Source organism: Benincasa hispida, chromosome 2 (genome assembly GCF_027475165.1).
Source record: "Benincasa hispida cultivar pf3 chromosome 2, pf3_genome.v1.1, whole genome shotgun sequence".
Lineage (NCBI taxonomy): Eukaryota > Viridiplantae > Streptophyta > Magnoliopsida > Cucurbitales > Cucurbitaceae > Benincasa > Benincasa hispida.
Window position 1 is genome coordinate 3,052,615 of NC_143479.1, and position 72,089 is coordinate 3,124,703.

At 30.3% G+C, this 72,089-nt stretch overlaps 3 protein-coding genes across 5 annotated transcripts; 1 reads left to right on the forward strand and 2 right to left on the reverse strand.

The window, feature by feature from the left end:
* Window positions 1-15,047: 15,047 nt before the first annotated feature.
* Window positions 15,048-21,655, forward strand: LOC120086289 (uncharacterized). 2 transcript variants are annotated; one of them, XM_090311365.1, is made up of 3 exons: window positions 15,048-16,294; window positions 18,645-18,786; window positions 19,376-21,655. In XM_090311365.1, exons 1-3 carry the CDS (start codon window positions 15,525-15,527, stop codon window positions 19,394-19,396), a joined length of 933 nt encoding a protein of 310 aa, XP_090167491.1. In that variant the 5' UTR covers window positions 15,048-15,524; the 3' UTR covers window positions 19,397-21,655. The 2 variants fall into 2 exon arrangements, with proteins under 2 accessions (XP_090167491.1, XP_090167490.1); XM_090311364.1 differs by lacking the exon at window positions 19,376-21,655 and having other exon boundaries at window positions 18,645-19,189.
* On the reverse strand, window positions 20,476-21,525 carry LOC120086296 (uncharacterized). Its single transcript, XM_039042865.2, has 2 exons — window positions 20,917-21,525; window positions 20,476-20,812 (listed from the first exon to the last, which is right to left on the reverse strand). The coding sequence occupies exons 1-2, from the start codon at window positions 21,523-21,525 to the stop codon at window positions 20,738-20,740; spliced, it is 684 nt and encodes a 227-aa protein (XP_038898793.1). The 3' UTR covers window positions 20,476-20,737.
* A 9,816-nt stretch (window positions 21,656-31,471) lies between the features above and the next one.
* Window positions 31,472-42,201, reverse strand: BTS (zinc finger protein-like protein). 2 transcript variants are annotated; one of them, XM_039022143.2, is made up of 14 exons: window positions 41,594-42,201; window positions 40,169-40,378; window positions 39,547-39,741; window positions 39,104-39,471; window positions 38,550-38,778; window positions 38,148-38,316; window positions 36,765-38,009; window positions 36,489-36,660; window positions 36,128-36,349; window positions 35,916-36,053; window positions 33,982-34,216; window positions 33,816-33,875; window positions 32,770-32,841; window positions 31,472-31,863 (listed from the first exon to the last, which is right to left on the reverse strand). In XM_039022143.2, exons 1-14 carry the CDS (start codon window positions 41,903-41,905, stop codon window positions 31,723-31,725), a joined length of 3,768 nt encoding a protein of 1,255 aa, XP_038878071.1. In that variant the 5' UTR covers window positions 41,906-42,201; the 3' UTR covers window positions 31,472-31,722. The 2 variants fall into 2 exon arrangements, with proteins under 2 accessions (XP_038878071.1, XP_038878072.1); XM_039022144.2 differs by having other exon boundaries at window positions 31,472-31,896.
* Window positions 42,202-72,089: the final 29,888 nt, after the last annotated feature.

A 72,089-nucleotide genomic window follows, 5' to 3' on the forward strand; every position in this document is an offset into this window, starting at 1 on the left:
TTTTTGTTTTTATTTAATAATTTGGTCTATGGATTATATAATATGCAACAATTTAGCTTAGTACTTTAAATTTTGTATTAATTTAGCAATTTTACTTTAAAGTTTTAAATAATTTAATTTTTACCATAAAAAATTCCATCAAGACCAATTACATTTTTTCTTTTTAATGTAAAGACTCAATTTTTATAGTTGGTGAAACACATTTTGTTTCAGGTTAGAATTTTAATTAAATCTTAATAATAATATATTTTTCCACCATATAGGAGATACATTTTTATAAAGTTCAAATAAATGAATTAAATTATTACACGCTATAATTTATGTACCAAATTTTTACAACATGAAAAATATGGAGACTTAAATTGTTATAAAAAAATAGGTTCTCAAAGTGTTAAAAACTAAAATTTGGGAACCAAACTGTTACTTAATTGAATTACATATTTGGTCTTTAAATTTTGAGGTTTGAATCTATTTGCTCTTTAAACTTTTTTTACTAAGATTTGTCTATACTTTCAAAATATAATTTAGTTCTTGAGCTTTCAAATTTTTTAAATTAAATTTTACGAATCTTCTAGAAACTAAATTTAAATTTGGTTCATCAAACATACATTTGAAATTCTAAACTTTTAATTTCGTGTCTAGTAGATCTGGAAATTCAAAAAAAAAAAAAAATTGATAATTTAGAAATTAAAAAGACACAAACTTTCGACTCGAATGACAAAATTTATAATTTAAATTTACTTTTATTTTTACTAATTTTTCTCTTTTCCACTGGAAAATTAAAAGTCTGAAAAATGTTTCTAACTTATGGAACAATTATTAGTATATAACTTTAATACATTTCTGACTATGTTTTTAGTGGTCCTCCTACTAGTCTATGGTAAATAATTTTGATAATGTAATGAAACAAAATTAAAGGACAACTTTAGTAGAGTAAATGAATGTGATATTATTTTACCGATGACTATTGATTGATTGATTTAAATTATGAAAGTTTTAGACATTGGACCAACTTATAGGGTTGTCCAAATCTTTCCTCCCAAACATGAAACAAAGTCTATATTTTTGTCAAATATGAGTTCTTTTTGCACTCAAGATACTTCTTTTTAACGAAATTATAAATTCTCACTTACCTATATATATATATAAATAAATCTCTCTCTAAAAGCTGATATGACAAGCCAGCTGACGTGTAAAATTTAAAAAAGCATATTAATCCTATCTACGAACATAAACGAATGAATAAAAGTTTAAGCTACCCTCAACCATACAAATCAGATTGCAATTGACTTATTAAGAAATATTCGTAATTACACGATAATTAAAACAAAGATCTAGAGACTATCGGATGGCCATGCTCTGAGCACTCCACCGACTTCTTCTCCAACCAAGTTGCCACCATTTTCCTCTCCGATATCAGCTCCTCCACCAACAGTGACGACACATCCGACTTGAATTATGTCTTCTTCCCTTGCTTCGTCGAACATGACTCCTACTCCTTCTACCAATATTTCACCATCAACTTCGACTTTGAAACCTTCTCCATCGGCTTCATTTATTGCTCCTTCGGAGCTATTAGCGATTACTCCAGTTCCATCTTCTTCTATCTCAACTCCTTCGACACAACCTCCATCACCGACCTCAACTCCTAATAATAGTGTAGTCGTGAATAGAATGTTGTCTTTGAATCTATCATCGCAACCATAGTTTCTTTCACCCTACTATTTTAAATGTGATTGGTCTATCTTCACTCTTCGCTCTAAATTTTTCAAATTAATTAAAAAAAATTGATATTTGATTATATAAAATTTTCAAACTAATTAAAAAATCAAAATGTAAAAATATAAAATAAGTTGAAAAGGTATTGAAAATTTAATACAAATAAATAAAATGATATATGAAAAAAAAGGTTTAGTTTTGATATTTGAAAAAAATAACAATATGATTTGATGATTTAAAACATGAGAGATATTTTAGGAGAAAATAAAGATGTATGATAAAAGAAACGTGCAAAGGAAAAAATTCATTACACGATAATTCAGATGAGGGTTTTGTAGTCATAAAAGGTCTTTTGAAATTTTTTTGCAATACTTCCAATGAGATATTTACGTGACCTAAAAATACACTTTAATTAATCTCCAAACTATGCCCAACAAATATATTAAACTTAAAAAGAAATACACTTCCATTGAAAATCAATTAGCCAAACCATCTAACTCGCTTTTGAACTTACCCAAAGTTCTGTAATAATACTTTTTCTTGTTCTAGATCCAAAATATCAGTTTAGAAAGTGGGGACTAGACTGATAAAAACTTTATCTAAATAATTGCATTCATAAAGAAAGAAATCGATTTAGATTAGAGTGCGAAAATTCCGATTAAAAATTGTCGATCAAATTACTAACCAATTATGATGTGGTGTTGATGTCAATCATGGAGATCTCATGAACAAAAGAGAAACAAACAATATTCGACGATGGTACATCCTTCCTTGATCGAATATGTTAAGGTGTGTTTAAGACCCCTGAGAAAAATTGGTTGATACCAATACCGTCCATATGCTTGGCCTACTTTTTCACAATTGTTCGATAGGAATCATTTTGGAAAGAAGAGACTTTGCGCCTTGAACTTTTGGTCAACGGTCGATTAAGTCAAGCCTTTCATCTATGCATGATGAATTTGATCGATTAAGTCAAGTCTCCAGAGTAGACTTTGTTGGAGTAAGCATGCAATTAGTGGAAGCAAACTGAATCATTAAGCGCTTTAATTCATCAATTTTAGCATTTAATAAAGCATATTCACAAGATAAAAAAAGGGTTTTTGATATACCTTTGAAAACCTTCTTCAATCTACGAATTCAACTTCAATCTTGACTTCAAAAGTGTAGTAGACCACCATTTGATCTTCTCTACTATTCTTTAGGACCTTAGATTGAATTGTGAGATTCAAATTGAGCTTAGATTTAAGGAATTTTAGAGAGAAGAAGTCACTGATTTTTCTTCTCAAGTTGAAGAACACTTTTTCAATAAAATTTCAACAAAATTTTCTTTTGCATGTACCTCCATCTCAATTCAATCATCTGAGTTTTATTCAGCTTAATTAGTGCAATCAAATTGCATAGCAAATTGACACCAAATCTACATCAAGTGAGTAGATTAAAATGGAATTGTGAGTATCAAAAGATGGAGAAACCCACTAAACTGGGGCTTTTCCAAATTTTTAATCAAAATCCAATTTTCTTTAATTAAAATTTCAGAAAATTTATATTAAAACTAAAATTGAATTTAATTTTTTAATTTTCCAAAAATTCAAATTTCTAATTTTAAATAAAATTAATTAAAATAATTCAATATCGAATATTAAATTATTTACATCACCAATTCCACAAACATGGATTTTCATTCATATTAATTTTAATATTTAAATCATATTTAAATATTATCCAATTCTCCAATTTCGTTAATTTGAAAATTAAACGTGTAATTATATCGTATATAATTATTTATTCCCTTAATTCAAATTTGAATACTTCAAATTTACTCTTCACTCTATCCTAAGGTTTAATTCATTTGTGAGCTAGCAGAGGGACCTAATGGACCTACAGATCATGGCTCCAACAATCCGAGATTAACCGGCTAAATTCTTTAACTCGAATTAACCAACATTCGTTAGCTACCAGATCACTTTACTAAAGCCCAATAGTTGCACTCCCCTCACTGTAGATACAATTGTGTCCACTCGATATAACCATAATCAGTAACTCAAACCTTCATAGGTTATTCGTAATAACGGCTAGGTCAAAAGTTGTTTTACCCCTGAGATTACATCTTGTTCCTTAAGTCCCACTGATCCTCTAATGAACAATTTTGATCCATAAACTAAATCACGTCCCTCTCAAGCCAATAGTAAGGCCCTTGCTCAAGAGTTGGAGTCAACATTTAAGGGAACAACCTCTCTACTATCCCTAAAAGCCGATAGGAGTGAATTCCATCTTGCACCTTATGTCCCCAGCTATCTACCCAGTCTTACCCCTGAAATGGGAGGCTTATTGAGCCAACTCTCATCCATGCAAATATAAGGATAATCCCGAATAAACAAGAGTTTATATTTAGCTCAAGATTAAGGTCAAATTACCTAGGTCATCGCTTTGAAATAGTCAGTTTTAAGTAGTAAACAACGTTAAAAAAGTAAAAGTGACTTATTTCTTGGCCCATCTTATACAAACTCTTTGCATAGGACGCCTCCACTCTCATATTTCAACATGAACGAATCATGATCACTTCGTTTGTAGCACTTTACAACAATTGTAACATCTACAAAGTGGGCCGCATCTTATAGTGTCTCCAAAATAAGGTATCCAGTCTTATCCATATACTATAGACAATTGTGGCTATTTATTTTAACTTGATCCACTCTTATGTGTTGGGGTTGATGCCCTAAAGTCTCGTGTCCTGTAGTTTGTAAATAGTTTGTACGAACATTTGTGTTGTTAATATATGATATTTACTTCACATCTTGTATTTTTGCTCATTAGCTTGTTTTATTTGCTTTACCACAAACCAATAAACATAAAATTCCTGGTTATCTGTATGTGACTCAAGCATGTATATGGTGACATACAAGTGGATCATGTCTTGAATGATAACCAAAATGGTCTGTAGTATATGGATATAAAAGGAAAACCTTATTTTGGTAACGCTGCGGATGCGGCCCGCCTTGTGGAATGGTCACAAGTGTTGTGACTTGTCACAAATGGTCTGATCCTGATCATTCGTGTTGAGGACATGCAAACGGGGGCGTCCTATACAAAAAGTTTGTATAAGACTTGATCACAAAGTGTTAATGTCTCGTTATATAACATCGTTCATGACAGAAACTTCACTTCACTAGGATGACCATAGGTAACATGACCTCAATCCTGAGTAAGTTGGGAATTCCTGCCATTGAGGGCGATTCTTTGATTTGTATGGGTGTGAGTAGTCAGGTCGCCGATTCAAACCTACCATTTTGGGGATTCATCTGATTTGGGAGCTGGGAAGTCAGCTATACAAGATAGAATTCACTCATTCTCCGAGGCAGAGGTAAGTAGATAGATAGCTCCCTTAAGGACTGATTCCGGGCCTTGAACGATGTGGTGCCACACATCTTCTTTTGGCTCTAGAGGTGTTCACACATAGTTGGACTATGTTGTATTGTTCATTAGAAGAATCAATGGTACTTAAGGAGTGAGATGTAACTACAGGGGCAAAACGGTAATTTGGCCCAATTGTACTTACGAGCATCGTCATCATACTCATGATTGGTTATATCTGATGGACACAGAAATATATCTATGATAAGAAGAGTTCAGCTGTTGGTCTTTAGTGGAATGCCTGATAGTTAACGGATGGTGGATCTCGTGGCTAAAGAGTTTAGTCAGCTGTTCACGGACCGTTGGAGTTTCGAGCCACAGGTCCATTAGGTCCCCTAGATAGCTTATATAAAGTCGAGAACCAGTGTTTGGGTTAATTCGAAATGTTCAAATTGACAAGAGGAAGTTTGATTATATATGATATAATCGGACTGGTTAATTATATATGATATAATTGGCTAAATGTATGAGATATATTATTTTGGCGGAAATTAGATATAAATATGATTTATATCAAGTAGAGGAGAAAATACTATAGTAGATATGTGATATCAAACTATAGGTTAAAAATATAATATGATTATATTTATTAATATTTTAGTTGGTTAATTATATGATAATTAATTCAAAAATCACGTTTGGACGTGGGATGCGTCGGTTATTGTAATCGATAAACAAAAATGAAATCATTTCATTTTTTTAAAAGATGGTTCATCGTCGTTCAAAAGAAAAACAGAGAGCATGCGTCGGTGAAATCGTAAACGATCGCTTAAAAGAATCGAGAGCCTATACAATAGTTGCTCTTCGTCTACCTCGCGTCTAAACGATCGCACACTAGTTTCTACACAATCGCATAGATTCTCTAACCGATCGAATAGTGTGTCGAGTTTGCTAAACGATCGTATACCATTTCCTAAATGACCATTCAATAAAACCTACACGATCGTGTAGCTTCTCCTAAATAATAAGCATTTTGCTATACGATAGCGCATTTTTCCTCCTACTTGTTTATCGCCTACACGATCCGTGTTTCCTCCTTCCTCTACCAAATTCACCAAAGACCACGCTTTGGGTTCCCACTTCGAGAATACTCGGGGCTCTTTTCTGGTGGTGTCGTCCCTGCAACGTTCGTGTTCGTGCGGTTATTCGTGCTGTTGTTGTTGACGCTGCTGTTGGGCATTGGTAGATCGCGTGGAGGGTTCTGCTGCATTGAGTTCCGAAGTTTGAAGACTGTCTTCAACTGGTATGGCAACTCATTCCCTTATTATTATCTTGTTCTTAGCATGCCGATAATTACTTTTTTTTTTTTTTGCATAACTATATGTTTTGAATGTATAATGTGTATTTCGCTCACGGTGAGATCGGAGCAATCCGAATGCGCTCATGGAACTCTTCGGTAAGAGATCCTTCATTATGTCTACACATAAAGTTCAAGTACTCATGTAATAGCCATAGATCTTAGTTTATTGGATTTAGATTATTTCTATAAACGAAATGAGCAATTGGACTAAAACTCTAGTGGTAACACACATTTGTGCACATAATATTGAGTTTTTGAGTTTTTAGAGAGAAATACAATAAACTAGGGCATGACATACCCATAGTTTGTCTTTACTAGGTATCATACACCTATGGGTTTTTCTCCCACTTGCCCTAGATTATACAACCTGTAGTCTTAGATTCATTAGGTGATCCTCAAACACGATAGTCGAGAGGACCTCTGTAAACCAATAAGTATACAATATACTTCTTGATTCTTGATGCTATCACCAAGTATTGGTGACTTGAATTTCTACTAAACTCATATTATGGCTAGGTTGTCACACAACCCTCCCACTATATCAAGGCACTCTCAACTCTTTGAGAAAGATGCATCTGACCAATCTTAACAACTCTTGTTTTACGGTCAACTTAATCAATAACTCTTGTTGATTTTCTATAACTACTATGGAAACTTGATACAATAATTTATGATCTCTCATGTATACTTCTTCAAGTAAAGTAACATTTGTCAAAACAAATATTTGATTTTCTTTTGGGTTGAAGAAGTATACTGCTTTTGGGTTGCCTACTGATAGGTATACTATTTTGAACGATATTCCAATTCCTTAGGATTTGGCACCAACACATGTGTCGGTCGTTCCCAAATTATGAAAATATATAAACAACCTTTACATGTCATAAACAACCTTTTATGACCTCTCCACATCTCATGTGGAGTTTCATAAATGCTTTTAATGGAATGATGTAACAATCATTATTGTGTATTCCCAAAACAATTTAGGCAACTGAGCATAACTCATCTTTCAACCGAACCATGTCTAATAGGGTTCTGTTTTTCTTCTTGAAAGAGTTGTGACTGGGTTCCATGTTCTATCAAATAGTTCTGGAAATCTCAATTTTTATGTACATTCTACCTCGATCTGATCGAAGTGTCTTAATTGTTTTACCTAACAAGTTTTCATACACCTTGAACTTTTCAAGTGTTTTAGACTTATGATCAAGTTAGGTAAATAAAACCGTACTTTGAATAATCATCAATAAAATCGATGAAATATTCATACCCTTCTCGTGCTATGACATTCATTGGACCATAGAAGTTTGAATGTGTGAGCTCTAAGGTTCTTTGGCTCTTAAGACCTTTTCTTTGTAAAAGATCTTTTGGTTAGATTCACATAATGCTAAAAGGTTGTCTTTTAACTAATTTAGATGACAACTTTTAACCATTCTCAATCATATTAATATTTATGTGACCAAATCTTAATTGCCAAAGATAAGTGTTGAAGTAACCTTTACCTTTTGTTTTTCAGTCGTTTTAAATATCTAAATATTTGAAATGGCCTGCTTTGGTCGATTTTAACATAGAAGTTTTTATAAGAAAAAAAAAAATTAAAAAAACATCTTTTTCTTATGAGCATTTCATTTATGTCAAAAGATACTTATATACAAATGTTCTTACAAAAAATAGATACAAGACTTTTCATTACATTAAGAAGTATATTATCTAATATAATGGATCTACCTTTTGAAAAACAACTTCAATAACTCCCATTGATTTTTCCAAGATAGATTCCTTTATTCACAATCTTGAGAGTCATCTCTTCATCTACGAGCATTCTTCAAAAACTAATTTCCTTGTTTTGCTTTTTCCACTTTCTTTTTCGCAAGGTACTTCGGCCAGTTTCTCTTTCAGTGCCTGTCTTCGTTGCAGTAGAAACACTTTCCTTTATCTGCAACTTTAGCCTAGCCTTTGCGGTCAGTAGGAGCCTTCCACTTCCCTTTACTCTTTTTCATCTAAACACATTTGTTCTTAGAAGAAGAAGAGTAGTCAGATTTTATATTATAAGACGACCCTCTTTTATCTGCAGTGGCAACATTTACCTCTTCTTCCCGTCCCTTAGTTTTCAAGAGGTATTGATAAGTTTATAGCTCATTGAGAAGAGTGGTCAAGTTATATTCTACCTTGTTCATCATTGCATTTTTGTGAAACTATAAGAAGCTCTTCAGAAAAGACTCTATAATAAAACTTACATGACTTTTATCGTCTATGACAGCTTTGTTTACTTTTGCCACATTGAAATAGACCATCATGTCAAGGACATTTTCTCTAACAGAGGCCTCTTCTTTCATATAGAAGTTATAAACGTACTTAATGACATCATGTCTAAGGGAAAAGGACGATTGTCCAAATATCCTCTGCAGAAATTCCATAAGCTCTTTTGCGGTATGCATGTGATCGTGTTTCTTTACCAAAACATCAGATATGCTGGCAAGAATATAGGCTTGGGCTCTATCATTAGCCCTTGTCCACTTGCCATATGCTTCCTGAATAGTTCAGTTTGTGTTTGAGTCGGGGTTAAGAGGACATTCCTCAGTTAAAACGAACCTCGGATCATCTATTACCAGTATTGTATTCAGGTTTGATTTTCCCCATTAAGTTTCTCAAAAGCCAATAACTGTATTAATGAGCTAGTCATCTATGAAAGTATAAACAATCTATTAGTGATTTTCTTTTAAGTCCAATCATGTTTTAGCAAAGTAATAATGTACCCAAATTTTATTATTTTATTTGCAATGATACTTTAGTGAGTTAGAATAGATGCTATCAAGGGGCAGTCAAATACTCCTTCACTGAAGCAAGACATTCTTGACTAAATACTAATTCCAGAATAACTCGTATTTCTATAGTCATTTAGTTACCATTTTCGGTCAAGAACTTACTAACACTTAGTAATTCTCGTAAATGTAACCCTCCATTTCCAGACTTCAAAGGTTAGCCCCAACGATGCTACCGAATTGGAGAGTCAAATTTGAGAATCGACCTAAGAAATCCTATTCATTTATGGAGTTTAAGTTGTTCTGAATCCCATGTTACAACCCTTCGAGGGATAACTGCCGTAGAACGGCTAGTGTATGTCGCATAAAAACGACAAGCAGGTACAACATAGGAATCTCACGGTTCAAACTAATGGAAGAGACTGCAGGATACGTTGACACATATCCTTCACCCACCTACTATGAACTACTTCCCCTATTCACCTTACTATTGACCCGTACAAATACTTCCAAATGGAGGTCACTCCCAGGGTGACACAAAGCCAAGCATGAATCTCACGGTGTGAGCTCTTAGGACATGAGAGCTAAGAACAACATATCGTATATGTTATCAATCTCCCACTGAAATGTTCCATTGTTTTGGGAAAACATTTACTTAGGTATATTCCGACTAATAAGACAACCTAAGTTTTGGTGATTATCCAAGTATAACGTTTATATTTGGATTTTAACCTACGATGTCTAGGTGATAAACTAGTTTTAAAATCTTACAACGCTCACACATGCTCATAAAATCGGGTTAACAATGCTCAATTATTCGGTTATAATCCCCAAGTAGGAGGTGTTCTGTAAACCGTCAACTTAAATACCTCAATCCTTAGACTGGATTATAGACCTGTTGAGTTTGTAATCAAATTTTACAAGATAATGATCTATTTGAACTATTAAAACAAGTTGTTATTTGTTAACCTTAGGTGAGCATACATCTTATCTTTGTTATGGATTTTAAATATCTAATTCAGTTTTTGTAAAAACTATAAAACAATAGACATGTTGAACATCCATATCATTCATTAAGCATTTCGGGATTTAATATAATACTTTATATTAAGCACTTGAAACCCTAAACATGCATACTATATATTATAATTCTCTATAACATACTTTCAATGCAGGGATTTTAAATCTTCATGGCATACTATATGTACATACAAGATTTATTTAATTATAACATACATTCATAATGCATAAATAATTAAACACACACTGATATGGACCAGTTTTGAAATTTCAAGGAAGCAAAAAGCCTAAAATATTCCAATAAAAATTAAAAACTCCTCCAAAAATCTTTAGGCCTTCACGAACCGACTCGAATCGAACCTTCAAATCACCAAAAAAGGTTGAACGACCAAAATGGAGTTGAACCAGACCTCATTGACCTGAACTAGCTGAACTGGTTCACTTGAACCACAAGTCAGGTCGCGCGCATTCAATCTGGGCTGGAATAAACAGCATTGTGACGTTTCACTCCAGGGTTGCAACGCCATGGGCAAATGAAGAACAACGTTGCAACGCTCTGTGGGCAACGTTGCACCGCTGCCTAGTAGCAGCTTCATTCTTGAATTTCTGCAACTGACCTTTCTTGCTTCTTTCTTCAAATACAACCTAATTACAACTCTATTGACTCTATCAAATTTAGAGACTCTTAATCACACATTAAGGGCCACAAACGAAGAAACAAATACAATAACTAACATTTAATTGAATAGAATTTTAATGCGAAAACTGAAATTATCCATATTAGCAACCATTTCATACAACCTATGCAAATAATCCACAAAGCTGAAATTAACATGAATTGAGTGCTTAAATCATGCTCGAATACCGATTACGAGAAAGCATGCAATTAGTAAAAACAAACAAAATCATTAAGTGCTCTAATTCATCAATTTTAGTATTTAAGAAAGCATGTTCACAAGATAAAAGAGAGGGTTTTTGATATACATTTGAAGACCTTCTTCAATCCACAAATTCTACTTCAATCTTGACTCCAAAAGTGTAGTAGACCACCACTTGATCTTCCCTACTATTTTTTCGGATCTTAAATTGAATTGTGTGATTCAAAATGAGCTTAGATTTAAGGAATTTTGGAGATCCCTAATTTTTCTTCTTAAGTTGAAGAACACTTCTTCAACAAAATTTCAGCAGAATTTTCTTTTGCATATACCTCCATCTCAGTTGAATCAACTGAGTTTTATTTACCTTAATTAGTGCAATTAAATTACACAACAAATTGACACCAAATCCACATCAAGTGAGTATATTAAAATGGAACTGTGAGTGTCAAAAGATGAAGAAACCCACTAAATTGGGGTTCTCAAATTTTTAGTTTAAATCCAATTTTCTTTAATTAAATTTTTAGAAATTAGATTAAAACTACAATTGAATTGAATTTTTTAATTTTTCAAAAATTTTAATAATTAATTTTAAATAAAATTAGTTTAAATAATTAATTAAAATAATTTAATATCCAATATTAAATTATTTACACCACCAATTCTACATACATGAATCCCCATTCATATAATTTTAATATTTAAATCATATTTAAATATTATCCAATTCTCCAATTTCGTTTAATTCGAAAATGAAACGTGTAATTATATCGTATATAATTATTAATTCCCTTAATTCAAATTTGAATACTTCCAATTTACTCTTCACTCTATCCTAAGGTTTAATCCGTTTGTGAGCTAGTAAGGAGACCTAATGGACCTATAGATCATGGGCTCCAACGATCCAAGATTAACCAGCTAAATTCTTTAACCCGAATTAACCAACATCCGTTAGCTACCGGATCACCCTACTAAAGTCCAGTAGTTGCACTCCCCTCAATTGTATCCACTCGATAATAACCATAATTAGTAAGTCAACCCTTCACAAGTTGTTTGTAATAACGGTTGGGACAAAAGTTGTTTTACCCCCAAATTCACATCTTGTTCCTTAAGTCCTGAACAGTTAATTTGTGATTCAATCACTAAATCGTGTCCTTCTCGGGCCAATGAGAGGGTGAGGCTCCTTGCTCAAGATCTAGAGTCAGCACTTACGGGAACAACCTCTCAACTATTCCTAAAAGCGAGTAGGAGTGAATTCCATATTGCACTTTATGTCCCAAAAATCTATCCGGTCTTACCCCTAAAATGAAAGGCTTATTGAGTCAGTGCTGTTGAGTCAATCCTCACCTATGCAAATCTAAGGATAATCTCGAATAAACAGGAGTTCATAGCTAGCTCAGGATTAAGGTCAAGTTACGTAGGTCATCGCTTTGAAATAATCAATCTTAAATAGTAAACAAGTAAGAGTGACTTATTTCTAAGATAAAGAATAAGATAAAAAGAAAAAATTAAGAGCTTGGAGAAAATAACAATGGTGGCTTTGAGGATTGCAAAAATATGTAATTGTTGTTTAATTTTGGAGAAGATGTAGAATTTAAGAAGAGAGGGAAATTGGTGAACATCACATTTAATTTGGGTCATTAGATCTTGGAAATGAAAAAAAAAATCAACGGTGAAGATTTTTCTTTTTTGAATCAATTAGACACAAGTAAAAAATAATATTAAATTTCTTTTCTTTAAAACTCAACAAAAAGTAAGAATCCACCATGTGTCCAAAACTACCGTTAGACACAAACATAAAATCAAATCAAATTCATTTTTCTTTTAAAATCATTTTCTTTTTTAAACCAATCCAAAATCTCAAAATCTCAAAAACCCACCACGTGTCTTCCTTCCATGCTACAAGTGGTACCTTTCAATTGGTCCACTTTGATGAGAAAAATTCTGTCATGTTATCAATTTGATATTTTTCCTTTAAGCTTGTTTTGATCATATTTTCTTCATTTGAACTCTTATTTGAGTGATTCAAATTGCATTGGAACCGTTGTTCCGAGCTCTATGTAATGAAAACTTCAAAACACTCAAATTGTTAATAAATAAAAGTATATTTATTACCATCAAAATATTAATTAATTAATTAATTAATTTGAGATTAAGGTTCAAAAGAAGCCAAAAATTAGTCTAAAGTAAGGGTATACATAGTTCGGGTTGGGCCGGGTTGGGAGAATTTTGTGGACCAATCCGAAAATTTGGGTTGGCTAATAATGAATCCTATTAGTTCATTTTTGGAGGGTCAACCCAACCCAACCCAAAATTTTTGGGTTGGGCCGTATTGGGCCACTGCGCTTACCAATTGGTAAATGCTACACGATTGCCTACCAATGCTATACGATCATCTACTAAATGCTATATGATCACTTACCAATTGGCAAATGCTATACGATCGCCTACCAATGCTATACAATTGTCTACTAAATGCTACACGATCGCTGAGTAATAAAATGTTATACGATCGCCTACCCAATGCTATACGATCGCTTACCAAATGCTACACGATCGCTGAGCTCGGCTACACGATCGTTGAATAACAAAATACTAAACGATCGCCTATCCAATGCTATATGATCACCTACTCAATGTTATACGACGGCTTACCAAATGCTACACGATCGCTGAGTAATGCTATACGATCTGCCGGTTTTATGTTTTCATTATATATATATATATATCCGGGTTGGGTCGGGTCTACCCAACCATGAAATTGGGTAACCCGAGACCCAACCCGAATTTAATATGTTTAAAATTTTTTAACCCAATCCAACCCAAAATAAAATCTAACCCAACCGCCCTTGCGATTTGGATTGGGTAGGGTCGGATTACTGGATTTTTTAAACCCCCCTAGTCTAAAGTCAATTTTAATAATATGGAAATATGTTTTAAATCTTTTCTATAACTAATTTTGAGTCGTCAATGACATAAACCTTTACATTTCTATACATTATCTATCACGTTCATTTCCATTTATTATTTCAAGAAGGGGAAAAAAAGCTATTTAGGTTTTCTTTTCTAGCATTTGAAAATTTAAACATTTAGATAAAGATTATCAAAATTGAGAAGGCACAAATAATTTATTTTTGTTCGTATGACATAAATTAAAATTAACTTAATCCTAAAGTTCAACTGTGTTTTGTATAATTTAATTTAAAAATAAGGTTATCTCATCCAATTGCCAAATTGCAACAGAGTATGAATTAATTGTGAGTTGGTAAAGGAGGCCTTAGTCTTCTTCTTTCTTTAATTTCATTTTTTTAATAATATATTAACTAATATAGAAGCTAAGTGATTTTTGTTTAAAACTCTACACTAATTTTTTAAAAAACAAAAACTCTACGGTAACTAAAGCATCTCAAATAATGATGATCACTATTTATTAATTTTAAATTATGATAAGTTTAGCTAATTTGAATCAAACTAAACCAAATTAAAAGTAAAATAAGAACATTTAATTTATATACTTGTTTTTTTTTAAACTAAGAAAATATAAATTTAAAAATAAAGAAAAAGAACTTCCAACACTGAAAACAAATAATGACTCTATAATTGATTTTGTTGTACTTTGCAGCAACGGCAACTGCTCAAACAACTCCATGATAAAGATCAAATTTCTTTTTCAACCTTATACAATTTTGTAATTTCGTATTGTACTAAAATAATAAAGTTTTAAAATTTGAAATATCACTAATATAAATATTATATAGATAATAAACCTTTTAACTTTTTAAGAAAAAAAATATTTATTGACTATGATAATTTAAATAATAAAATTGTTGAAAATATTTTCAAATATAGTGATGTCTATTAAGATAGAGAGTGATTTTGGTATATTTATAAATAAGTTGAGGATAAACGTTTTTATTTGGGTTATTTTGTTGTTTGTTGAAATATTCATAAAAGACGATAAAATTGTGAAATTTGGATAGGCATGGGGGAAAAGAGGAGATTGTATTATTTGTTGGGTCTTCGTCGGTGATAATAACGCTTCTTTTGTAGAAGCTTCCCCACTCCATTTAACCGCTCCCTTCTTTCTCTCTCTCTCTCTCTTCTCCACCTTCCTTTTCTTCTTCGTCTCCAAATTTGCAGATTCATCAGTTATTGTCCACGCCTTTTCTTTTGTTTTCTTCCTCTGGCAGTGTGCGAGAACGACATTTTTCTTCTTCATTTTCTTTTCCATTACAACATTCCATCTCTGCAACTCTGCTTCTTCGTTCGATCCCCCACACCTGTCGCTTTGCTTTTTGTTTTTGTGTTTGTTATTTTCTCTCTGCCCTCTGATTTTCAAAACCCAATTGGTTGATTCTCAATTTTCAACCATTTCTTTCCAAACCCATATGATTCCCCCTGCCATTTCTGACTGAAATTCTCTCTACAACTCTATTGCCCACCATGTGTTCGACAAAATGCCCACCTGGGATTTCACTGTCAAATGATCTTGTCCTCTCAGAGATTTTGCCCATCCAGCCACGTGAATCTTCTGAATTTGAGTTTTGTGTCAGCGGATGCTTTGAGTATGAATCTTCTTCTGCTGATGAGCTCTTCTTCAATGGCGTCATCATTCCCACTCAGAATCATCACAGGTTTGTGCACAGTAAACGAAGCCATCAACATGACAGTCCAATTTTACCTTCCTCACTTCCTCCTCTTCCTCCTGTTGTAGCAACAGAGAATTCAAAGAAAGAGAATACAGAGGAATTAGTTCATGGGGTGAATTCTGAGTTTGAGAAGAAGACTCGGTCCAAATCTTTCTGGGGGTTTCGGAGGAGTAATAGTGTTACATATGACAGTAGAAAGACTTCATTTTGCTCGCTACCACTTTTATCAAGAAGCAATTCTACTGGTTCAGTGCAAAACCCAAAACGAACACCATTGAAGGATGTGAAAAGCCACAATCCTGTTCTGCAGAAACAACATTCAGTTTCAGAAGGCAATTCCAAATCCTCATTTTTTACATCTCCATTTTCAAACTCTGCTGCAAATTCATATTCCAAACTCCAAAAGGCTCAGAAGAAGAACCAGGGAGGGTTTTATGGGAAGGGGAACAATCTCTCTGTGAATCCCATTTTGAATGTACCACCTCCTTACATCACCAAAGAAACTGCAAACATCTTTGGGTTGAGTTCTTTTTTACGTGGAGGCAAAGAAAAGAAGAGCAGAAAGTAATTTTTCTTCTTTTCTTTTTGTTATGCTTTTTGGTAACTGAATTCATTACACAAAGGCTAGATTTCTCAAAGCCTACTTGCCATATGATATGTGAACTGAAAGAGATAAGGTGGATTTTGTTTGGAGGGTGTGGCATTCTCTTGCATATGAACATGTCAAAACCTTGGGAGACAGAGAAACAGCAGCACCTTCCTAAGTTGGCTCTGCCATTCTTGTTCATACTCTCTCTCTCTCTCTCTCTCTCTCTGAAAAGATCATTTTTTTAGTGTCTTTTTTATCTGTGTTTACAGCTAATGATCAAAAACTTTTGATGGGTGTCTTTTTTTGGATGCCTTTTTTCTCCTAAGATGGGACAAGATTGAGTGTGTGAAGCAGATAGGAAATTCAAAATCTAAAGAAAAGCAAGCTGCCTTTTTCTGGTTTTGGTTTGGAGATTTCTCATTTGAAAAATGGCTGGTTTTAGCTTTTAGACACCCAAGAAATTAAAGTTGATCAAATTGGGGTGGGCTATTTTTGAATGATGGTTGTTTGTTCTCTGTTGGTTTGATTTGTGAAAGGTTTTGAAGATGGGACCATTACTCAGGATGCTTACACTGTCATGCAAGAACTGACAAACCTTCCTACCTAAAACTAAACCTACCTTTCTTGTTTTTGAAATATACTTTATGCATCATGGTCTCTCTCCATCTTTTTGCAGCTCATTTAAGGAGGTAGTTGGCCCAAATTTCAAGTGATGGAGTGGGTTAATTTTGCTAACTCATTTGAAGTTCTAATTATAATAGTTGGTTTTCAATTATTATAATCTATCATTCATTATATTATTACTATTCCAAATCCTTCTTTATTATAGTGTTTACTATTTGTTAATATAATAATCACTTATTATAATAACCTCTTAGTATTCTAATCAATTTGTTATAGTTTGTTGCATAGCAAAACTCCTTTTTATTTATATTTTTTAAAACTCTTTAAGATTTTTTTTTATGCGTGTAGTTAAGATGAACTCCAAAAAGATGAATACAGTCAACCCAAAATTGCTCTTCTTTTTCTCACTTCCCATATTTTGGCCTTTACCCATATTTCCGGGATAATGTGGAGCCGTGAACGATTGATTTTTTTATTTTTTTATTTTTTTTTAAATTTTAAAAAACACTATATTCAAATAATGTTGATGTCATTCTTACCCCCAAAGTTTATATTTTTAAATAAATTGCATTTCTGTCTCTATCGTAGGGATATATTATAAACAAAGCCAAGATTTTCTTAATGTCTTCTTAAATTTGATCCTCTTGTTATGGTTGAAATGATGGGGTCTGTCTTCTGGTAAAAAGGTACACGTTTCATGTTTTACCACTTTACCCCAATTTATCATTTCCCTCCACAAACAAGTGAATCTTTTATTCTCCTTTTCAATAGTCCAATAATTGTGTTATGGAAGATCGAACATTCGAATCTTTGATATAATAATTAATGTCTTATTTACTAAATAATGCTCGAATTGACAACTAGTGATAACAAATAACATCTCTTTTGCGATAATTTCATCTTTGTTTGGTCATGTGATTCATGTCTATCATTAAACCTCAAACTTTTTTTTTCTTTTCGAAAAAGTAATATATTATTTTTAATATATATACTATAAAAATGCTAAATTATAAGTCTCAAATGTCCGTCTGACAGATCAAACTACAAGTAGCATACATTAAGTCTTATACTTTTAATTTTATGCCTTCTAGGTCAACCAGTTAAAAAAATCTAATATATAAAAGAAAAAAACTTACTAAACGCTAAATTCAAAATTAAAATAAAAAATTATTAAATTCAAAACTATATTAGATACAAAAACTTATTGGATAACTTTTTAAAGTTATGGAAGCTTTGATATGTAACTAAACCGAGAGAAGGTCATTTTTAGCGAGAAACTAACTATTGTAGTTTTGAGATAGCATTCAGAATAAGTCTTCCACACAACAAAGATGAAGATGCATTTATTGCGTCAAATGCTTTCCAATCTCTACTTCTCTCATTTCTCTTGTTCCATACGGAAAACTTTCTACCTCTTCGAAAATACCATACAACTTCCAGCTGATTTTTTCAGGATTTTTTTTTCCAAAAAGTGTACAAATCACTCGTCTCGTCTCGTAGATGCACTTGTAAGCAAGATGCATTCGAACTGTCTGTCAAAACTGATCTACTTTCTATAAAGTTGAATCCTTTGAACGTTTTTACTTCTATGTTCTATACATCCTTCAAAGTTGAATCCTTTGTATCAGCTCAATTTTAGTTTTTTTTTTTTTTTTTTTTTTTTTTTTTTTTTTTTTTTTTTTTTTTTGTTGCAACATGTAGGAATTTGAAGATTTGGATCTCCGACTTCAGCAGAGAGTACATACCAAATACGATTCAGGGCTATGTTCACTTCTCAAGCTCAAGCTCGAGCTCGGAGGATATCCATAGCCACCTTTTCTTCTATTCATATATTTCTGCAACAGTAAGCTTTAAAGCTTTGCTACCATCTTAAGAATTATTGTATGGTGCAGTGATTTATCTTAATGAAGAGGAGGACAATGAATAATTAGCCAACCAACTAAACAGAATGATTAACAGTAAAGCTAACACCCCTGTTTAACAGCAACATATCCCTACTATTACTTCACAATTAATGGCATCCTCTTAAACTTAACTTTAGAAAACAAAGTCATTATAAATAAACAGTCGAGTCAAGTCACCCATGGTATTAAATTTCTGTCGATATGTTGATATTCCATCAACATTGATATTTCCATTAAACTTATTTTATGCAAAATTTAATTTTATTGAAACTCTCGAGTTTAGGAAGATTTTTATTATTTTTATTTTTGGTTAACAATAGTAGGTGCATTAGCGAAAATTGAATAAAAGGTAAAAATTGTATGTCTAAAGTGTAGAGTCCAATTTGTTAAACTGAAGTCTAAGTTGAAAATTATTATAAATTGACAAGCTTAGGCGTATAAATAGACTTTTTTTTTTCTTCTCCAAAAAAGGAGGAAAAATACAAATTACCTGAAAGCTGCTTCATGGCGGCCAACAAATTGAATCAGGTAACTCCAATGTTGAAGTAGAAGCTGTTGTGATCATGCTGGTGGACTGCAGAAGGTTCGAAAAATAGCTATACAAGAAAGTTCATGCTCGTGCTATTTTGAAATGACTTTTCAAGTACTTAAAAATATAGTGTTAAGTGCAAAAAAAAGTGGTTTTTACGCATGTGGAAAGCATTCGAAACAAGCCGTTCATCTAGCTAATTGAATGATCTCCCAGTGAACTGATATTGATTTTGTTCCCATAAAAAAGACTCGATCTCACTCAAATTGCTGACAAACTGATTAAAGATGGTACTGATAAGATCATTAAAGACCTCTTTCAAAGGGACTACTACAGTTGCTTGAATGAGAGTAAAAGATTTCCTTGTGGAGTAAACTCCTTGAAGAACTTTGTCTAACAACAAGTACCTTATAGAAACTGAAAAATCTACAAACAAATGTACTTGGCTAAAATGATATCTAGGATGAGCAATACTTTGGTGCATCTTGGATTGCACCTATCTCTTTACAATTTACCTCAACCACATAGCAGAAAAAACTCGGAAAAGAAAAAGATGAGTTTGCCACCTGACAAACTGTGGTTGGACTATTAAATGAATTGAAAAAAAAAAAAAAAAAAAAATATGGGTGCAACCCAAAACACACCCCAGTATTTTTCATCTAGGAGGCAACAATGTGTACCAACTATTCCTCCCCCACCCCCAAATAAAGATAAGAAGGAGAAAAGGGAATGTATTATGCACTTTATGAAGCACCAGGATGCAAGCAAGAAATGAAAATAGAACAACTCAGAAATCAAGAATGTCAATTTTTAAAGAAAAGCGATGCAGCAATGAACATTCTTTATGCTTCACACAGAAATGCATATATGGAAAGAAAAAATAACGATAAATTAAGGAACTCCATTGCTCTTGGAAATTAGTTTCCTTCCATTGAAAAAAATGGCTTTACCTTTCATGTCAGGCTTTTAAAGCCACCACCAAAGCAATTGACAAAGAATACATAAAGGGTTCACTTCTCATAATAAAATAGAGTGCAACAATGTAGGTAATATGTACTTAATAGAAATTTTCTCCCATTGAATAGAGGTAAAGTTTACCTTACCCAATAACCAAATATGCCTTGCATTGCATAGCATTTCAGATAGTTAAGAGTTATACAGTGAGCAGAACAACTAAGAAACTTGGCAAACAAAATTTACAATTACTTCAACATTTATTTTGCTAATTATTTACACATCCTGTTTTTTGGCATTATTGTAACAGAAACTGAGAATATGTTACCACAACAGCAAAATGATTTCATGATCTCACCTGCATATCCAATTCCCAAATGGGAATTCACAGAAAGCAATGGAACCTTTCAAGCTTCAGGAACATCATCAACTTTATATGAATCTAGAGTAATTTCAGTCAGTAGCAGCCCAGGAAAAAGTGCCTACAAAATTATGAGTAAAATCAATAACCATTCAAACCCCATGATAAAAAAAAAAAAAATGAAACAATTCAGAAGAACAATGGAAAGAAATTCCAAATTCATACATCCATTTGCTTTTGTACAGCTCTTGGCCTCTTCTTTGGTCTCCTCGGTAGTCTACCAACCAGCACCGCAAAGTCCTCTTCAAGCTCTTCTTTCGACAACGAGACAAATAACGCAGTTCGATTCTTCTCCTTCTTGTTCATCATAGCCTTGGTTGAAGATGAACCCAATTCCGGATTCTTCTCTTCTTGAGGAGCCTTACATGCTGCTCTGCGAGTCCTCAAATTCCACGGCCGAGCCGCAGCGGATTCATCCTCGCCCCCTTCATCAGCAATTGAAAACTTGATTCTCTTCGATTCCTCCCTAATATCGAGCATGATCTTCTCTCGCATGATTTCGATGGAACTGCTTCGATCGTTGGTTGGTTTCTGTTTGGAATGATTTGGGTTCATCGGAGAAGAAAGCTTGGTGAAGTTCACGGGCTTAGAATTGATGGGTCTGGCCCGGAATTGATAGGATTTCGATTGGCGTTGAATAGAAGGATGATCAAGGGTAGAAGGGCTGGAGTTAGAAGAAACCTTCATACACTTGAGGAATCTCTGAGAACCCCATTTGAGATACGGCAAGGAGAAGTTGTGAAGTGGGTTTGATCTATCAGGCGGCATAGCCATGAGCTTGATTTGGAGCTTGCTAAGCTACGATAATTCTGTGAAAAATAGAGGAGCCCTTGAATTGAAGAACCTTGTTAGTGAAGTTAGGAGGCGAGAATCGCAATTGGGGTTGAGAAAAGCTTGAGGTCATGGAAATGGCGGAAAGAATTGCTTAAAGAATGAAAGGGAGAGAGGAGAAGAGGTGGGTCGGTTAAAAGAAACGGGCAAAGGCTTTGGGTGTGGCTGAGAGTAAAATGTTGGCAATGCCATTACTCACACAAGCTTTTCTTTTTTCGGGGGAAAAAGATGTAACATGTGGCTCCTAACGGTATGCAAAACTTCAAAACTTCACACGCCAAAGTGAAATTTTATATTGTACTCCCACTCTTCAAATAAATTTCATCCCCAAATATATATATAACTCTAATCAAATTAATTAAAAAACACCAGTGGTCCCTAAATTTTCATGAAAATTTAGTATATAAACTTTGGTTTGTAATAATTTAGTCTCTATAATTTCAATTTTGTAACATTTTAGTCCCTAAACTTTAATATGTAACCATTTGATTTTTATACTTTTAATTTTGTAACAATTTAGTTTTTAACGTAAAAAAAATATTATCAAAATTAGATCTCAACTTTAATTATTTTATGAGTCTCTAATTATTTGTTAGTTTATTTAAACAAGAAATCTCATTAAATGTTAATGCTAATTTTTAAAATATAAGGACTAAATTGTTACATAATAAAGTTTAGGGATTAAATTATTAAAAAAAAATTGAAAGTTTAAGGACTAAATTGTTACAAACCAAAGTCTAGGGACTAAATGGTTACTTTTATAAAAGTCTAGGGACTAAAAATGATTTTTAACCTATAAAATTTATCTCAGTATTACAAATATTTATTATTATTTTTTATTTATAAATATGTAGAGTGAAGGAATAAAAAGTTTTAATGCTAGGGTTGGTAGTTAAGCTTTATGATGGTTGACACATATATTTACTTGAATTGATTTTTTAATTTTTACAGAAATACCATTCTAAAATTTTCGTTCAAAGAATTGGTAAAAATAATAAACATTTCTATGTGGGTACAGCGAATTATCAAGTTTTTTTTTTTTTAAGGAAAAACAAATGTGTGACATGAAATAAATAGTATTAGATAGAAAAGGTTCTTGAAATACTATTTTAAAAATCAATCTATTGGTTCATTTTTTTAATGTATATGATTGAAAAACAATTCTTAAACAAATTATAATTTAAATAATTTGTAAATATGAAACTTTTTAAATTCTCGAGTCATTCATTGATATACCATTTATATAGTTTATAGGTAATAGATTACTGTCTTCGATAGATCATTTTAATAGTCTATCACTAACAAACTATTTTTATGTGCATCATTGATAAACCATTTCTACCTTTATCACTTATAGATGTATATAACATTATGTCAATTGTTGATTAACAAAATTATATATCTTATCGATAGCCTATTAATATTTCCATTTGCGATAGCTTTCTATCATTGATAGATTAATTTTCGTGCATATTAACAACCATTTTTACATGTTTGGCAATTTTTTTTTATTACTATCACTGATAGAACATTTTCATTTCTATCCATTATATATCTATTAATGATACAAATGATATATATTTATTATTGATATTTATCTATCAATTATATACATAACAAAAAATGACATGTTAGTGATACATTTTTATTAGTAATTTATTGTTATTTGATATCAATTTTTTTGTTGTTAATATTAAGTTTACTATTATTATGTTTTGATCTTTGGTATAATATATTGATGAATGATGATACGTAAACAACCACTAAAATAAAGAAAAATGGATCAATATCATTGATATAACATTTTTAATCCTTGACATTATAGATGTTGAAGAAACAAAAGAAACAGAGAATCACTTTGAAGAAATTTTTATTAAAAAGGTACAAAGAAGTACACTTTTGAGAGAATATTTTTTCACTGTCTCAAGACACACTCACTCACTTTTCACTCTAAGTTTTTCTAACTTTCTTGCTTTACTTGGTTCACATATGGATAGCAGTAAAGAATGGGGCTTGAAACTAGGTTTAAAGAAAGGTTAAAAGATATATTTACCGCTAGGCTTAACTACCATGGTAGTTTGTAATACATATAATACATAAAAACATAAAGTTGAGGGGGCTCAAGCCCCTTAGACCTTGACTAAATCCGCCCCTACACATGGGACCACACCTCATATTTATAGGCATGAAATTCTTGAAGTCCAAGTAAAAAGATTTTTTAGGTTGTTCTTGGATTGTAAATAATCTAGTTATTTTTTTTATTTATCTTAATCTAAAGGAATTCTCCTTGAATTTAAAGAAAGCATGCGACTAGATGTGTACATAACGCAACCCAAATGACCAAAATAAAGTTTCCAACCCAACCTTTAAAATTCGGGTTTGGTTGGGTTGGATTGTCAGGTTATAACTTATTATTTTTATTTTTAATGAAAAATATATAAATTTATATACAACACATGACTAATAAATAAGATATCATAAAATTAAAATGCTAAATACCAAATATCTATGATATTTACTATAAACTTTGGACAAGACAAATATCATAATAATTTTAAAAAATAAATATTAAAAATTCACAAATTAATCAATACAAAGTAATCAAACTTTAAACAAAGAGTAATATATATATATATATATATATATAATTGGGGTTGGGTTGGGTCAACCCAATTTTCTTTGTTGGCCAACCCACAACCCAACCCAACTCAGCTCAACCCAAGAACAAAACTAACCTAACCCAACCCTTACATTTTGAATTGGATAGTCCGGATTGTTCGGGTTGTCGGATTATTTGAACACCCCTACCTAGGACACTTGTAGATCTTTACTTTTATGTTATATTTACAATTTACATATTTCAACATAATTCTAGAAAATCCTAATTTACATATTTATATCATTTTGTTGATACTTCAAGAACTTTCTAGATTAGTTAGTGTTGCTTTATATTTTGATAGTATATTGGCAATAGAATAAATAGCAAATGAACATATTAACTACTACAAATTGAAAATGAAAGTTAATGTCATTGATGTGTGTCTGTGCTATTTCCCGTCATTGGTAAGGTATATAAATATAAGTAATCGATCTAACAGTAAATAATTAAAAAATCGAAAGATAAAATTTCAATATCATTGATGTAGCTGTTATGAAAATTGAGGAGCACAATGGAAATACGAATATGAAAAATATAATATAATAGTATTTTTATAGAATAATAATAAATCAATAAAAACTAAAATTATAAAATAAAATAACTAAAACATAAAATAACTAAAATCATGAAATTGGATAATATGGAAATTAGTGAAAATAGAATTCTCACCAATGTAAGTGTGTTCTTAAGATCTACCAAATGTCACTATTTATAGGCAAGGTGACAAGTAGGATGTGGACTTACATAGACACCAAACATGAATAACTACATGGCACATGGACAACATGAATGGTGTGATACATGACCTTTGGATACTAAGCAATGGGTATCTATTTTCTATTATAATATTCATAATACTCCCCCTTAGATGTCCATATATATATATATATATATATATGAAATATGTCTCATTAAAACCTTACTAGAAAAAACCCAATGGGAAAAATCCTAGTGAAGGAAAAATAGTACATATTTCATATAATACATACTCCTAAAAAAATACAATATATTTACTCCCCTCATGAAAATATCACTTAATATCTCTGAGTCGCCACATTCCAATATTGTGCACCAATGTTTCAAAAGTTGCAGTTGGTAATGTCTTTGAAAATAAGTTCGAACAAATTTGTTGTACAGTGATGTCGTCATTTTCTTCAAGATCATGAGTATGAAAAACTTCGATGAAATATGCTTTGTTCTATTTCCTTAATATATCCTCATTTGATTTGGGTTATGCAAGTTGTGTTGTCTTCGTATAATATTGTTAGAAAGTTTTTATTAGAAGACAAGTCATACGTTTCACGAATGTGCTGAGTCATTGACCTTAGCCATATACATTCTCAACTAACCTTGTGAATTGCAAGAATTCAGCATGATTTGAGGAAGTGGCTGTTATAGTCTGTTTCAAAAATCGCCATGATATAGCAGTTCCTCCACATGTGAACAGATAACCTGTTTGAGATCTAGTTTTATGTTAATCAAATAAATATCCAGAATTTACATAACCAACTAGATCAAAATTTGATTTATTTGAATAAAACAAACTCATATTCATTGTTTCTCGGAGATAATGGAATATATGTTTAATTCTGTTCCAATATCTTTTTATAGGGGAAGAACTATGTCTAGCTAATAAATTTATTGAAAATGCAAGATCTGGTTTTGTATTATTAGCAAGATACATAAGTGCACTAATTGCACTAAGATATGGTACTTCAGAACCAATAAGTTCTTCATTATCTTCTCGAGGTCAAAATATATCTTTCTTTATATCCAATGAACGGACTCTCATTGGAATATTTAATGGATGTGTTTTGTCCATATAAAATCTTTTCAAAAAAATTTCTGTATAAGTTGACTGATGAATAAATATTCTATCTACTAAATACTCAATTTGCAAACCAATGCAAAATTTTGTTTTTCCGAGATCTTTCATCTCGAATTCTTTCTTAAGATATTCCATTGTCTTTGATAGCTCTTCAGGAGTTCCAATTATATTCAAGTCATCAACATATACAGTTATAATAGCAAATCATGATTGTGATTTTTTTATAAAAACACACGAACATATTGGATTATTTTGATATCCTTCTTTCAATAAGTATCCATTCAGGCGATTGTACCACATTCGTCCTGATTGTTTCAATCCATATAGTGATATCTGTAACTTTATTGAATACCATTCCAGAGAATTTGATGTATATGTTTCAGGTACCTTAAATCCTTCTGGGATTTTCATATAAATATCATTATCAAGAGATCTATATAAATATGCTGCAACTACATCCATAAGAAGTATATCCAAACTTTTATACACAGTCAAGCCAATTAAATATCTTAATGTAATTGTATTCACCACCGAAGAATACGTCTCCTCAAAATCAATACCAGATCTTTGTGAAAAACCTTGTGCAACTAGTCTTGCTTTATATCTTGTGACCTCAATATTTTCATTTCTTTTCCTCACAAATACCCATCTGTATCCTACAAGTTTAACATCTTCTGATGTTCGGACTACAGATCCAAAAACCTGACATTTTGAAAGTAAGTTTAATTCTGCCTTGATTGCTTCTTTCCACTGAAGTCAATCTTTTCTATGTCGACATTCTTTAACAGATTTTGGTTCAGGATTCTTATTTTCAGATATAATATCAAGAGCAACATTATACGCAAAAATATTGTCAATAATTACATTAGTTCGATTGCATCTTTTTTTGTCATGACATAGTTTATTGAAATTTCATTATTATCTTTAGGTATTTCACCTTCCTCACTAGTCATGTCGAGGATTTCTTTATGGGTATTTACATCCTCAACCAAGTCTTTTTCACTATTAATTATTTTTCGTTTTCAAGAATTTTTATCTTTGGAACCCACTTGTCTACCACGCTTCTAACGAGTTTCATACTCATTAGTCACAACTTGTTATGTTGGGATATCAATTTTTTATGGAATATTTGCAGCTGATATATGTCACTTAGTTACTTTCTTTGCATCTATAAATGCATCTGCTAATTGATTTGCTATATTTTGAAAAATGAATTATTTTCTGAACTTCAAGTTCACATTGATCTGTACGGGGATCTAAATGAGACAATAACGATGCATTCCATTCTTTTTCCAACTTCTAGAACATATTCTGCACATCCAAAAATTCTCAGATGGAAAATATTTGGTTCATGATCATAAGATAATTGTAATGGCGAGTACTTATGATAAGTTACTAGCTTAATGCATACAGGTGACATGCATGCAAAATAGCATATCTCTATACAGATGAAGGAAGTTTAGCTTTCATAAGTAACGGTCTTGCAATTAATTGCAAACGTTTTATAAATGATTTTGCTAAACCATTTTGTGTATGAACATGAGCTACAAGATGTTCAACACTTATCCCAATTGACAAACAATAATTATCAAAAGTTTGGAATGTAAACTCACCATCATTATCAAGACAAATGGTCTTAATTGTATAATCAAAAAATTGTGCTCTTAACTTAATTATTTGAGCAAATAATCTTGTAATGCAAGATTTCGACTTGATAATAAGCATATGTGTGACCATCTGCTGGATGCATCTATTAATACCATAAAATATCTAAATGGTCCACTTGGTGGGTTAATGGGTCCACATATATCACCATGAATTCGTTCTAAAAATATAGGTGATTCAGTCCCCATTTTAGCTGGTGATAGTCTAATTATCAATTTTCCTTGAGAGCAAAACATCACATGATAATTCATTTTAGATTGAAGAATCTTCTAGTTCTTCTATGGGTGTCCATTTGAATCCTCAATAATTCTCCTCATCATTATAGATTCTGGATGACCCAATCAGTCATGCCAAATTGTAAATATATTTGGATTCATGAACTTCAGGTTCATTGTTGCATATATTTCAATTACTCATATATGAGTATAATATAATTCAGAAGATAAAGCAGACAACTCTTTCAATATATGTTTTTTGTTTGAGACCGTAGATATGATATATAGATATTCCATATTATTCTTATTATGAGTCTCAATATGATAACCATTGCAACGTATATCTTAAATACTTTGAAAATTTCTCTTTGATTGACTAGAGAACAATGCATTGTCAATTGTAAATTTTGTTCCTCTAGGCAAAATAATATTTGTTTTTCCAAAACATTCGATCAAGTTTGCAGAATATGATATTGTATTTATTTTTGCTTTCAGTATTGTCAATTTGGAAAAGTATTTTTTATTTGTAAGTATTGTATGTGTAGTTGCACTGTCTACCAAACATAGATCTTCTTTGCTCATTTTTGAAACACCTAACATATTAAAATGATCTTGTTTCTTCATTAAAAGAAAATAATTACAATAAAAAAAAAACTTAAAATATACAAAAGTTACTAATTAGAACATGAAGATAAGATAAAATAAAACAACAACATTAAGTCTAGATATTCTCAAAGTAAAAAAAAATACTTGATGTGCCACCAATTGTATCAATCTTCTCTTCAGGAGATTCAAAGAGGTCCGTCACATCCAAATTTATCATATGGGATTTGTCAAATATGTCATTATCCTGGTATGCAAAATTTGCTTTTAACATTTTTCTCTTTTTCCTCCAAGACTTGATAGAGGTCAACTAAGTGTTTTGACGTACGACAGGTACGTGATCAATGCCCAGTCATTCCGCATTGAAAGCATTTATTTTCAACACTCTTTGAACTTTTATCTTGTGAGGCTTTTCTTTTGTGATCATCATTTTGTGTGATCATTTTGAAATTTAAATGATTAAAATGACCACCACGAAAATAATACTTATTTCTTCGTCTGCCACTATCACAACCTCGATCGCGACCACAATTATTATTAAAATTCATAGCATTCAGCATTCACTTCCGGGAATGGTGTTGTTTCGGTTGGTCGAGATTCATGATTTTTCATCAATAACTCATTATTTTGTTCAGCCACGAGAAGACATGAAATTAATTCAGAATACTGTTTAAAACCTTTTTCTCGATATTGCTGTTGCAGGAGCATATTTGAGACATGAATGTAAAAAATGTTTTCTCTAACATATCAGAATCAGTAATTTTCTCTCACATAACAACAATTTTGAACTAATTTTAAATAATGCAGAGTTGTAATCACTTACTGATTTGAAATCTTGTAACCTCAAATGCATCCACTTATAACAAGCTTTAGGAAGAATAACTGTTTTTTTATGATCATACCTCTCTTTTCAATCTTTCCACAAGATATAGAGATCTTTTATTGTAAGATACTCTATTTTCAATCCCTCATGGAAACGATGACGATAGTTTTCGCTTTGTCCTTATTAGATGTCATATTTCCTTCTTTATCTGTTTCTCCCAAGTTCATAACATCCAGGTGAATTTCGACATTGAGCACCCATGATAAATATGATAACGAAGGAAAATCATAGCTTTCACTTTGTCTTTATTAGATGTCTTATTTCCTTCTTTAATTGTTTCTCCCAAGCTTATAACATCTAGGTGAATTTCGACATCAAGCACCCATGATAAATAACTATTGTCATTAATGTCAAGGGTTGTGAATTCTAATTTTGTAAGGTTTGTCATGGCAACACTTCACAAAATATTATATTTATATTAGAAATTTAATATGTACTAAATATGCAAAATAACATTTAATTTCTTAATTATAATGAAGAGGGAAAAACCGACATACCTTTAGGACCTACCTTTAACGGAGAAAATGATAGGAGCTCGTGTTGATAACGTGTTATAAAAAATTGAGGAACACAACGGGAATATAGATATGAAAAATATAACATAATAATATTTTTATATAATAATAATAAATAAATAAAAACTAAAATTATAAAATAAATAATTAAAACATAAAATAACCAAAACCATGAAATTCGATAATATGGAAATTAGTGGAAGTAGAATTATCATCAATGTAAGTATTTTTAAGATCCACCAAATGCTACTATTTATAAACAAAATGACTAGTAGGATGTGAACTTAATGGACACCAAACATGAATAACTACATGGCACATGAATAACGTAAATGGTGACACATGACCTTAGGACACTAAGCAATGGACATCTATTTTCTATTATAATATTCATAATAGTAGCATTTTTATTTTATTGATAATGTTCACCCATAATAAACATAAAAAAAGATGAACAGGCAATAAATCACATAAAAATAAATGAAGTAGAATAACACCATTCTTATATGTCAATTTAATATCCTTTTGATGTAATATACTGATAGTAAACATAGTGTTAAACGAGCCTGCAAACAATCAATAATGAACTTCTATCACTAATAGACGTCAATTGGTGATATAGAAGTCTATTAGATAAGTCCATCAAAGATAAACCTCAATTAATGATAAGTCTACCAAACAAATTCATCAAAGATAAATCTAGATAAACTCAGTCATTAGTAGGTCTATTAATGATAAGACCTCGACTAGTGATAAGTACTAATAAAAGTTAAAATCGTACCATATTTGTAAATAATTTTGAACTGGACTAGATTTACTCTTCTTTCATGTTAGATTCTCATATATGACCCCTACTAAAGAAAGGGGGGGAAATTCAAATTTTAAATTTGTGCTAAATTTTCAAATTTAAAAAATCATTACTAGATTTATAAATCTCCTTGTGTTATTTTGCTACCGTTTATAATTTACCTTATTAAAATTAAAAACCAAATAATTATTAAACCAAATTCCCGAGTTTGACTAAAAAATCAAAACATTAACGAAGATAAAAAAATAAAAAATAAAAATAAATAAATAAAACTATTATAAAGAAGTAAGAGGAGGAGGAAAAATAAAAGATAATTAAATAATTAAAAAAAACCCAAGTAATTTGGGCAAATTAGTAATACCCAAAAAAAATATATATATATAGAGAGAGAGAGAGAGAGGATAAATAAATGAAATAAAACCCTCTGAGGGACTACAGAGAGTTTGAGTCAATTGAGGTGGGACGCTGGTGTGACTCAACATGAATTTGGTACAGTTAGTCCCACGACGACACAAATCTATTTATGGAAAAAGATAACTCGCATTGAGCATTTAGCAATTAAACATATTCCGCCGAAGAACTCATTATCTATAATAATCTATAAATGTATAAGAATTAAACGAAAAGCAAAGCAACAAACAAAAACTGTCGAGGAACTACCGATTTCAACCCAGAATCTAACCACCACATATGAACCTGATACTCTTAACACATAGACAATGATGTTGTTCTATGAATATTGAATTTTCAAAGTAAATTCAATTTTACAGTTCGGATGATGAATCTTGAAGCCATATAAAAAGGACATCTACATAGAGACCGATATGAACAACGTGTTGTGTGTATATTAGATGTAACAAAAAACCAGTTTCCTGGTGGAGAGGGATCGACATCAATATGTACAAATGAAAGCAATAAAAAGGCGTGAATATATACTTTTTGTCACCGTAAAAGAAATCTCTCACTAATTGGAAGCGGGGCAATCAGCAGATGTGCTATCATTCTTGATCACCCGAGTGTTGTATGATCCACAAAACCCACATTTATGATATAGCCAATGGAACCGCGATGTGCCTTTCCGCTCACAGTCATTGCACAATATGTCCTGGATTCCAATTCATCATTACACTACTTGTACCTTAACATAAATCTCAAATAATATCAATATCATAAAAATTACTAAGCTATAAGTTTTTTCTTTAACCCCCAAATTAAAATGGGTTGTATTTAAATATAGAAAAATAAATCAAAATATTTACAAAATACAACAAAATTTTAGAACTATCAATGATAGACGTTGATCGACGCTGATAGACAATCGACACTGATAGAGTGTCTATCAGCGTCTATCATTGATAGTTCTAAAATTTTGTTGTATCTTGTAAATATTTTCAAGAGTATTACCATTTGAAATAATTTCCCAATTAAAATTCTCCAACTCCTCTGTCAAATATTTCTTTCCGCAATAGCAGCATTATTAGTAACCAGTAACTGAAAAATGGTAGGTAATTTTTTTTTCTTTTTTTTTTTTCCTAATATAGACAAGAACATAATTCAACTGGTATAAACTTGTATTATCAACCTCAAGGTATGAGGTTTTGATCAGCCCGCCTAACAGAAATAAAAAAATAAAAATAAAAATTTGGAACCTCTGGCTTTGAAACCTTTTAAAATTGCTATATTTGATCAAAGCATCGCCTTGATATAATTCACCGATGCGATTAGCTTTAAGAAAACTAAGTACCTCCTAGGAAGAGCACAGTTAGCTTAATTGGAATGAAACTAAAATTTCAAAACTATAATGAGATTTACTCAGTCAAAAGTAAAAGGGTTTAAAAGTGAACAACTTTCTTCATTTTTGCTTGTGGGTTTGTTGTTTGTGTCGGGAGCAAGGAAGAATTCGTGGTTTTATTTTTCGTGCAATGATGTAGTCACATAGTCGAGTAAGAACAATAAAGCCACAAAGCTCTCTCAAACCAATTCCAAACAGAGAAGAAATAACAGAATGTACCTGGCAACGATCCCTGTACTCTTCCGGCAGCTCCTCAGCAGCCAACAAGGCGTCAAGCATGCCAAAATAAACCTGAGCATGTGCGGCAAAACAATATGAAAATCTTATTCAATTTTTCTTTATATGGACTTACGTGTAAATGACAACATAAAAGCAAGATGTTAAAAGTCTCCATCTCAGACATCAACGCAAGTTAAACAAACTTGACACGTAAAAGAAAAAACTAGTCAAACCCCCAAACCGAATAAAATGTGAGAAATTTATGAACAGAGGAAACCACATTACAAGTTTGTTTCTCCTAACCTTACACAAGAAATGTCTTCTTAAAATCTTTACTTGCAGTAGATCAATCAGCGAACAAAACCAAAAACTGTGGGCATCTTTGCCGCTTTAAATTGGGAAGCTCTTACATATTTCAAGATTTAGCCACGGGGCTGCGGTGATGTCCTATCACCTTACCCTCCCTTTTGCAGATATTCGTTGGTTCAATAAACAGTCTCAGTGTTCACTAAAAGAAGAACTAAATGTGAATATCTCCTTAGCTTGTGATTACACTGTTATTTATCCGTGTTTTCTGGCAAACAACATCATAATACTTTACATGATATTAAGTGGAGTGATGCGACACTTCACAGAATAAAATCAAATACTGACCATTTTTCAGATCAAAACTCTAGAGATAGTGAGCTGCGGCAAAAGATATGGTGGTGCGAAGTGAAAGTTGGAAAAAGGTGATGTTTGTAAGAATTGAAAAGTTGAGGTGTCCAGAAATTGGAAGGAATTGATATTAATTTCAAACTTCAATCAACGTTTTCAACAACTATTACTCTATCTGCTCTTTACAGAATTACCCGAACTAAAAATAACCTCTCTTTAAGGATTTCATCCTTGCACAAAGTTAAGTGGTTTAAGCGCACCCCAAAATTTAAAAAAATTGGAAGAGAGAGAGAGGGGGGGGGGCCCCCCCCCCCCCTACGTTGAACATAAAAAAATGTGAGACAAAAAAAACACAATAAATCAATAAAAATAAATGAAAATTCCCTTACCGCCATATCTCCCAAGGACTTGCTACAAATAGGACAGGTATAATGGCTGCAAGTGTAAGCCTACAAACGCCAAACATCAATATTCCAAACTCATTTTACAGAAGACCACACCAACATAACCAAAGTTCATTTAAATATCCAGGATCCATAAGAAAATAATTCAAACCTGAAAGCAAGCTGAATGCATGTAATGACCACAGGGTAGAGGTCGGACTGTTGCACTGGATGTAAATAAGAAATCACAACAGATGGGACAATTCGTTTCTAAACTTTTCTCCAGGCACTTATGGCTCTCCAGCTTTATCCCAAGACAACAATTGCAAATCATGCAATGGAAAAAATCAATTCCAAGACCCTTCCCAACACGGCATAAGTTGCAAAATGGGCAATGATACACGGCCCTGGAGCACAATTGTGACGATGAGAATTCATCAGTAAAATTTTAGGAATTTATAATTAACATAAAGAGAGTAGTATACTTTTAAGAAAGTAGAAAGAGAAAAAAAGATCTAGCTAGATCCATGTTCTTCTAAAAACACTTTATTAGAAAACTAAATAAGAAATGAAATTCTTTGATGAAATGAAACTACAAGGCAAGAGTCAACAAAACTGTATGAGTTAAAGAATTTCCATTGGTACAATCCGATGAAAGAGGATATAGCCACAAAAGACATCATGTAAGGCAGTCAACAATTTCACAGGACTCCCATCAGTTGAATCAACGGTGAAATTAGTAACCTACGTTAGCTTTCTGAAAAATTGTGGTTAGGTGGGAGCTCCGGCTACTTTAGTGGGTGCTAATATTTTAAGCTTAGTTGAGTTTGGTCATTTTGGTACTAGATAAGACCTTTCTTAGGTTAGTCTTGTTTGATTAGAATTGAGTATCTTTGTACCTATGTTTGAATATAATGTCCGTACGATTTTGATTGTTCTGTCATCTAAATTTTGGGTGATTTCCTGACTCCTGTCAATAGGCTTTTTCTTTTTCTTTTTCTTTTTCTTTTTTTTTTTTTTTTTTAATATATAACTGGGAGTTGGAGCTTTGCTTCCTTATACCTGGGGGCACCCACACCCGCCCAGAGAGACATCAAGGACTTTGGGTATTAAGCTCGCCCACCCGTCCGAATCTGGGACCTTTTAAGCCGGTATGACAGAGGGACCCCAAGCCCTTGCCAATGGAGCCGCCTCTTAGGGCGGTTGATAGGCATTTTACTTTAGCCAAAACTCTTCAAGTTAAAAACTGCTCACTCAACTACCTACTGAGTAAAAGAGATTAGTTTCTCCTTCATTTTTTCACAAATGTCAGCAACCAAGAATTTTATCCACAAACATTTTAGTCGGCTAAGAACTGCCTATTTGTCAGCCACGTACGAAGGCTATCGAGAACATATGCAAAGGATATACAAGAACATATAGGAAGACAGCCCCAAAGAAAAGCCCAAACCAACAAAAAATAGTCTCAAATCTAAAAGAATAACATCTAACCGATAATACAAGAGGCCTTAGACATCCACCACTCATAAGGAGGTATTGAACCTAAAATTTTCTCAAGTAACATCCCAACAAGCTATACCTTTCTGCCCTGCTAAGAACTATTGTAAGATAGTCTTTTAATCCCAAATTCTACGTATCCCTAATTAGTCTTTTAATCCCAAATTCTACGTATCCCTAATATAATCCCACTTCATCTAGGCATTAAAGTAGGATTATGAATCTGAGTTCAGTGACCATTTATCAACCCCTTTGCAGCATGCAAGTATATGAATGGGGAAAAAACGATGAATCCAATTTTGAGAATGGAAAATTTTATGAAATATTAACAATCAAAGAAATCATTTGTATCTTTTCAAAAAAAAAAAAAAAAAAAGGAAGAAGAAGAAGAAGAAGAAACAAAAAAAAAAACAAAAACAAAAACAAAAATAAAACCAAAAAACACACGCACCCACACAATCAGTTGTATCTGATATTATGTGCAAAATTGTTAATATGAACATTATTTGTTAGCTATCTTGCTTGACAATATCACTTCCCCTGAGGTCTTATCAAGCCACATGTATAATATCATAAACCTTAAAATGATAAAAGTATCAGAGTTTGCACCTTTCATCATCAAAAAATTTGCAAATATTGCAATAGTATTTCGCCATTGACAATCCATTGCAAGAAGGTGTTGTACATATTGGCCCAACTGGTTGAATTGTTAGACAGTTCATGCACATCATCTCTGATGTTGCTTTCCTAAAAACATGGGACTAAATATCAGAGGGGCAAAATACCAATTGAATGTGATTTAAATCCTGAAATAATAATACCTGTCCATTGAGTGATCGCTGACATTGTCATGACAGAATCGACAGGTAAATAACTTCCCACAGCAAGCAGCAAGAAGCTTGCAGTTTCTTTTGTAATGTTCACACCCAAACACATTTTTCTCAGCACAGCGAAAAGATGCTGTTCGTCCTGCTACATCTTCACCATTGGAATTATCTTCAACATTTGTTTGAGGTAATTTCTGCTGTGCAGCAATCCAGCGACTAATTCAAAAGAATAGCATAAATCAACTTTACCTTCATCAGCATAGTAACACAGTATAGGAACATGTACTATTCAATTTGGAGTAAGATAAACATAGTTGACAAAACGCTTAAGATAAAATATTATATCAAACCATACCTGGTCATAAGATTCTGCACGAGATATGCTTTTCTCCTTGGATCAAGAGTCGAATCCTGATAAACCTTTCTGATTTCTGATTCAAGTTCATTTTGGTTCATGCGAAAAATATCTTTCCAACCAGGCTTGAACATTTGATCATTCTGATCCAAGCTCTCAATGAGCCCAGAATCTGGAAGGGGAAAGAGAGAGATAGGTGATATATATTTTTCTTCATTACTAAACAATTGAGGAATTGTCTAAATAAGTGTGAGAGCAATAGAATATTCCACAAACCTTTTCCGGCAACACATGCTTCTGATGTTTCACCATTTAAAGTAGACGACGCAGTCCCTCTCCAACATTCATTGAGCCATTCATTGAACATGGTGTTTTTTGTGGCTTGCTTCCATGTATCCATCATAGTATTCTGTTCGTCCTGAGTAAGTGCTGCTGTTACCCATGGCAACATTGACTGGAGAACTTCAGCACCTGTGGTTCCAATGATACGGCCAACTATTTTGTCTTGCTCTTCTATGGAGAAGTGTTTCCCAAACAGCGGCCAAAGTTCAAGTTCTTCCCTAAATATATGCTGATCCAGAGTGACTCTTATAGATTTGCACATTCCTTGAAGCTTTGTAGCAAGCTCGTTGTATTTTCTGTTACAATCCTTCCCCACCACATTAACAGACCCAACAATACTTCTGGAAAAACTCTCATCCAACGGAACCTCATGCAAACTTTCATGGAGGAGTGAAATCTCAGAGAGAACACATGAAATGTCCTCAAATAATTTTTCCTCCTGCTTATGGTCTAGTGTATACGAGTGACTTACATTGTGCAATGTCTCTTTGGATTCCAGAGCAGGAAATACGATATCATCTTCAGCATTACTATGGGCTCTATATAACCCCCATAGAAGGCGAAATCTTCCAATAAATTGCCGGAGAAATGTTCCATCACAATCACTAAGTTTTCCAGATTCAACATCTAAATATTCCAAGTCTTTGCGTATAGCTTTGTGAAATTTAAAAATAGTATCAATAGGACGTCCTGCAGACCCAACATCAGAAGAGGCACAATCCGTTTCCCATGAAAAAAGGCTGGAATTGAGAGATGGTGCACAAGAGCTGGGAGATAAAGATCGCATAGACTTGGAAGTGAAAATAGAACTTAACCCCAGATTCTTGATGTTTACTCCTAAAGCTGGAACATGGCAGGACTGATCACTACAACATTGCTGTTGGATATTAACAGTCTCCAAAGCAATACGGCCATCACAGCTTCTGCATGCCATTGATACATTTCGTATGGCTGGCCTCTTGACATTACCATTAGTTTCGGGATCTGATTTTGGACTTTCCCTTGCAGCCAATGCAGGGGCACATGAACAAGATGATTGAACAATGTCTTCTTCAATGTCAGTAAGCCTTTTAACTGCACAACAGCCAACTGCTCTTGAAGACAAGCACAAACCATTATTACGCGCTTTGCAAGCCCAACCAGAAAAGAGAGTCACCAGAGCAGTATCTTTAGCTGGAGCTGATTCAGAGAATTATATGCTATCAGAACACTACTAATGCTAATATTAGCAATAAACGTATATAATAAACATCTGCAATCAAAATTTCAAGAGTTTGGCACTTGAAAAGAACAAACAAAGTAGTTACATCAACAAACCTGCCAACTGAATGTTCTTGAGTATATCTCTAGCTTCAACTTCTTTCACTGATCCTACCAGCCATGGCAAGACCCGTTCAATCAATTTCAAAGGCATCATGCACAAGCTTTGATACAATAATTCCCGTTGTCTCTTGAAACTGAAGTGCTTTCTAGCAAGTGGAAGAACCTAAAAGCCAAGGGAAACAATACAGCAACTCATTTTTCAGAAAATACAAGATATTCATTTTCAAGTTATCCCATTTATCATCTATAAAGGCACTATTCTATTCTTTCATGGAAACTGATGTTTGTGTAATACTAGAGTAATAGTACAAGGAACTTGTTGCACGGTATAAGCCAGTCATCGAAAATGGAGAAATAAAATTGCAAGAAGATGCCATATCAACCAGGAAGTTGCACCTGAACTTCTTCATTATGGAAATGCCTCTTAATGGTATCCATTATTTGATCAGCATGAGAACACAACTTCACATAAAACTCAGCTCTTGAAGTAGAACTAGCCCCTGCACTTTGAATATTTTCAATCAGGCACCTAAACTCATTGAATTGACTTTCTTCTTCGGCATGTTCCTGGAGAAAAGAAAACTCTCCATCTACTGCAGGAAAGATTACCTTGTCCTCGGCAATACTGTGATGAGAAAAGAGGGTGAGTAATATAAGTTTGGTTGAATAATTTCAAGAAAATAGTTGAATGAATATGAACTGTGTGCAATAAAAATTTGCAGGAAATAACATTTGAAAATGAAAATCCAATTCATATCAAAGTTGTGAAGTATATGTACGTCCTTATTATAGAACTTTTTCAAAGAATTATAGCCAAATTATAAAATATTATTTCACATTTATTTCCCTAGCCACAATTTCTTTCTTTTAGCACTTTTTATGAGATTGGGCTATAATTTTTCTCTGGCATACTCCAACTATCTGTGCAATAAAGAGTAAGAATAATATACCTATGAAATATGCAAACTTCAGCTATGAATTGCAACCTCTCGTTAAAAGTTGATAGATTACTGAAGTTCCCAGAAAGTTGTATCTTCCTAGCCTCCTCAGCTATGTCATTCAGCTCTCTTTTGATGGCATTATGCCAAAACAGTATTTCATTGATTGGATGAGTTGCCACATAATCTGATGTCTCAGAACTTGACTCCAAGTATTTTCTTTTTCCATGGCTGGCCAATTCACAAGCACAATTTACATTTTCGGTTTGATGATTTGATGTATCAGTAGCAGGATCTGTATGATGTCCAACTAGAGAATCACCAAACCAACTTGTTGATAGATCGTCACAACTTCTCGCTTCCATCCAAGTAAATATGACCTTAAATAAAGAGTATCAGTAATCGGCTATAAATAAAATTGGCAAATCAGAATAAAGAACCCAAGTAAAACTTACCTGTTGGAGAAGTTTTTCCTCAGGGACTACCTTAATCAAGCATTTCTGTAGATCCTGAAATTCATCAGGTGAAACAGATGATGAAAGCCAAGGGAGGAATTGAGCCATCATGTACACAGGAATACTGCAGAAGAACTGCCAAACGAGAGATGCCTGCTCTTCAATTGAGAACTTTTCTATAAGCAAGGGAAATACCTGGAAAATGAATATAGTGAAGCTCCACAGAATATATATCAGAAAAAATGCATATGTATCACTGGACATGCAGCCAAAAGTATATCAACTCATAGAGCATAGTAGTTTCCTGTCCCATTGAAATAATTTTTTCAGACACTAAAACATCTCTCACCCAGTCCCTTTTAATCACACCAGATAAATTATATGTTAAGTTCATATTTTTTAGTACACATACTTGGTAAGAACGTGAATTGGTAAGATATAATTAGTAATATAAATTAACAGCATCTACTGTTTCTTGAGGGTTGAGTGTGCAAAATTCATGTATTGCTTCAACGGAATTTAGATTTTCACTGCTATTAAACACTGCATTTCTAAGACGGAACTAACTGGTCAGAGATTTGCACAAAATAATGAAGAGACATGGACTGCCATGATAGAGTACCTGCTCTTCTTCCTTAGCCATGTGCTGGCTCACAGATGTCTTTAAGGCACCAGTGCAGGATGCTAACTCCCTTGGGAAGCTTTCGTCATTTTGTGTATTACAATTAAGAAGCTCAAAAAGATGATCAAACAAATTGCTTTCACCCTTGTGTTCAAGAGAATATGTTTGTGCCACATTCTTCACGCGAATATCAAGGGCAGGAAAAATTACCTGCAAGTCCAGATATATGTTTTTAGAAGTAAGGATTGTAACAGCAAGTGGGAAGAAAATGAACAGAGGAAAATAAGAACATTGTAACATTCCTGATAATCCATCCCAGAAATTTCTGTTAATCCAGCTGTTCTCTCACAGAAGGGGTGTTTGAACCCCATGGCCATTTTTATAAAATATAGGATAAAAAGCTCAATGTTGCAAAATAATATCCCATGGCTCATTGCAGCCTTTGTAAGACAGCTTCTTCTAACTCACTCCTTTTTCAAGCAGGAGGCAGCAAAAGCCACTAGAAATTCATATCTAGTCAAATCAAAAAAATCCAACAACTGACTCTTGTCTTGATAGCTCCTTTCATATTTAATTTAATGTACAAGCTCATTATTGTTGAATCCTCAGTATTCCTATCATCCCCCTCCGAACTACATTCAGTTGAACTACTTCCTTACAGACAACAGCAGAGCTCCTGCTTTGATTGAAGTACACCAGTCATACCAGATACGTTTTCAATTTCAATTTTTTGCATTCTTGAAAGTGAAGATTGATGTAATACAAAGATAAATTTCCACTCACGAACTCCACAAAGTAGCAAAAGGCATTAGAGAACCCAGAATGCAACTAAACAATTAAACAAGAACACAAAAAGAATCTAAATCAGGAAAGTAGAGCACGACAATACAATATAAACTCTTACGTTCAGTTATTCTTCAATTTTACTTTCCTTCGAAAGAACAATTTGTTTATTGACAGACTTATATCGTATAGACAGACAACGAAGAGAGGTTAATTAAGCTGGGGACTGGACAAAACGGACATCAGAATCCAGTAATTATCCTAAAGAAGATTGTCACACAAGGTCGAATCGTCTTTAACAGGAAATGAGATCTACTGCACAATTTTCACATGTTCAACAAATTATCACGCATAAGCAACGATTTATGTACCACTGAACTAGACCAAAAAAAACAGAGGAAATTAACAAAGTGGATTTATAGTTCTGATTCTGCAGAAATTTTCAATTACCAACCAAGTTCAATTACCGCATTTCCTTTCCGACTCCTACGAATTAACCGGCAACCGCACGGAACAAAAAGAAGCCAGACATTCAAAGGAAGTTAATCGATAATGCTAGGTTCCAAAGAGAAGCAAACGAGGCGAAAATGAGCGACACATGTACAAGTGTAAAACGGTACGGAAATGGATCAGAAATTTTACCTCGTCTTCAGCATTGGAGTGGTGCTTGTAAATCGATCTCAAAAAATGGTATCGTTCAAATAGCGGCCTAATATCTGCTCGCTGGCCGGTAGCGAAGGCCATGGCTAGCCGGTGAAGCGTATCGAGCTCATTGCGAATTGCTTTGTGGAAGAAAAGGAAAATAAGAATCGGAGACTGTGGCTCGGAGCTCCTCAAACAATCATTGGGCGACGACGGAGACGAAGCGGAATCCATTTTATTTACAGAATTAGCCAAAAAAGCCACTCCTCCGCCACCGTCCCTGTGTTGTAGCCCTGTCAACGGCGTCACCATCTCTCTCTCTCTCTCTCTCTCTCTCTCTCTCTCTAAATTTTGACCTATCCAACTCCTTCTCTTCTCGTTCCGGTTCTTCCTCGCTCCAACTATGGTTTCAGCTCCCAGTTCTGTGCTGCTGCAGCTCTTGGTTTCTCTTCCTCAATCTGAATTACAATTACTTTCTTTCGCCTTTTTCATGTAACTTTCTCTCTCTAAATCTTTTTATTATCTGTTTGGTATTATTCAACGGAGAAGAAAGGGTAGGCCTGGTTACGAACTTACGGTGCTGTCGATAAGAATAAACAACTCTGGCCAAAGGGTTGGAGAGAGGGAAGCCTTTTATACCCGGCTCGGTGATACGTGGACCCAAACATTGCCACCGTGGATGCTGATGTCACCTCTTTCCGCTCACGTGATACCAGTACCTGCCACGTGGACGGATGATTGCCTGATTCATACTTCGCCACTACACACACGACATTTCGCCTCCTCCTCCCTAAGATTGTTAAAATTTCTTTTTGTATTTAAAAACAGAACAAATGTGGTAATAAAATTACTAGGAAGATAGGTTTTTTTTAAAAAAAAATTATTTATTTTGTTAGGAGTACTCTCCTCCGAGAGGCGAAAAGTCTAAGTGAAATTTCATCCACTTTTTTAAAAAATACAAGTTTTAAAATCTTTTCTTTTCTTCGTTAGCGAGTGAAATTATATAACGAGAATTATTATGGTACGTATAATATTAAGTTTCTTTTTTATCACGTACCAATAATTATTGGTTTCCATCATTACTTCCTCATTCATTGATTTTTAGTATTCTTCTCTTATAAGTGATTGATCAAAAGTTTAGATACAAGTTAGACCTCTAAATTGTATTACAATGTCTTCAATTTCATGTTTTGCATTGTAATGGTGCTCTATCACTTTATCGTCTTCTTCAAAAATTGTATCCCAATTCGATTCCCACCATTGTTTCCTCCATCCTAATTTTTGTTTCCATGTTAGATCACACGAGGCAAAAGAAAATTAATGGTTATTGGTGAGGAGAAGATACTCTAATGATCACAGTGAATAGCAAAGAACCAAAATCGAGAATAAGAATGGAATACTATTATGCATACACAACATGTTTCATTATATACTTTCATCTTCATAATATCATATGCAAAATGTTATAAAACTAATCTTTTAAAGAAAATGAGTGAGGGTCGCAGGTACAATTTTTCATAAAGGATTTTTTTTTTTTACAGTTTTTATTAAAAACAAAAAGAATTGAGGTATACTATTTTAAATAAATACTTTGACATATGTCATTGTGATTTAAATCAATCATTTTTTTTTCAAATACATAGGGCCATCGGTACAATTTTTCATAGAGGATTTTTTTTCTTTTACAATTTTAGTCGAAAACAAAAAGAATTGAGGTATACTATTTTAAATAAATACTTTGACACATGTCATTGTGATTTAAATCAATCATTTTTTGTTTCAAAAACATAGGGCCAAGGGCAAGGTAGATTGATTCGAATAATCTATTTAAATATTCGTCTTGACTCGATTAATAAAAATAATATTTTAAAGAGTTCGTATAATTTTGTCAAAGAAGATTTTTGAAAGATGAGAAGTATATATCTTACATTTTATCAATTTCATACCTATTTAGAAGTAATTTTGAAATGGTTAAAATCAATTTTACGATGTTTAAAATCCTTTAGAAACTTGCTTTTGATCACATAAAATTAATTTTTTTTTTTTTTTTTTTAACTTTTGAATGCAATTTTTATTAAATCATAATTGATTTTGAATAATTAAAAGTATGTTTTGAAGTGATTTTAAAAAAAGTAATGACAACGTGTTTATGAGTGATTTTATAATGACTAGAATCTCTTTTGTCATTTTCAAAGTTACTCTGAAACATGTTTTTAATCCTTCAAAACTAATTTTGATGATATGAAAATTGCATTTAAAAGTATAAAATTTAAAACTAAATTAATTTTGAGTGATTAAAAGTGTATTTTCGAGTGATTTTAAAAATGACAAAGGTGATTTTGACGATTTTAAAATAATTCTCAAACATGCACTAAATGCAGTATTGGCTATACTTATCTCCATGTAGTCCATCATTTTATTAAATGATAATAAAATAATAATTTAATTTAAAAATCATTTTTTTACCAAATGGTAGGTATTAATTTGAGAATGAATGGGATACATATTGATAATTGTAGCCTGCCCAAATATTTGTCTTTTAAAAAGTACAAAAAGTAATTTCCATTTCATATTCATTCTTAAATATATGTGACCATAATAGTTTGGAATATTTGTTTTAGGTATTTATTTTATATAGCTTTTGCTTTTGTTTTGCTCTTAATCTTATCCATTAGTTTTTTTTTTTTTTTTTTTTTTTACTTTTTTCTTTCGTCTTATTCAATTTTTCATATTTCGATATTATCATATTCTTTATATTCACACTATAAATCTATCTTGGTAAATATTTGTGGACCCCATTAATGTTAGTGAGTCCACCGTATTTTTAAAAACATATTGATATGACAAACAATAAGTATTTTCCCAATTGTTTCTTGCCCTCATTGTTTCTAGCCTAGCTTTGGTTTTATAGCATTTACCTTTGATTTCAAGCTATGAAGTATCTATCTTTTATAACATGCCATTTAATCTATTAAATTTTATTTATTTTTATTATTTTCTTATTAGTTACTCGTACTTTTCTACAATTCTATAATAGGAAGCTAATTTTAATTTACAATTTCTAATAAAGAAAATCAAACATAAAATTATGCAAGATCGTCCACCTAACAAACAAAAACGAAGTCAAATTAACATTTTTTTTAATAAAATTAAATATTTTTGGTAAGAAAGAACTAGGGCAACTACCTTATGAGACTTTATACCACAAGCAACGTGAGGATTTGAATAATTTTAAACCATGTGTATGAAATAAAGATTTGCCAATAATAAATGAGATCTATATAAACAAGTTGGTGTTGGTTAAGATGACTAGAGAAATTTGGTTAGAAAGATAAAATAAATGTTTTTTTTAATTATATAATACAATTAGTATGTGATAATTTTTCATGGTTAAACTATTTTCAATTTTATATCATAACGGATTTACATATAATTTAAGAATAATTATTTGTGTTTATGTAAATCAAATATCTACAAATAACTATTTTCTATTTTAAATGTAACAATAGATGGAATTAAGAGGGATATCTGAATCTCTAACCTCTTAGTCAATAATTAATTGACTTACAATTTAACAAATAATGGTATTAGGTAATAATATATGGTGAATTGAAGCTCAAGAATATAAATTGAAATTATTATAATCAATAAAATAGAATGTCATTTATTATATACCAATTTAAATAACTAGAAAGTGGCATGGCTTCATGTGATTCTCAACAAATTTAGGGATGATATTGCATAATTGCGATTATCTTTGTGCAACTTACATCATTGTCCAACTACAGTTTGTTACCTGATAAACTTTCTTGTTCTAATATATATATATATATATAACTATTGCTCAATGTCGTCAACATAAAGGTTTGTGGCTTTCAACTTTTAACACAGGTTAAAAATCACTTTAATCCCTAATCGTTCATAAAAGTAACAATTTAGTTCATGAATTTTGGTTTGTAACGATTTAGTTTATGAACTCTCAATTTTATAACAATTTAGTCCCTGAAGTTTACTATGTAACAATTTAATTTGCTTACATTAAAAGTACAGGGACTAAACTATTACCACCTAAAATTTAGAGACTAAATAGTTACTTTCATGAAAGTTTGGGAACCAAATGTATTTTTTTTTTAACCTTTTGCATATTATCATAATCTTCTTACCATGTAAAATTTAACAAGATGGGGGGCATTTCATGTAAATTTGGATAAAAGTGGTGAGTTCCCCCCCCCCCCCCCCCCCCCCTCCTCGCAACTTCTACTTTAAAAAAATGGTAAGAAAGAAGTACACGGTCAAACCTATATAGTATTACTACATTTTGATTCTCTTGGCCAAACTTTATCTTATAAGTTAAGAGCTAGTATAGTACTTTGAATTTTAGTATGTTATTTTATTGGAAAATTTTGGATACGTCTTAAAATTGAGTGTACTACATAAATAATGTACATAAATGTAACCAAAAGATATTTAAAAATAAATGCAAATGAATAATTGAATATACTTATTTTCTAAGAAGAATGATCCAATTTATCATTGGTTTTAGAAATAAATAATTATATGATCATCTTTTATGATTGATTTTAAACATGATTATAATTAATTTCACATGACGAAACTCAAATCTAAGAAAAGAAAATAAGGTAATTTTTTCTTCTTTTTAACATTTTATTTGTTTTTCCAAACCAATATATGGTGTACAACAATTAATAGCATTATTTAAACAAAAAATAAAAAATAGATAAAAGCAAAAGCAAATGAAAAGAAAATTTTAGCATATTCATATACCAAATACAAAGCATGACTTAAGAACCACAATATTAATGAAAATGACCGTAGGGGTATATATATATAAATATTGCATCAACTGCCTATATTATCTTTTTAAGTATTCATTCTTTGTTTATTAAAATATATAATAGTGAGAGAAAGGATCATCTTACCTCAAAATTGATTTCGTATAAGTTTTATGCCGATTGAGCTAGGTCAATGTTGACTAATTATTCATTCAATTACATTTAATTGAACTAGATTTTCCTTGTTTTTCATTTTGTAGTCCACAAAATTGAATAAAAGGAAATATTGTACAAGATTCCAATTTAAGATCTTTATTTCAAATTAATTGATTTTTTTACTAGTTTAAATGATAATATGATTAATGCATTTTTTTATTAAAATAATGTTACATGTATGACTTGTATGGACAATAATATAAAATAAATTAAGTAGATTTAAAATGACAGTATTTTATATATTTTCTACAAATATGCTTGAGATAAGTTTTTCTTAAAGATATATACATTGAGAGAGAGAAAATGAGGCCTCATCCATGCATTTTTCACCCACCTCGTTTATTCAACCATATTCTCTTTATCAACTTTTTTATTTTACAGAAGGAGAGTGGATGAGATTGAAGACTTTGACGGTTTTATTTTTAAATATTTGATTTGTTTACTCGTAGATTTTTTTTTTCCTTTTTTTAACAACAAAATGTTAAATGGAATACAAATTAGAAAGAAGAGCATATTCCATCGTCTTCTATCCAAACTTCGAAGAATCCAATTCTACGAGTATGAAAAGTTTATTCATGTGCCACAAAATAATTACTCTAGTGATTGATGAGCAGGAAGCCAAGAACTAAACCACTACAATATAAATCACGAATAGAGTCAATAAAAACCTCAATCTCATTCCTATATCTAGTATTTTCGATCAAAATATTTTCAAATGATAAGAAAATCAGTCTTAGCCCAAAAAAAAATATGTCAACTTCAATAGTCCGAGTTATTCCATCAAATATGGCAACGACTTCAGTAAATCCAATTGGTCTCTATAACCAAAAATTATTTTCCAAAATAAGCATGACCTCCACGTTTGAATAATGAACAATAGCCCCAACATCCATATCACTTGCTAAAGCAATCGCATCCGAATTTAGTTTAAAAGAGCTGAGAGGAGTGACAGACGAATGGAAGTCTTCTTCCTATATTGTTATAATCATGTATTTTTTAAAACTCTTTGACATATTTTTTATACCATACTTAAATTTAAAAATATGCTAATCCAAACATAGGTGTAGTATCAATAATTAAGCCCATGTTGGATTTTCCATCTAATAAAAATAATAGCTGACAAGATAAATAGAAAATTTTAAGGTTTCATTTGGAAAATTAACAAAAAGTTTTCACTCGTAAAAATAGCAAAACGATTTTTAAAATAAAAAATACTAATTAACAAATATTCAAATTATCCCTGTACATTAAACCTGAAAAAATCATCCATCACAAACAAAATCAAATCCAAAGAATACACTGTAATATTGCATTATATTTAAATCGGACGTCTTCGAACACCCTTTGTTAGATACCAACCAAAATTGCCACCAAACTCCAAAACAATCCTTAATTTAATTGAAACCAATCATATCACATAAAAACCAAAACTTTAACAAAAACCTAAAAAAAAAAAAAAAAGCCCCTAATAATCACCTAAACACTGTTGGTCGATTCCTCTTATAACCATACAACGGAAATTGCAATGATGTTTGGTAAATAGCGGTGAAAAAGAGATTTGAAATGTGAAAGAGGAAATGAGAAAAAGTGAGTGAATGAGATAGGAAGATCCATGACACTTATTGAAGCTAACTTCCGTGACGATGATGGTTTTAGGAAAAACGACGACGTGTGGTGGACTACAGTCGAGCGAAATGGCAGGGATAATGGTGTGAAGTAAAGAGTGTTACTCTTCATGAAAAGAAGGAAAGGGGGCTTTGTGCGGCTATTAGATAACTAAGGATTTTTTTCCTCCATTTCTTAACTTCCTTTTATTTTTTATATGTTATTTTAACCTTAAAAAACTTATTCAAATATCTTTATATAACAACAACAACAATAAGTTTCTCTTTTTTATCATAAAATTCAAATATATCGATATCTTCACGTACCTTTTATAAGATAATCTTTCCAATAAACTCAATTTTGATTATAAAAATTTAAAATTAAAATAAATACATTAAACTTCCAAAATTATGAAACTTACCTTCAAAATCTCTAATTCAAGATTTTGAAAACTACAATATTTTGATTTAATATATTGTAAACTTAATTTAAGGAAAGTTGCAAATATAGCAATCAAATACAAAGTATTAACAGATATAGCGTAATATGAAAAAATTACAAATATGATAAAATTTAGATAGTCTATCAATGATGGACTATATCGCTAGTAGGATTCTATCAGTGATAGACTATATTGCTGATAAGAGTCTATCAGCGATAAAAGTCTATCACAGATAGACTTTGCTATATTTGTAATCTTTTTAAAATGTTGTTATTATCCTTAAGAATACTGCATTGTGCAATTACCCTTTAATTTATTAGATCTTGAACATCTATTAAAGTCAAATTAAGCAACTTTTGATTTTATCGGATTCACACTTATTTAAAAAACAAACAAGAAAGTCAAAATCCATAATTAAATTTGAATTGATTGAAAATAACTATTTTTGAAAGGTTGGGGGTGTTACATGAAACCTCATAACTTATGTGTAAAGGTAAATTAGTTAAAATTAATAATTTTGTATTACTATTCAATTGCATTGGTAAATGTATATTAGCTAATTACCATATTATATTGAGATCAATATAGTTTTGGAAAGATGCAATATAGCATTATAATTAGGAAGCATGAAATAATGATGGTTAAAATCCTTATAACTTCACATAACAATTACACTATTTGTGTAAATATATATCAGTTAAATCTCATAATTTCATATTAATATAATATGAAATAAAACATGATAAGAATACAAACGAATACATTAGAAAAAAGAAAACAAATAAATGACAATATGTATAAATAAATAAATAAAGATTTAGTCAAACATTGAATCTTGTAATAAAAAGAAAAAAAAAAGAAAAGAAAAGAAAAAAACTAGTTAGATAAAACTAAATATGCAAAATAAAGAGCGATATTAATCAAATTGGGAGATTTATTCGAAGAGAGATATTTGGGGAGAAAAACCATATATGAAGGGTTATTCGTTTAAATGCAAAGTATATTTGTTTTTTGGTTTTTCTTTAATCAGATTATATTGAAAACTAATAACTTTAATAATTACACCATATATATAAATGTTAATAACTCAGTCTTCAACAATTACACTGTATGTACTACATATCATATTGATGACAAATAAGAAATTAGAAAAAGTCAGATTACCAGCTCCACAACAGATTTGTTAAAATTCTTATTCAATTTTAGTTTTGCCATTTTTCTAATTGAAACCTAAGGGTCTGTTTGGTTCGCAATCCAGATTTTGTTTTATGTTTTCAGATTTATTGAATTTAGTAAATATGTGTCTAGTAGATAACCCGAATTTTGTTTATGAAAACTGTTTTCGGATTATGTGATCCAAACAATGTAAAGTCTGAAAACAACATTTTTATGTTTTCATTATATCTATTTTAAAATTTAAAATACATAATTATATTAAATAATGTTTAAAACATTTAGAAATATAGTATATATCATGTTATAAACTCAATTCAATTTTTAAGAACTCAAAATATTGACTATGTAATATATTATAAATTAAGTTAAATTCTAAAATTTGTCCCTATGGTTAGAATAAAGTTAAAAGTTAGTCCATATGATTTTAAAATTTAGATCTTAGTTCCCGTGGTTTGATAGAACTTCACATATAATCTCTATGGTTTGTTAAATCATTTTAAATAATCTCTACCATAGGGACTATCTATGAAGCTTTTATCAAATTATAGGGGATAAATTCAAATTAATCGTAGAACGAAATTTTAACTTCTTACAAACCATAGGGACAAAATTTTCAATTTATCTCATAAATTATATATTATTACAAAATAATAATTTTATATATTTTTTAAACATAAAACATGTTCATAAATAAATTACAAACAATTTATTATCAACTAATATTCAGTAGATAATTACAGCTAATTTGCAAGTATTTAAATTAGAATTCAAATTCTGAATTTTGCTATCAAACACATATCTGAAAACATGAAATACAATTCCATTTTTATTTAATATTTTTAAATTTTTGTTTTCAGATTATCTATCAAATAGGTCCTAAAATTCTACTTTGTACTCCATTTCTCCTAAAAAGAAATTGGAAAGTATCTTTGTAAATGTGAGATTAAAAAAAAAGGAAAAAAGAAAAAAAAAACACTAGGGTAAAAAAATGTTTATTTGTAAAATATATACGAAGAAGAAATAAAATAGTTATAAAATATATGTGAAATTTTGTAAATGAAAATTTATTCAATATAACAATGTTTGGCCATTAGGTATATCAAAAATAATTTTTTTTTTAAAAAAATTACAATGAGCATCCAAAGAAAAGAAATATAAATAAAAAATTATTCAACTGAATTAACAAAAAAAAAAAAATGAAAATTTAAAGTTAATTCGAGTATAATTCAATTTGTTAAAACATGTAGTTAAGATGAGCATGACTTATCTAATATAAAGTATCTACTATTAATTTTAAATTTAGAAGTTTAATCTTCCTTCTTTTACACAGTGTTTTAAAAATTTTGGTTAAAGAATGAAATTTCGATAAAGATGTCAAAGATTTGAATTTCTTATTCGATCTGTTTCTTTCATTTTTTTTAGTTCAATAACTGCAAAGATGAAAATGTAATCTTTGATTCTTAAAGTAGATAGGTATCTCAATTATGGTTGTGTGATATTAAACTCACTTTGAAAAAAAAAATAATAATTTAAACGTATGAAATCAGGATAAATGTGCACACATGACATTTCCCCTCCAATATTTGGCATTAAGCGGAAAGGACTCGTTTTTTTATCTTAATCATTCATAAAACGGTTTTTCTTTTCTTTTCTTTTCTTTTTTCTTTTTAAAAAGTAACGTTTGACCTTCTTCTCCAACGTCATTTGGGAAACTGTCGGGTCTTTTTTCTTTTGTTTTTCTTAATCTCTTCGTTAATTTTCTAATTGGTAAAGATACAAATCTGATCACTTTTTTTTTTTTAATAAATTTTTATCCATATAATTATTCAGATTTCCTTTTAAGAAAAGAATGATGGGATAATATATCAATCATAATGGGTTATCGTATAGAGATTTGTTATTTTTCTAATACTATTTCAGTTTACATTTAAAATCTTAGTTTTATTTTATTTTCTTTGAAAAAAACTTTAGAAATGAAGTCTAATAAGTTATGTTTAGGATTGTTTTCGAATAGAGCAAAATGAGTCAATTTATTTATAAATATAGTAAAATATTACTGTGTATAAGTGATAAACCGCTATAATTGCGATAGATATCTATCGCTATTTATCCACATCTAATAGATGTCCATCATAGTATATCACTGATAAACAGTGTCATTTTTCTATATTTAAAAATATTTGTAACAATTTTACCATTAAAAAATTACTCTTATACTTACGCTTTTTGAAAAAGAAAAACTTTTCCACAAAATAAATCTCAAAAGGGTAATAGGAAAAAGCTACATTCATGTTACCATCTATGAGTTCTTTGAATTATCTCTCAACAAATAAAAGAGTTATCTAAATAAAAACTTTAGATTAAGAGTATCATAAAATTTTAAAATACTATGAAGTTATGAAGAAGGTAAAATTTTAAGTTAAAGCAAGCATAGCTCAACTAACATCTAAGATATGTTAGAGACTACAAAGTCCATGGTTCGAATTGTCCAACTCTATTGTACTAAAAAAAATTGAAAGGATAATAAATTTGTTGTTAACATATTATTTTAGTCCATATGTTTTTTTATTTTATTCAATTATAGTCTTTATATAGTTAAATGTCTAATTTTAGTCTATATATCTTCAATAAATCTTAAATTCAGTTTCTTAAAATATATAAATATATTTCTAAAATTTACAGGGAAAATGTAAATAAATTTTAGATTTATTAAAAGTAGAAATACTAAAATTGAACATTTAAAATTACCGTTAGTAAAATCGAACAAATTCCAAAGTAAGCCTAGTTGTTATTATAAACTAACAATTTAGTCTCTGTTTGGTAACCATTTGATTTTTTGTTTTAGTTTTTAGAAATTAAGCTCATTTCATCTACAATTCTTATAATGATTTGAATATTTCTTAAATACAATGGTTGAATTCTTAAATTAAAATTAGTTAACACTATAATATATATATATATATATATATATATATATATATTTTGATTGAAGATTTAATTAAATCATTATAAACGTCCATGCCTGTCCAAAAATTTCTCTCTCCCCACAATTAATGTGTCAAAATCTGGACAAATGTGGGGGCACGTTACAACATTAAATACAAAATTTAGCATTAAACTTCTCGATCCTATACAAAAAACTGAAAAATATCTCACAGCAATACTTTATCTTAAGCGTTAAATCACAATAATTAAAGCAGTAAAGTAAAATTAAAAAAAAAAAAGTCTAATTTAATAGTCATTAAAGATTTGACCCAATGAAAGGAAGGTTAAAACTGATGAACGAGTTGGGAGCACACAAGAGGTGCGTGCTGAGTATGCCACCGCCAACGTTGGCACGTGACCAACCCACTTCCCCACGAGCCCTTCCAAGCCAACCCTGCAACCAAACACTCCAATATTCCAAAATTCTCATCCCCTAAAAAGGTATTTATTGATTGCTTCAATTCATCGTTACTTTTTGGATAATTTAAATATTTCCCTTCATGATTTTTTTTTAATGAATATTAAAGAATTGGCTTGTCTATGTCAACAAGCTTCAACTAACCACAATGGAAAATCTTGCTCCCATATGAGAGAACCAGTCTACTTCAACATTTACTGGTAATTGATTAGCGTGAATTGTGAAAAACATAACATAATATATAATATTAATACGTTAATGTGACTATTTAGTGTTATCTTTTTACTTCAATAAGTAGAGATATTAAGATTTGAATTTTCGATTTTTAAGATAATTAATTATTAATTAATGGAGTAAAGCAAGAGAGTAGATAGAATATCTAAACTTTTCGTTACTCATAAAATATATATCGTAAAATACTAAGTATTTGGTGGTTTTCGATAATTTACCTTCAAAATTTTAGAATCCAATCGTTTTGTAAGTAAAAAGTCAGCAAAAAAAATTGTTTATCTATAATTAGCTCCAATACATAGTTTGTCTCTTCATTTGTCAACTTAAATATAACCTATTTTATAAAATTCATGAATAAAGAAAGCAAGAAAATGTAAATAGTAAAAATCGATACAAAAACTTATGTAGTTCACTAATAGTATGTGAATTACGTCTACATGTAGAATAAATGATTGATTTTTAGGATAATTGTAATGGATAACACTTTTAGAGTTAATAATCGAGTGTTTGTCAACATTTCTAATAATGATGAATATAGAAAAATCTATCAATGATAGATTCTATCGCTTATAGACTCTATTAGCAATAGGTGTTATCATTGACAGACTCATGGAGTTTGATCTAGATTTTGCCATATTTACAAATATTTTTTCTTTGTGTTGTATATGTTTATATTTTGGGACTAATGGTTAGTTTTGTAACTACATCTATATTTTATTATTAGAGAGAAATATCATGAAATACATATTGAAGAGACGACAATATTGTTAGAAGGTTTATTATATAGTGCACACAACTTAGGTTTAAAGTGCCACAAAACAGATTGAGGATATTCCAACAACCTCAAATGTGTATATATATATTTTTATATATATCATTAACTGCGAGGTCAAATATTCAAATCTCAATAAATACCGTTATTCAACTTTAAAAATTTGACATTTTTTCAATATAATTTATGGGATAAAATCGTAACTTTAATATGTTAAATTAATGTCAGTTGAACTATGATCATATTGTCTATAATGAAATATTAAATATGCGAATGGGGAATGGTATATGATAAAATGATCTAAAAATTATTTAAAGAGAAGAAGAAAAAGAAATTAAAGTCTATATTTGAAAAAAAAAAAATCGTACAGGATCTCGAAATAAAAATTAAAATTGTTGACATGATGAGATTTAATCCATTTCCAGAAATGCCCAAATGAAATTCCTAATGGGACAGGGATTCCCCTTTTTATAAGAATAAAATTTGGTACTGAATATTCCTAAACTGGAATTAGCATCTGATTAATCAAATTTAGGAAGATCTTTATGAAAATGGAAAACTGTCGCTATCCGATTATTTTAAATCAGTGTTATTACTTCAATTTGCTACTCGCTAGGGTTCTGTTTGGACTCGGAGACAATATATATTCCACATTAGAATATCCTCCAAGAATAAATGAGGATTAATGTCTTAATAGTTGATACCAAAAGTACTCCCCACCAAAATTACAATTCATACGCCAGTCTAAATAGAATAAGGCGCCCCCTTTTTTAATACTGTTTTTCTTTTCAAATATAATGACAAAAATAGAGTTTGAGGGAAAATTTTTCTAAGAATAGGTGTCTTGGAAAACTATTGACAAAATTGGGGTAGTGAAATCGTGTATCGGGTACACGATTGTCATGTGGCAAACTCGTGTACCCGGTACACGAATACCGTTTAATTCAGTCAGCACCACGTCGGCTGACTGGTTGACCGGTCAGACACAAACGCGTGGACCCGATCCACAATTTGCTTATCTTTTTCTAAAAAAAAAAGTTTGTTGACTATTTTTTAAAATTGTAGATGTACAACAATATTAAAACTTTGCAATTGGTCCACAAATTCCTTCATTATTAAACTTAATTATATATTTAATCTACAATGAAAACATCTTGCACTCATATTTAAAAAAAAATCATATATTAAAGAATATTTACAATTAGTTCTTTAATTTACAATATGAAAATTTACATGAAATTTAAAAACGATCCCCTAGCCCTTACTCTCATGGGGTTGTCTTCGTGTCCCTCTAAATTAGGTTCACCCTGTTGTCGCTGTCGTCTATGGCGAATACGTCTTTGATCAGTGTCGACAATACTGAGTCGTCTTGTTTGTTGAATAATACCTTCCACCAATGTTTGTTGACACATTGAACCCAATTCTGGTAAGTTGTTCTACACTAAATATTGTTGAACATCGCCGATAAAATTATTCTATACAATGAAAAAAATATATATTAAACAATATTCATATCATATATATGAAAAATGTCTGATTTTAAATCTCTTACATGCAGTAATAGTAAGCGCTGTCAGGTGTGATAAATAGCCTCGTGATCGAATTGTACCAGGAAAAGTAGTCGTTTGATACTGGTCCATTTGTTAATTCTCCCTGTGTTCAACGATCATATCGTTCATGCCAGTAGGATAAATATTCTGCATGGATTCGACGCCAGTCTTGGTCGTGCTTACCTCTCAAATCGATCCGGTATAGTGTTGGGAGTGTATAGAACAACGAATGTATCGTTTATCGCATACCGAACTGTCACAACACACGATATGGATATGCCACTCTACTATATGGAAGCATATAAGAGGAACGGTCAACCATATGTCTTCACCATCACGACAATAATCAGGTAAGGATAACCAAATCTGTTGTGTGTATGTCGTCCAAATAATCTGACCAACAAAAAAAAAATAATAATAAGTATACATATAAAATGTTTTAAATATTCATTTATATATACATTTGCTACCTGATTGTGCATCAGCATGTCGAATATTTTGTCCGTACACGAGCAACATATTTGCTGACTGTTCAGAGGCAGCTAATACATCACTTCATCTAAAATTATAAAAAATACAATTAATTTATATTCTTACATAAAATGATAACGAAATAAAACCTGGCACTAAGTGGACGATGATCTAGGGCCTGTAGCTGGACTTGTGGTGCTATAATTGGAAATCAATCATAAGCTCATACTTGTAACAATATCAGTGGCCCCGCTATTTCCCACGCTTGTGCATTGGAAACCTGACAAAGTTTTCTATACAACCATGCAAGACATGCACCAACCCACGAGTACGTATCAACGTGCTCGAAATCAGACAATAGTGGGAAGAACATGAGATGCACTAGAGTATTTGACTTGTCAGCAAACAAAAATCCTCCAATAAGCGGATGTATGTCGTCGGCATTGGGAGGTAATTTTGGAAACTGGGACGCCAACCAGGGGATACTCAATCTTGATCCCTTCAGATCCTGGTAGAACGCCTATAAACTCTTCACAAACGTTTTTCCAGCCATACTGTAATGAACCTGTCAATGGTTGCCCGTCCACTCGTAACCTAAATTGTATGGCAACATCCTGCAGCGTAATCGTACATTCCCCACAATGAAAGTGAATGTGTGGGTTTATGGTCTCCAATGCTCAACTAGAGCCGCAATAAGGTGTCAATCAAGCTGGATAAAACCAATTTGTGTAACCCAAGAAAATCTGCTTGTTGAACATATGGAATAATAAGTTGGTCTCCAACCCTCTATAATTGACATTTTAGCCATATTGTTTTTTAATGATTTCTTGGAGTAGGGCCACAGGTACCCCAGGATCAGCTCTAACCAAATTTTGAATTTCAATACTCATAAAATTTGAAATTTGAATCAAGCTGTGAATGATTTGTGTCAATTCTGAAAACAAACATGAGTGTTCTCCTTGAAGTTTAGTGATTTTCGAACATCCGATGAGTTTTACACCGACATGTCCGTAACCTCCAAGCACAACCGTCACTCCATGATTTACATTTAACATACCAAAGATCCTGATTTTATTCCACTACAATAATTTTGCAGTGTTCTGTCACACAATATTTTTTTTACAGCAAGCTGTAAATCTTCTTTGGTATTAAACAACATTCCTTTTTGTATTAAACTAGAGTTATGTACGCCTATATTCCTTTCTTCCAAAGTAGACCCTAGTTCACACGTTGAATTTGTCATTTCCCAATCTATTTGGGTAAACATTTCCGACGGTACCAACTCAAGATCACGATCCCCACTACCATCGTTTCCAAATAAATCATTAATTTCAACATCAATATCACTATCTCCATCATTTCCAGGTTCAAGAATAACTAAATCTTCAGGACGCATCGACATATTTATTATGATTTTTTCAACGGTTATAGTTGACAAAAAAAAATGTTAATATGTCAACCCAACAAAATCCAATTTCTAAGTTTAAATTAAGATCTAAATATTATATATTTAAATCAGCTCAAATCTAAGATTCATAAACTATATATTTAAATCAGCCCAAATCTAAGATCCATAAATTATACATTTAAATCAACCCAAATCCCAAATCTAATATCCATAAAATATACATTTAAATCAGCCCAATAGTATATATATATATCAATCTTCATTTTTATAAACATATACATATATTTCTACATTCGACTCAACAAATACATAATCATCCAACGAATTAATCATACAAAAAAAATAGCCAAACAAATAAACAAACATAATCATCCAGAAAAATAGCCCAACAAAATCTAATTTCTAAGTTCATAAACTATATTAGACAAAATCAGCCCAACAAATAGACAAATATATCCATATATTTCTAGCTTCAACCCAACAAATAAATCATAGATCCATAAACTACACAATCCAAATGCAAACAAAATGATATATATAGAAAGATTATATATTGAAAAATAACTAGAGAAAGAATTTTACCACAGAAGCGTTCGGACGAACAAATGGAGGACGATTTTTGAACAATTTTGGACGGACGAGCAAATGGAGGTGTTTAGATGCACAAGACAGAAGCAAAATAAGGAAAATTTCAGAATTTTGGATGGAGAAACGCAACAAAAGAAGGCAAAATTGACGGACGGAGAAAGCTTTCAGAATAAGGCAGAAAGCTCAATGAGGAAGAAGAAAGGGTGACGGAGTGAAGAGGAAGTCGTGTACCGAGTACACAACGAAGTGGAGAGGAAGTCGTGTACCGATTACCTCAGTCAACCCTGCATGACTGCCACGGCAGACTGCGCGTACCAGATGGACAGAGACTCGTGTACCGATAGAGCTAATCGTGTACCCGGTACATGATTTAAAAACCTATTTTTGGGAATACTTTCCCTCTAACCTTATTTTTGTCATTATATATTAAAAAACATGATTTAAAAAAAAAATCATTTTTTCCATACTTAACTTTTTTTATTATTTGTAAATATTTTAGTTATTCCAACATAATTATTAATTTTATAATAAAATAATTTTTTACATATAGAAAAAATGTCAAACTATATAAAAAAAACAAACACGAATAGACTTCTGTCCGTTTCTATCACACACTAATAGACTTCTATCAACTATCACCCTCTATCAAAGAATATTAAAATTTTTATATTTTGTGTAAATAGCTTTCCTTATATTTCTTGAAAATTCTCTTTTAAAAAATACTCCTTTTGTTTTCATATATGGTTTTTTTAGCAAAATAATAATAATAATAATAAAAACAACTACAAATTTACTTCAAACATAAGTCTAATAAGTATGTGAAATCTACAAAATATTGACAAGTCAATAAAGTTGAAAATTTGTGATTTCATTAGATGATAAATATTTGGAAATTATTTCAAACAAAAAGAAAGTCTTTATATTTGAAAATTAAGATTATAAATCTTTATTTTACCTACAATTTCTTTAATATGTTATTTATTTTATAAAAATGCTATAAAAATCGACAAAAATTGAAAACAAAAAAATAAAACGGAATTTAGAATTTGCATTGAAATGTTTCTTTTGGAAATATGAAACCAATATAAAGAATTGAGAAAAAGAGTAGTCATAAAAATTTACTTTTTTTTAAAAAAAAAAAAAAAAAAAAACTTACAAAGCCTACATGATCTATTTATTTATTTATAGTTGTAATCACATTAAAAAGACCTAGCTATTTTTTTCAATTAAAAAAAAACCTAGCTATTTGATTTATTTATCTAAAGATATTTTCAATTATTTTAACATTTAGTCCAAAAATCTGAAGTATACGTTTAAACATTTAGATACTAAATTTCTTCCCTTCAAAAATGAAAAAAAAAAATACTAAACTTTTTTTATTAAAAAAATAACAAAAAGATATAAAAGAACATAGATTACGCCACATGTGAACTCAAACATAAAGTTCTATTCACATATAATGAAATAAAGAATTGGACTAGGAAGAGTATATATATATATATTGTTACTATAATTAAGGTTTGTCCTCTAGCACAATTAATTAGGTTGCTTGAGAATTTTTACGTATTTATTTTTATGTTCTATTTTCCAAAGTCAATCCTTGGAGTAATAAAAAAGAAGTATTCAAATAAAACCACAATATTCTTTTAAAAAATTACACAATTACAAATTCGATTTGGCTACTTTTGTCTCGTCTTAATTCTAACGAGAGAGAATGGGTCAACACAAGCATATAAATAAACATGGATTGTTTTTTTTTAAATTAGTGTTATGTGTCTTTGTCATTTTTTTTTTTTTTTTGTTAGTATTCTTTCTCTAGAAGTAATTTGATTGTGAAAGGATTCGAATTCGTGACACTATTTTATAATGAATGCCTTATTCAAAGGTTTGTTCAAAAAAAATTATTATAAGCATTCATTGAGTTGTATTAATTAAAGTAATTCATCGATCGTTAATGTTCTATTTGGTAATCATTTGGATTCTGTTTGGTAATCATTTTATTTTTTGAAAACTAAACTTATTTCTTTTTCATTTCTTACGATGATTTGCATCTTTATCAACTACAATGATTGATTTCTTAGTTAAGTTTCAAACACAAATAATTTTTTGTTTCTAAATTTTGGCTATGTTTTTTAAACTATTGATAAAAAATAGATAATTAAAGAAGAAATTTGGAAGTGAAAATAATGACCATAGGCTTAATTTTCAAAAAAAAAAAAAAAAAAAACCAAATTGTTACCAAATGATACCTTGATTTATTGTTTTTCAAAATTAAGCCTATAAACACTACGTCTCTCTCAATATTTATTCTTTTGTTATTTACTTTTTACCAATGGTTTTAAAAACAAGTCAATATATGAAAACTAAAAAAATAGCTTTTAAAAATTTGTTTTTATTTTTGAAATTTGACATTGAATAAGAAATAGATTTAATTTTAAAAAATAAAAAAACGTAAAACGAAAAGTTACCAAATGGAACCTAAATATTTTATTCTCATCTCACTCACACGCTAAGAGTATAGATAGATAAAGACGATAAACATATTTATTATAGAAATATAGATTTATACATCAACGAGATAGTTAAGCATCTAAAAATCTATTAACAATGTATCATAAATTATTTTCCTTGATGGTTAAGCATCTAGAAATCTATTAACAAGGTATCATAAATTATTCTCCCTACACAATTAGTTGGTTTTTTTTTCCTTAAGTTACAATTAGCTATTAATTAAGAACTCAAAATAAATAGAATGGTCCGTTTAAATTGACTTGAGAAAAAAATATTTTTTCAATAAATTTATTTTTATTTAAATATTTTTTAATCAAAATTGATGAAAATATATTTAAAAAACTATTTTGATTGATAATCACTTCAATTTTTTCAAAATAATTTATTTATTAAATTAAATACTTGAAAATATATTATAAACTTCATCAAATTTATCAATATTATTAGAATTCTCTATCGTGCCAAATTTTGCAAAAATGTTTATTTATATTTATCAAATTCCAAATATTGTAGTGAAGTTGTAGTGCAAGTGTGAGGGTGGACGTTGATGTTACAGTACCTTAACTAATTACAAATTGAGCTATGCTCAAGATAAAAAAATTAAGTTAAACTGACATTTTAGTGCTTGGACATTAAGGATTATTATTTATTACGTCTAATAGATTTATATATATTTTTTTAAAGCAAATATATTTTAGTTTCCACTTTTATGTCTAATATAACGTATTGAACTTTCAAATTATGTTAAAAAATATAAATTTTTTAGAAAAATATATTAAAAGTTGATGAGTTTATTTGATAAGAGCGATAGTCGGTTCGGTTTTATCAATTTTGGGGCCAATCAAGAATTAAATCAAATCAATCGATAGGAAGGAATTTAAATCAATGTCCAATAACAAACAAAATTAATGGATTGGTTTAATTTGGAACGGATTATTATCACTTTGGTTCTCAGTTTTTAGCATTTTTTTCTTTTTTCCATTTTTTTAATTTTTATTTCCACCTTATTTTGAATAAGTTATTTTTGCTAACTTTAAATTAAAATTGGGTCTTTTTTTTTTTTTTATAAATAGAAATTTGACATTTTTTTGTTTTTTCTTCCCACCTTTCTAAATAAAAAACATACATACTCTGTAATAATTGGTCTTAAATCTAAACATCAAATATACATGCACCATAATAATTAAATACTAAAAATAACTAATGAAGATTTTATTTCCAATGGTTTATATATATATATATCATTGGTTCGATTTAGTTTTGATTGGGTTTTCTAATAAAAAATCGATATGAATCAATACATTTTGGTTTTCTTCAAATACAAACATGTCCAATCTTATACTAAAAAACAAAACCAAATCATTAGATCGGTCTAGACTGGTTTGAATTTTCGATTTTTCAATTTTTGTTGCACTCCTATTATTCGACACTTTTAAATATATGAACAATTAGATACAAATGAAAGTTCAATGATTTATTTATATAGATAAGTAATATAAAATTTGTGAAGTAAACTTATAATTCAAATAATAATACTTCAAAGTTTATTCAATTTTACTCCATATACTTTCAATTGTTCAATTATAGTCTCATTAATCTTCAATATATCTTAAATCTACTCCCCCGAAGTTAAATAATAATTATAATAATAATAATTTTGATACAAAAAAATGCAATATGCGAATATGTTTTCATATAGTAAACCATAAGTGGATAACAATTTTTAATGAAAAAAGTCAATAACAAATTAGCGGTAAGAAGTTAAGATTTATTGAAAGTATAATGACAAATATTAGATAACTAAAAGTATAAAGATTAAAACTGAACAAACTTTAAAGTATAGGGACTAAAATGATATTTTAACCCTAAAAGAAAGGAAAATTATCAGAAATAACCTACAAATGTTTCTATCTTTCAAAACTAACACTCTTTTAGAAAATTCCTTGAAATAGTTTGTATTAATCCATCTCGGTCGAGATCCATTGTCGAGATTTAGATAAAAAAATCAACTTTTTTCATAGTATCGAACATTCTGGGTTTTCTCGATGAAATATTGGACATGATTAACACCGAGATTCTATATATTTTGGATTTTGAATGTCACACATCACATTGAGATTCTACGTATGGTAATTCCATTTAAATTTAAAAATTTGGGTGAAAATTTTTAAAATTACGTAAAATTTGAAGCATAAAATGATCGATAAGATGAAAGTTAATTTTTCTTTATCCAAATTTTAGTAGTTGATCCTGGCTAAAATGGATCGAGAAAAATTAAGGTATCGTTTGATAACCATTTTGTTTTTGAAAATTAAGCCTATACTATCCACATTTTTTACCATGATTTACATCTTTTATTTAGTATAATAGTTGAATTCTTAGCCAAATGTTTTAAAAAATGTTATTTTTTTTAGTTCTTAAAATTTGACTTAGTTTTTTAAATCATTAGTGAAAAATAGATAACTAAAAAAGAAATTTGGAAGTATAAGTAATATCCATAGGTTTAATTTAAAAAAAAATGATTATGGGCCTAAATTAATGACTTTTTAAAAAAAGTGGTAGTTTTGGAAGATGACAATTTTGGAGGTGAAATATAATGATTTTATCTCATAAAAAAAAAGTGAAAAGAAAATAATAAAAGGAAGAAAAAATGGATTGAAAAGGAATAGAGATGGTATGAAAGATGTAGGTTAGGAATGGAAAGGGGATATTAATGGAGTCGTATTCAAAGGGCGTTTGGTTTGAAGGGGGAAACCGGTGGCTAATAAGCACACGGGATGCGCGTGTGGGGCGCGCTGATGATGCGTACGCCACGTGCCTACCCCGACCCATCACAAGTCTCTTTTTATTTTCTTTTTTCCTTTTTCCTTTTTTTCCCTTTTTCCTTTTTTTCCCCTCCCTTTTTTTCAAAACCTTCCACAAGCTTCATTTGGCCTCACATTTACACGCTATCCTCTCCCCTCTTTCACATTTTATTGCTCCATCAACAATACCTTCATTTTCAATTTATAAAATTAATTTTAGGTTTCGAGATAATTATTTCATTTTTAGTTTCTATATTTTTAAAATTAAGTTTATAAATACTCATTTCATCTTTTCTTTTTTAATTTTATTATCTATTTTTTATCAATATTTTTAAAAATCAAGTTAAATTTTGAAAACAAATAAAAGCAGTTTTTAAGAATTTATTTCTTAAATTTAAGAAATATACAAACTATTAAAAATTAGGAGAAATAGATTTATTTATTTTTTTTTAAAAAAAAGAAATGTACAATTTGAATTTAATGAGTGTTTTGCCTTTTTTTTTTTTGGTTTAATTTAACCAAGAATACGAATATTTTCTTTTGTTTAATTTAGAGAAAAGAAGAAGAAGAAAGAAGATGAGAATATAAAGGTGCAAGCGATGGGCTGATGGCCAATGAGGGATAAGTGTCGTTCGACAGTGGGTCGACGATCGACAAGGAAAAGAAGGGGGAGGGAAAGGGTGTTAGGAGAGGGGAGAGATAAAAAAAAAAAAAAAAACACAATAATTATTATTATTTAAAAAAATATATTTTAATAATAATAATTATTATTATTAAAATGTCAAACAAGCCAAACATTAAGAGGATGTTTGGGCTCAACTTGGAGTGGGTGTAATAGTTAATTTTTCGACTATTATAGTCTACAATTAATTATTATTGTTACAAGTATCTCTTTGTTCTAATATTTACTGTAAGTTAAAACTATTTTCTACTCATCATCTATTTCTTTCTTTGTTACTGTGTGTAATATTTCTTACTCAAACTAATATAATTTGTACTTAAACACAATATATTATAACTCATACTAAAATAGTCTATACCCATATACATATTATTGTAACACACATATTATTATAATTCACTGACCGTATATAATAACCAATTCTGCATCCACATACTCTATGGAGAGTTTTATTAGTGAAACGACTAACATGATCATTTTACAAATATTAGAGACTTAAGTTTTCAATATTAAAGTCCACAACTAATTAGATACAAAACTCAAACTTTGATGACAAAAAATATAATATACTGTTTTAAAATTTTCAGTAAGATCTCCCACTCTCGCTTGTTCTCTTCTTAAATTTATTAGAAAGTAGAAAAACAAAAACTACAGGCCCAAGGGGTAATATCGAGCTATGCGGCCTGCGGATCCTAGTTACTGGTTGGCTACACTTTCCTTTCTTTTTAGTTTATTTTATTTATTTTTAAGTACAAGTGTACAACCACGGTCAAATATTAGTTATACTTTAATTGTTAGACGTGTTCGTAGGTAGTGTTGAAGTACTTTTTAAACCAAATTCAATTATCTATATGGTAAATTTCTTCAATTCAAATAACTCTTATTAAATAATAAACTCAATCGTGAAACATTTGGATTGGGTTCGTTCGAGTTACTCGGATTATCTATTTAAATTTTGGTTTTAAAAATAAGTAAAATGTTGATATGTAAAAAGTTTATTTAATTATTTTAATATATTGAATTATGATTAACAATTCAATTTCAATTTATATAATAAAATTTCTATTTATAAAATATTAAAAAATTATAATTAGGGGTTGTTGGAGAATAAATAATACAAACAAATCATGGAAGTAAATAACAAGAAAATAAATATATGTATATATAATTATATCATAGGTAAAAAAAACATAATTTATAAAATTAATAATAAGTTCAAGTTTATTTAGATTATTTTAGGTGAACTCATGAATCAACTTAATTCATAATTTTTTTCATATATTTGAGCCAAATCCAACCCAATCATATAGGTTGAGTTGGATTGATCAATTTTTTTTTTTTTTTTTTTTTTTTAACACTTCTACTTTCTTTTTCTTGCTTTAATCTTTTAATATATCTATGCATGACAAGATAAGATCTTTATACTTGAAATCGATAGTATATAAACTTTATATTAGTTAAGTTATGCTCATTTTAATAATAGTACTAATATATTGATTAGGCAATGCTATATTTATGTTAATAAATTGTTTTTATTACGAATAAAAAGGTAAATTTTTTTAAGGTAGTCTAAGGTAAGGCCCAAGCCTATGAGTAGACTCAAGTCCAAGGACACCTTAGGAATCTGCATATCCTAAAGAAAAAAGTCAAGGCCTCGAGTCTTGGGTCAATCTAAAAGAGCTCGCCTTTTATCACCAAAATGGAAATAACTGAGCCAAGTTCACTAGCCAAAACCCTACAAACCAGAGATTACACCTAATTTGACACTAGTGGTATTGCAAACATCCCAAGTGAATATAGCTCTATAAATAGTTCCATTCCTCCATCCCAAAAGGATAATCAATATTCTTAGTGCTAAACTGGACTAAATTCTTCATCTACTAACTTAGGCATGAAAGTGCATTTGACTCAGTACCAGACTAGTGTGAGTTCTCTTACAAGTTAACACAAATAAATTCCTTAGGTCGAAAGAGTTTCGTTTAGAGATAGGTGGCCTGAACGAGATCTACGGAAAAAAAAAAGAAAATAATTGAATAGTCCAAATTCACGTTTGATTCTTAAAAAACCTCATTGATAATATCTTGTTTCCATTACTAATTCAATAGACAAATTAGAAAAAAAATCTTTATGATTTTAAATTTTTTGTATAAGATTTTTAAATTTAATCGTAAACTATCGGTTATCATTATTCTATCATTTCAAACGTCATCGAATCTCTATTCAAAACGTTTTATATCAAATTAAATATATTGTATTACTTAAGATATACCTATTTTTTTTTTTCATTAATGGTCGAAAAATTGTTGTTCTTATTCAATACAGCAGTTTTTTCTTATAGTTAGCTACATTCACGTCCCAACATTAAAATCTTTATAGTTTTCTTTTAAATGCTATCATCTACCTCAATTGCCATAAAGTAAAGATTAAAAAAAAGATCGAGATGAAGTTATGTGTTAGATTAATCATAGATTAACAAGAAAGAAGAAAAGGTTATCCACGTCGTTTTCTTTTCTCCCACTAAGATATCGTGAAGATTTGCATTAACGATAGTGGGAAATTAATTATATTAAAAGTATTTTAGCATCCATTTGAGCTCTCTCTTTGGGTGCTTGCTTGTGCTATGCCATCGCAGGGCACACATTTAGATTAATATAATCATTTTATATGTTACTTAATTTTAAAAAGTTTCCCCATTCAACTAATTTTCAAATATCAAATTCATAGTCTAATAGATTTCAATATCAACCATCCAATTAGATTCAACTGTCATTATCTCTCCCCACTATTGCACCACCTATCAATTTTTTTAATACATGAAATGTTGTTAATATCACCTAAATAAGAAGATGATATTGCAAAAGCTTTTTTCTACTTAAACCTCTTATTCTTAATGCCTAGGTGCCAAGTCAATTGTTCTTATTATATTCACAAATTTTAAATGGCAGTAATTATATTATACTTTCAACTATTATTATAGTTAGAAAAATGCACTTGATCTTCTTGTGACAACAACGGTAAATTTGTAATTCAGAGAAGAATGTGACTTACAAAATGGAAAGATCTGCACGCTAGTGTGGTGCTTACCATACAGACTCCAATGCTTAAATATGATGTAACCATAGCAAGTAGAAAGTTTGATTGTTATAATGGACCTACTTCCCTTTGAGCTATCTTGATGTAGTTATAGATATAGTTGACCTAGAAATCCTCCCCTTAAGGTTGTCGAGTTGCTTTAGGTTTATCCTTTGACTTATTGGACTAGGGACTACGAGGGGCATGTCCTGTTTGATATTTTGCTAAGGTAAGCCTTGGCCAAAGCTGAGGCCAAGCACCTCATTTTAGTTATATTTAGGGCCTAAAATGGTCACTTGGGCTGGGGCATGCTAGGTATTTGGCGAGGCTCGACCTCGAGTGAGACCCAAATCAACCTCTTCTCTTAAACTCATTTTGGTCCTAAGTTGTTACCCTCGATTGAATCATGTTATCTTCTCGATTTTGTTGCTCATGTTCTCACAAATGTTATGCACATTGGTTCAAGATCACTCATAACAATTGTAATAGACATATCTTTAAATATTTTTCCTTCCTCTTATATATTATCATTAGGTTGTTTTTAAATATAAAAAAATGAACTAAAATATTTACAAATATAGCAAAATGTCATTATCTATCAGTGGTAAACACCGATATACTACTATTATCTATTACTAATAGACACTAATAGATGTTTATCAATATCTATCATTAATAAACTATAACTTTTTGCTATATTTGAAACCATTTTTAGCATATTGACTTTTAAAAAAAATTCACAAATTATTATGAATGTTTTATTCTACATTAATATGAAAAATCTTCTTCTCAGACAAAGAAAAAAAAATCTTTATTTGTTATTTGTTATAACAGTAATAATTAAAATGGCACGACATTACTGTAATTGTGTGACATTCAACAAATAAAACTATAATTTTTTGAATCGTTGTGTAAAATATGAAATAGATTGAAAATTTTCCTTAGAAATTTCGTGGTCCAACAAACTCCACAACTTGAGTTCTTCAATATATATTATTATTATTATGTCTGTTTGCTTTATTCAATTAGAACCACTAGTTAGATTTACTTTTAAAAACGAGAAGGAATAAAAATAATTTGAGTCCATAAGTCCACATCGATCCACTAACAATATTTAATTAATTTTTAAATTTTCTTTTCAGAAATAATAATAATAATCTCCTATTGAGTTGGAGATTCTTTATATTTGAAACACTAATTATCAGTATTGATCTCAAAAACGCATTTCCTAGTGGACAATCTATCTCTATACCATATGTATAAAGAGTTATGCAGTACAATTTTAATAAATTTTTATTTTGTCCTTCATCAAATGAATTTAAATTTCATAGTCCAATCATTATTAATAAGATATGACTTTTCAAATTGAAGTGTTCATTAAGAGAAGAACATTGAATATGTATGCTAGCGACGGTTGTTTTAATGGACGTGATTACACATCAAATCAATTCATCCATTCACATATGAACGCAATCCAAATAGAAGGTGTAAAACATCAAAATTTGACAATGAGAAACCTGTCTTAAATCTTATAATAAATTTCGTATAATAAAAATTAAATTTATTAAAATACTTGTTTCTTCTTTCCTCTTGGAAGAATACAAAAAAAAATTTCTTTGAGGTAATAAATATCAAATTTAATTGGATTCTAAATATTGAAATTCTAATAATATCTATGTGGTCTCTTTTAATCATTTAATATTATTTTTTTTAATTTCATTTCAAATATTTATCATTTAAACTTAACATAAAATATAATGATTCAAAATTTAAATACTACCTTATAAAATTACACTATAAATAAAACTACATGCAACACATTTTAAATTTTATTCTAAATTAATTTATATAACAAGAAAATTTGGAATTTTACACTACTTTCTTTTTACTTTCAATTAATACTATGTCTTTTCACGTCTATTGCACATGTGTTTTAACTAGTATTATATGGAAGGGGTTATGGGAAAGAAACATTCGTTTTTCCCCGTTTGCCCCTTTTAGTGATTGGTGATAGGTTACATAATATAATTTTACATTAAAATTATTAAAAAATAATTTATAGTACACATATAAATTGAAATTTTGATAGATTTTATTGGTTTAAAATTTGGTTATCCATAATATTTGATTTTTAAATTTATTATTAAAAAATTACAAATAAAATATTTAGATTACATGTATAAATTGGATAGATTTTATTGAATTAAATTTTTTAGGTTATCCTAAATAATTTCACATTTACATCATTAATTTTTTTTAAAGAAAAACTCTGAATCATAATAAACTCTCTGTCAGGTTAAAAAAATAATTTAAAAAGGATTATTACTTTAAAAAATTAAAAATAAAAACAAAGTCTACAACAGATTAAAATGAAAAAAGGATTTTTTATATATATATATATTATTCTAAAAGGACTTTTGAAAAAAAAAATTATATTCTATCTTTATCTAATCTAAACTAAAACATGGGCTATGAACTAAAAGATTTTTTTCAAAAAAAGAAAAAAAAATATATGATTTGGATTTTTCTTTTTTTAAAAAAGAGAACAAACTCTGCATCACTTTGATTGAAAAATAAAAATAAAAATAAAACAAAAATATATATTATATATAAATCTAAAAGAATTTTTGAAAAAAAATTATAGTTTTAACCTGATTTAAAAATAATAAAGAAGTTACATACTGCCTCTATCAAATTTTTCTTTATAAATACCTAGGTAACTCTTATGCTTTCTTCTTTTTCTTTCTTTCTTTTTTTTTTAAATTTTAATTTTGTTAATCGGTTCTTTCCTTTTTTGTTGTTGTTGTTTTTTTAATAAGTTTTTGGCTCTTTTTTCTCTTAACTTTACTATTGTCAACATTCTTGCTTCAAATATCTTTTCTAGGTCTAGAAGGATATATATATATATATATTTACCTACATTATTTAATATAATTTTTTTATATGTTTTTGTAGTTTTTTTTATACAAGCATATTACCTATGGATCCTCATTTATCGAAGAAGTTGGAGAAAAATTAATGAAAATCACATTTTATCTTTGATTTTAATTTTTTTAATTGTTTTTAAAATCTTCATGTCAATGGTTCTATGATTTTAATGTTATATTACTCCTTCTATTTTATGTCTATAAATGTCCGTCCCTTCTCAATTTTCTAATTCTCAAATCTTCCCATCACATATTCAAGGTCTACAAGTAATTTGATGTAATTTCTTTTTTTTTTTTAATACTTTTGTAGGCTTTTTTTCTTTCTCTTTTCATAATTATAATGGTAATATATAGTTCTCACATATTGAAGAGAGAAGAGCTAGGAATGGAGAAGAAGACCACTGACCACACCTTATTCTCACATATTAAGGAGGGAAGGGAGGTTAGATCTCAAGGTTCAAGTAATTTAGTGGTTTTAATTTATAACCTTTTTTTTTCACTTTTCAATTTTGTAAATATAAATGCACACCAATAAATTTATTTAAAAAATCATCAAATCATCTGTTTTCAAGATTTTTTTTCAAGAAATATATTGGCTATTAAACAAAAAAAAAAAAAAAAAAAATCGAAATTGGGTTTAAGAGATATATTAGTTTTTCTAAATTTAAAATGAAAATCGTATTTATCTAAATAATCTTTTCATCTAAATTTTTGTAAAATTAAATTGGGATTTCAAATCTAAATTTACTCTATAGATAGCTTAATTAATTAAACAAAACCATATCTTCTCTTCCGTCTTCTTCTTCTTCTTATTTTTTTATTTTATTTTTTTTAACCCTTCTTCTTATTTTTTTATTTTATTTTTTTTAAAATTCTGTTAACTCACTTTAATTTTTTTTGTAGAGTATTTTAAAAATTTCTTTAAGCATCACTGCTACATTTTTTCCCCTCATTCTTTTAACATTCTAAGTCTTTTCGGCTCTTAGGCATGTCTTACAATTTTTCTACAGTTATATCTCTCTCTCTCTCTCTCTTTATTTATTTATTTATATTTTTTTTAACGTTTTTTCTTTTATTCTTTTGTTTCTTTGTTTTGTAAGTTTGGTTTTTTTCTATTACCTTTAAAGATTTAAATTAGGAGGTCAAAAATTCATTTCGAAAATTTAAGAATAAAAAAATTGTTTTAAGAGAACATATTAACTCAAATTTATTTTGAGTAGTATATATTAAGATTGGCAAAATTTTCTACAGGTTTGGGTTCTCTCGAGGCCCTACCTCAATAGAGGCAGGAAATCCTTAGTTTGACTAGGGATGGGAGTCGAATCAAGGACTTTTTTAAGGTCCCTGTCTAGGGACGGGGTAAGAATGCAGAGAGTATCCTCTATCCAAGCTGACTCTGATTATATATATATATACATACATACATACATTTAACCTAATCGGGAAATTTCCGCCTCCGTCCTCGCCTTCAAATGGCATGGATGGGGACGGGAACCCTCCACTGCCTCGACCTAGCCCCGTTGCCAACCCTAGTGTGTATATATAAATAAGTGATTATGAAGTATTAGATTATTATTTCGACTCATAAAATGCACATAGTTACCACTAATTGTTTCAAATGGTAGACATCTATCAGATACGAGATGTCTGTTTATCACTAATAAATAATGATATTTTATATTTATAAATAAATTGATTAATTTTTCTTTCATTATTTAGTATTGTTTTACGTGTCCTCTTTTTACCCCTTTTTTTTATTCCTCCGCCACCACCTTTCATTCTATTTCTATAAAAGAAAAGAAATTGAAATTTATGTACAATTTATATAAAAGAAAAAAAAATCAA

Bases quoted from the DNA above. Each gene is read 5' to 3' on its own strand.
- LOC120086289 (XM_090311364.1), top strand. From the start codon at position 15,525: ATGTGTTCGACAAAATGCCCACCTGGGATTTCACTGTCAAATGATCTT. The intron at 16,295-18,644 runs GTAATTTTTCTT...TGCAACATGTAG, and splicing joins AAAGAAAAGAAGAGCAGAAA to GAATTTGAAGATTTGGATCT.
- LOC120086296 (XM_039042865.2), bottom strand. From the start codon at position 21,525: ATGGCTATGCCGCCTGATAGATCAAACCCACTTCACAACTTCTCCTTG. The intron at 20,813-20,916 runs GTATGAATTTGG...ATAATTTTGTAG, and splicing joins CTGTACAAAAGCAAATGGAT to GCACTTTTTCCTGGGCTGCT.
- BTS (XM_039022143.2), bottom strand. From the start codon at position 41,905: ATGGTGACGCCGTTGACAGGGCTACAACACAGGGACGGTGGCGGAGGA. The intron at 39,742-40,168 runs GTACTCTATCAT...TTCATTTTCCAG, and splicing joins TGGCTAAGGAAGAAGAGCAG to GTATTTCCCTTGCTTATAGA. The intron at 33,876-33,981 runs GTTTGAATTATT...TGGCGTTTGTAG, and splicing joins TGCATTCAGCTTGCTTTCAG to GCTTACACTTGCAGCCATTA.